Source organism: Budorcas taxicolor, chromosome 18 (assembly GCF_023091745.1).
Source record: "Budorcas taxicolor isolate Tak-1 chromosome 18, Takin1.1, whole genome shotgun sequence".
Lineage (NCBI taxonomy): Eukaryota > Metazoa > Chordata > Mammalia > Artiodactyla > Bovidae > Budorcas > Budorcas taxicolor.
The window spans coordinates 58,453,872-58,510,597 of record NC_068927.1 but is presented as its reverse complement, the minus strand read 5'-3'; the positions used below and the strand labels follow the sequence as shown (position 1 = coordinate 58,510,597).

The following is a 56,726-nucleotide window of genomic DNA, read 5'->3' as shown; positions in this document are numbered from 1 at the left end:
TGCTCAGGAACAGGGGTTTCCTGAGGCTTGATCATGCCTTTGCGTATGCCAAGCCTCCATCCTCATGACTTTTGCCATGGGCAGAGTTCCTCACACTGGCTCCCAGCAGTTTGGGAAGATCTGCTTCAGTGGAAATGATTTTGGATTAGCCTGGGTTTCTTTCTGTCACTGTCATAGAGGGTCATCTCCTGACCCATTCCTGATTCTTTTTATCATTTATGTATTTTTCTCCAGTGGTTAATTTTCACATTCACGGTGAGAACCAAAATACTTGGGACAACCTGCATGCCATGATAGCTCTTCCATTTTGGGGAGGTTTTAGAAAATCTGTTCATTTTTCTGAGTAATTATATTAAGCCCTTTAAAAAGTTCTGATTCTGTCCCTAGTCAGAAGAGTGTGGGTGGAGTTGTGAACAAATTGCCACACTTCTAGGAATACTGTGGACAAATATTTTTTGTTTTCTACCCTATAATTTCCAACCCACTAGAAACTACACATATGACCTTATAAACTTCATACTCAAATTCTTTCTTCAGTGCATAAGACATTTCACTAAAATGAGAAAATGCAAACCTGAATTTTACTTTAAAGATTCTCTTTTTTTATATGAATGAACATTAAATGTGTTAAGCGTATTTACCCCAATGCCTTAATGCTAAAATACTTTAATATATTTATTTAACTCATAGAGTTTTTAAATAAATTATTGACATGGGAATTTAGGACATTTTCCACAGTGTTTTCTTTCTGATTGTTCTTCACTATTAAGCTTATAGATTATATAAAGAAATCTTTAAAAAGAAATTTTTCTGTTCCAATAATGCTATTTTACAATGTTGTTAGTTTTGCTGTACAGAAAGAATAAGTGGCATGGGGATGATCCAGAGAAATGATACAGGGTGGGAGGTGGGAGGGGGTTTCAGGATTGGGAACTCATGTACACCCGCGGCTGATTCATGTCAATGTATTGCAAAACCAATACAGTATTGGAAAGCAAAATAAAGTAAAAATAAAAATTAAAAAAAGAGGAATAAGTGATACATATACATATTTCCCTTCTTGATTAGATTTCCTTCCCGTTTAGGTGACCACAGAGCATTGAGTAGAGTTCCCTGTACTCTCATCATATTTTTCAAGTCTCACTTCTTATTTTATTTCTTAAGAACTCTTATCTTATTAAATCTATCTTGTTTGTTATGAAACATCCCAGGACTTGATCGTTTATGCCATCTATCTGATTAGTTCTAGGTCAATATCATTTACGATTTTAGATTCTATTAGAACATGCTCAGATAACAACATGAGTGGTAAGAAGTAGGTAAAATAATTCGTAGGCATTAGTATTTGTGGAGAAGGAAATGGCAACCCACTCCAGTGTTCTTGCCTGGAGAATCCCAGGGACAGGGGAGCCTGGTGGACTGTGGTCTCTGGGGTCACGCAGAGTCGGACACGACTGAAGGGACTTAGCAGCAGCAGCAGCAGCAGTATTTATGAAGATGTTTTGTTTGCAAATTTGATTACTTAAAGGTAAAATGAATCATTACATTGCCCAACTGTTCTTCATTTAGTTGTTCCTGTAGGTTTCTATCTTGACTTCTCCTCAACACTGTACTCCTTTGTCATCTCATTTTGTCCAGTGTTCTGTGTTTGTGGTCTCTGTTCTGCAGGCTGCGGGTCCTAGTTCCTCTTGCTCTGGTGCCTGCCCCCTGGTGGGTGAGGTGGTCCAGGGACTTATGCCCTTATTCCCTTATTCCCTTATTGTTATTACTGTGAGTAGAGCCTGCCTGAATACTGAAGGGATCTTTGTCTTTCCTCTGTGGCTGTCACTGCCCTGTCAGGGGTGGGGTCTGCTCCCTGATTAGTGGAGTAGAGTCCCCAGATCTGTTTTTTAGCTGTGCTTCTGATCTGCGGTGCTTCTGATCTAGTGGGACTGGAGCACACCCACTGGGAGAGAGGCCACTGAGGATTGCTCCTCTGGGGATGCACACTGGAGCATGCTCTGTGGGTCATCTTTCATGTGTTGTGTGAGCTCTCATGTGAGCCTGTGTTGGCATTGATCTTGGCCCCACCTGAACCATGGGCATGATGGCACTTGACCCTGGTGTCTCTCAGATGTTGTTTTCACCAGGTCACCAGCATAGATCCATTGTAGTCATGTCCCAGGTGTACATTGATTGTGGAACCGGATCCCCTGCAGTGGTATGGGACCAGTTTAGACTGTGACCTGGCCCAACTGCCTCATGTGCATGCCTACAAAGTCTACAGTTGCTAAAGCCAGACTGATCTTGACTGCCAGAGCCTCATTTCCATCCAGATGTTCTGTCGGGGCTGAGTTTACAAAGCCAGTTGTGGGGTGTAACACCATGGTTTTACAGCTGCAAGGAGAGATCTCAGCTTTTCTTTCTTAGTGGCAGGGCCTGGGGGCTCAGCTGTGGTTTCAGCGCCATCTGTACATTGGGACCACCCACAGGCATGTGCTCTGAAGGTGCCCCTGGAGCCCATGGGTCTACCCTGGTAGGGAGGGGGCTGGGGAGGAGGAAGCAGCTGTGGGGGTCATGAGATCACCCACCTATGTGAGAGCCATTCCTTGTATCTGGAAAGGCAGGGACAGGCGCAGGGGCAGGGAGGCTGCAATGGGGTTCTTCCCTTTGGGCATCACTCAACAATGCTGCTCTGCTTCACTGGTGGTTCAGGCTTCCTCCAGAAGCATCCCATTTGCAGAGCTCCTCCCTCCCTCTTGTCCCCCCAGGATGTTTCCTCACAGCCAACCACAGTCCTCTGCCTGGGTCTGCTCTCCAAACCCCACATTCCAGCACCCAGCCCTTGTGTGCAGCCGAGGACACACTCTCAGGCTGGGTGGGCAAGGCTCTGGTCAGCAGCCTGTGTACAGGTCTCACTCTGTCCTGCACACTGGTTGCCGTGTTCTCTTCCCACAGAGAATGAGTCTCTCCTTCTGTCCCAACTGGGCTCCCCCCAGTGAGGGGCTTCCCTGGATGTGGAGACCTCTCCTCTCTTCAGATCCCCCCAGGGTTTTGCGGGTCCCATCCCGCTTCTTTTCCTCCCTCATTCTTTTGTCCTACCTGGCTCAGCAGGAATCTTTCCTGTCCTTTCAGGAGTCCTAGTTCCTCTGCCCATGTTCCACAGGGCTCTGTGAGAATTTTTCCACTTCAAGATGTACTCCTGATGCTTTTGTGGAGACAGATGAACTCCACGCCTTCCGAATCCTCTGCCATCTTGACTCCTTCTATCTCAGTTTGAGGCTGAATTTAGCCAGTGTACGCCAATGTTATGTAAATTGTAAAATATATGCCCCGAGAATAGTAAGTAGAATAACTTATTATTTGGTATCTTTCAGCTGTGTCTTCTCACAACACCCAGGGTTTGAGGATCCAAAAGCCAGGCTTAGAAGATTTATTCCCAACAGCAAAGCTAGGAATATATGAAAGAGTTCACCTTGGAAATTTACATTTAACCAAAGACTGGGAATATATGAGGGCATATAAAGAGCAGAGACCACGTTATGATGGACAAAACCAAATTGGTACAGTTTCCCATAATGTAAACATTACTGCCAAAAGAAATCAAGGACGTGAATCAAACCAATTTCAGATGACCAATTTCAGTCATCAACATCTGCAGATAAGTGTATTTTGTCAGCAAAGACCCACATCATCTCTTGAAACATACATGCTCTCTGAAGGGAAATGTGGAAAATCTGAAAAGTCATCTAGCCTCTATTGCAAATACTCATTCAAACAACTCTGAGCATAGGTGTCTATTAAATATACATCAAACATGTCTGGGAACCAGAAACTTAAAAATGAGGGGGAAAATTCCCAATATAATCAAATTGAGGGATCCTTTAACGAGGGTTTATTGTTCTTCAACCAACAACTATTTTCTCCTTGTTCCAAATCTGTAATGTTGATAATAATGGGAGAGATCTTATTCAACCATCATTGTTCAATACATATGGAGGTATAATTAGTGTGGAATAACTTTACAAGCTTAACAAATTGAGTAATGCCTTAAGCAGGAGCTCTACCCCCAATAATTACACGAGTATACATGATGGAATGAGAAGCTCTTCATGCAATGACACTGGGCATAATGTTGACCAAGACTCATATCTCATGAAACAACAGGGACATCAATTTTCAGACAACAATTCTAAACATAATAGATATAAGAATATATTTTATCAAAGCTCAAATCTTACTATTAATACATATAAGAGTATTGATATTGGAGAGAAGACTTCTAATTGTTATGATTATGGTAAAGTTTTTAAGCAGCCTTCAAAAGTTATTCAACAGCAGAATATTCAGGCTAAGCAGAAACATTACAAGTGTAATACATGTGGAAAAGTCTTAAGTAACTCACCAAAACTAAGTAGACATAGGAAAATTCATACAGGAAGGAAACGTTTCAAAAGTAGAGCATGTGGCAAAGCCTTTAATCAGAGTTCATATTTAACTGAACATCAGCGAATCCATGCTGGGGCAATACCATACAAGTGTACAGAATGTGGCAAAGCCTTTATCTGTTGTTCACGTGTTACTCAACATCAGCAAATTCATACTGGGGAGAGACCTTATAAATGTACAGCATGTGGCAAGGCTTTTAAGCAGAGTTCAACTTTAACTGAACATCAGCGAATCCATACTGGGGAGAGACCTTATACATGTACAGAATGTGGCAAATCCTTTACCCATTATTCACTTCTTACTCAACATCAACGAATCCACACTGGGGAGAGACCATATAAACGTACAGGATGTGGCAAAGCCTTTAACTGGCATCTGAGTCTTACTGTACATCAGCGAACTCATACTGGGGAGAAACCATACAAATGTAAAAAATGTGGCAAAGCCTTTATCCATTGTTCACATCTTACTCGACATCAACGAATCCATACTGGGGAGAAACTTTATAAATGTACAGACTGTGGCAAAGCCTTTCCCCAGAGTTCAGGTCTTTCTTGACATCAGAGAATTCATACTGCAGAGAAATGTTAAACATGTAAGGAATGTGGCAAAGGATTTCACCACAGCCATCACCTCACTCCCCGTCAGAGAATACATACTGCAGAGAAACCGTAAAAATGAATTAGTGATAAAAGAAGGTTGGTCCTAAATATGCAATTTTGAAACGAGTGTTTACTTTGGAAAGATATATGAATGAAATACAAAAATGTAGACAAGTGTTTAATCAAACATCAAAGGTAAATCAATGCCAGAGAATTCATACTAGAAAGCATTTCATTCATACCACTTTTGTTGAATTACTCTAAACAGAAACACTGTAGCAAGTATTCCATATTTAAAACATGTACTAAATTGATATGTTCGTATGGATCACAAGATGAAGGGGTGGATATTTGCAGAGGTATAATTATTAGTTATGTATCCTTGTTTATATTAACATTATTTGAGATCATTAAGGAACCAAAACGAATGTCATTCAACTCTCAAGTAACTCTGGTGTGATTTGTTTCTACTGTATATATGAACTTCTGTTTTTGATGGTTGTTACCTCAATTGTAAGAGAAGCCCTTCTATATTAGGTGGGAATCATTTATATTTATTCTCCAATTTATAAGATTAAGAACACAGTAATGTTATATGCACACTAAACCTCTAAATGGAGGTATTTGTCACTGATGTCGAACATCTGTGTTGTCACCATGATGTAAGTGTTCAGGGAATAATTCAAAGTAAGACGGAAGTTTGCTCTAAGTTTTCAATAATTATGGCAATTGCTTTTTAAGCATAAAACAAGGATTGTTCATTAAAGTCAAAGGTCTTTTTATAACATCAACATCGAGAAATCATGCATATTACCTGGCAGGCTTGAAGTAAGGACACCTTCTCTTCTACCTGATGTAAGTATAGAAAACTCTTTCTGGAGAAGTTGTATTAATATAATTACTGTCCATCCATGTTTACTAAATTAGCCATTTTGTAAACCACATAAATCACATTCACAGATCATTTCATCAGAGAATCAGGAAAGTTTTTAGAAGCTTGTAATCTGTATTTTAATCAAGGATCAAACAACAGTTGTAAAAAGTTTTATTCCCTCTGTGTAAAATTAATGTATTAATAAAAGTGGATGGTTTTTTAGTGTTACAGTTGATGCGGAATGAAGGAAGGGTGAACGCACCACCAGCATTAACCTCTCCCACCTGTTTAAGGTTGCAGGAAAGATAACGTTATAAGAAACTATTTGTAGCACAGGGGGATGGCATCTGTAGAAATTAGTTCCTTACTGGTGTTAAACTCTCATAAATTCATATATTTCCCACCATTTTTATGTTGTATCTCCTCTCCCATTTTGAAACTACTCGGACATTGTGATGGTTCGAATAAGAAGGATCATACAGAGTACTGTTGAGAGCTTCCCTGAGGGCTCCGTGCTGTTGCTGCCTCAGTGTCTGTCTAGGCATTGTTAGGTAGGTAGAACAGGGAAAATGAATCCAAGATGGCGGTGGCTACAAGACAAGGAAGGGAAAAGCCTGCAAAAATGACACAAAAGAAGGTCCAAGGATCGGAGTGAGGACCTCAGGTAAAACAAACACCACTCCTGGCTGGCCCAATTTACACAGGACAGGCCCAGGGAGAGATAAACATATAAATAGAGGAGCCAGAGCCAGCTCTCTCTCTCCTGTGTGCTGGAGCGCTCTTATCCTCGTGTCTTCAGATCGATGTGCCCTCACGCCTTGAACATGGATTTTCCTGCTCTCTTCTAAATAAAATAGAGCTGTAACACTGAGCTGTAACACTGATTTGTCTAAGGGCTATAACATGGTCCATGTGAGACCTGAGAGCTATAACACAGTCTATCCAAGACCAGAGAGCTGTGACACCCGAGGGGGCTCTAATGTCCGTTGCTCCAAATCTTTGTTGTGACGAGACAAAGAACAGAGGAACATACACCCGCGTGACACCTATGGGGCCGTGACTCGGATGTAACCAGGCTGAAACAGCCTCTGCACAGAAGAGGCCAGGCACAGCTGGAGCCCAACTCAGTGAGGCTCCCGTGGTAGAGGCAGAATATGAAGAAAATCCAGTGCAAGGGAAGGCCAATTGTGCTGGAAACCGGGACAGTGGAAAGCCCATGCGGCCCAGTCTCAGATCCCAGAAGACCTCCAGTTAAGGTAAGAGGTCCTCGCTCCTCTGGCTGGAGCGACATGCCTAATGAAATCTTAATCCCTTTACAACCTCTTGTTTCTTGTTTCCTCAAACCTCCCGTGAACAGGCGGGCGGCAGGGGGCACAATTGAGGGACTCTGGAGAGGCTACTCCTCAGCATGTCCCAAAGGCGCTATCGGCTGAGCCCCAGTAGCTGTTACACAAGCCAGTGGGGGTTCTTCTGTCCTTTCTCTTCTCTGTGCCAAGGATCAGACCAAAGAAACGGTGAGCACCGGTCAGATATTTAGCAAATTTTCCAGCGGGCTATGAAGGGGATTCCTTGACACATTTTTCCCACTGCTTTTTCTTCCTGTCCTTCAGCTCTCTCCCGGGACTCAAGCCCAGCCAAAACTAATAAAGTTCAGGCTCTGAGGGCTCATTACAAAAATTCATTGAGAGTCAAAGCAATAGATAAGAGGTAGAGTTGTTAAGATTCAGAAAAAAGCGCTGCACTCTACAGGGTACTGGTCATTGAATGTGGCCTGGCTAGGTTTTGTGAGAGGGGTGAATTCATATGCTAATGAGTGGGAGGATCATCCCTACCATTGGGGAACCACCCACTCCTCCTCTTTCACAGTGCCTTGGAGCTGTCCTGCCACCTCTGGGTGATCTGTTGGCTTATAGATTGGAGATTAAGTTTTACTTGAATTTGACTTGTCATCTTAGACCCAATTGATTTTAGTTGGTTTACATTATACCCTTGTGCTATGTCATTCTTTCAAAGGTTGTGCTCTGCCCCCTTCCCTCCTGTTTCATGCTCTTTTCCTGAGCCCCATCCAGACCCACAAGGTTGCCTCTACAATCTTCTGGAAAGACAACCAGAAAATAACTGGTCTTGGGAGGGAAATGCTCTATAATATCCAACCCCCTAATCCTACCTAGTACTGGTCACACTGGAAATCTTGGGGATGCCCAACTCCAGTCCGGGGTTCCCAGGAGGTCATCACGCCTTGACCTGCCTAGGGATCTGGTCCTCGAAAGGTTGTCACGCCTCAACCTGCTCGGGGATCCGCTAGTCCCAGGGGTCCCAGGAGGTCGTCATGCCTCGACCTGCCAGGGACCCAATCCTCGGGAGGCTGTCATGCCTCAGCCTGCCCGGGGATTCGATCTCTAGGAGGCTGTCACGACTCAGCCTGTCTTGGGATCTGCACCCTGACCCGGGGACGCCTGGCTCTCAGGTTGCAACAGTACTAGGTAGGATGAGCATACATCATATCTATTCCCGTCCATGGTGGGCAAACTAACAATGAGTTAGAAACCACTTAATTCTACCCAGCACTGGTCACTCTGGAGACCTTGGGGACGCCCAAACTCCAGTCCGGGGGTCCCAGGAGGTCATCATGCCTTGACCTGCCTAGGGATCTGGTCCTCGAAAGGTTGTCACGCCTCAACCTGCTAGGGGATCCGCTAGTCCCAGGTGTCCCAGGAGGTCGTCACGCCTCGACCTGCCCAGGGACCCAATTCTTGGGAGGCCGTCACGCTTCGGCCTGCCTGGGGATTCGATCTCTAGGAGGCTGTCACGCCTCAGCCTGCCTGGAGATCTGCACCCTGACCCGGGGACGCCTGGCTTTCAGGTTGCAACGGTTCTGGGTAAGATAAGCTTCAAAAAGACTCACCCCTAAGGAAGTCCACCCATGAAAATCGAAAGAGGTCTTTTTTTTTTCTCCCTGTCATGACTGTCTTTCAGATGGGAAATAACCAATCCACTTCCCGGCAGACGCCCTTGAGATGCATCCTTGATAACTGGAAGCTGTTCGACCCTCTATCTCTAAGGAAAAGTCGCTTGAAGTTCTTTTGTGCCACTGCATGGCCACAGTATCCACTAGGGATCGAGGAACACTGGCCTGAGGATGGGACTTTAAATTACAATACCATCCTGCAATTAGAATTATTCTGTAAAAGACAAGGGAAATGGACAGAGATCCCCTATGTCCAAATTCTCTTCTGAAAAAGAGACATGAAGGAACTCTGTCTTAAGTATGGAATTGTTGTACGCCCTATAAGTGAGCCCACTAGGCAAATGGTGTTAGGGGACCCGGGAGCATCCCCTCCACAAAAGCCAGCTCGAGTATGTCCCTTAGTTGAAACTGGAAGAGAATACGGACCAACCCGGGTCCATAAGCCCTTCTCCCTCTTAGAACTAAGACAGATCAAACAAGACCTGGGAAGCTATACAGATGACCCAGGCAAATATATAGATATATTCCAACATATTACCTTGGCCTTTGACTTGACGTGGAAAGACATCGTGGTCATATTTAGTCAAACTTTATCTGACCCTGTACATACTAGGGTCTTAAAGAAGGCCCGGAGCTATGCAACAGGGCTTCACATGTCCAGTGATAGATACCCAGTAGGGGAAACTGCAGTCCGCTCCTCCGATCCTAATTGGAATTATAATGACCCTGAGCACATCTGGGAAAGAGATCATTTTCTAATCTGTGTGAAGGCAGGACTGAAAGCAGTCCAACAAAAAGTAATTAGCTATGCCCGGGTCTCAGCAATAACTCAGGAACCCAAGGAGAACCCCATTACCTTTCTGGAAAGGCTAAAAGAGGCACTCCAAAAGTTTACCAATCTGGACTTAGACTCTTACGAGGGGCAGGTGATTTTAAAGGGCCAATTCCTGTCCCAATGTGCATCAGATATCAGAATTAAGTTACAACAGCTACAACAGCAGGACCCCGCTGCCTCTTTAGAAGAGATGGTCCAGACAGCCACCAATACCTTTTATAACAGAGAACAGGAGAAGGAGGCCAAGGCCCAGGAGAAAGAGAGAAAGAAAGAGACAAGGCATGCCTAGATGCTGGCCACCCTCCAGAGAAGCCCTATGGCAAACCCCGAGTCCTTGAAGGACAAGGCATGAGACAAATGCCTGATCTGTAGACAGGCGGGGCATTGGGCCAAAGAGTATCCAAACCGTGACAAGTCTCCTAAAATGGCTTGCCACAAATGCCATCAACTGGGACATTGGGCGGCACTCTGCCCTCGGGACCCAAGAGCCTCAAGGTCAAGCACCAAGCCTACCCTCACGATGGTTCAAGAGGACTAAAGTGGCCTGCTCCAGCCAGCCCACCTGTCACAGATAACTATCACGGGGCTGGAGCCAAGAGTGCAACTGGATGTGGCAGGTAGGTCCGAAAATTTCTGGGTTGACACAGGGGCTACCTACTCTGTCTTGATCTCCTACTCAGGACCCTTCTCCCAAACCTGTACCATTTTGGGTGCTACAGGAAAAGCAACTACTAAAAGATTCACCCGAGCACTTCTTTGTTGCTGGGATGGACAAATATTTTCCCACCAGTTTCTGGTGGTCCCTGAGTGCCCTACTCCCTTATTGGGAAGAGATATACTCACTAAACTGGGGACCACCCTTGTGATGGGAAGTTTTTCAGCCCCTAGAGCCCTGCAGCTCCTGGTTACTACTGAAGAACCCATTACACCTTCAATAGAGAGGGACCAAAAACCATGGGAGGACAAAATTAACCCCCAGGTGGGGGACCAGGGGATTCCTGGTCCACCAAGCTGAACCAGTCATCATTGTTCTCCGAGATCCCACTCGGTTTCCTAACCGGAAACAATACCCTCTCAAAAGAGAGGCTCGGGAGGGACTACAGCCCTTAATAAATAAATTTCTTGCTTATGGGCTATTGGTCCCCACCAGTTCGCCATGTAACACCCCAATCCTCTCAGTAAAGAAAAAAGACAGAACCTGGTGAATGGTTCAAGATCTCTGGATCATAAATGAAGCTGTAGTCCCCCTCCATCCCACAGTACCCAATCCCTGTGTAATCTTGGGAGAAATCCCACCCAGTGCCAAGTGGTTTACAGTCTTGGATCTCAAAGATGCATTTTTTTGCATACCACTGGCTAAAGAATCCCAATATCTTTTTGCTTTTGAGTGGGAGGCCCCAGGAGAAAAACACCAACAGATGAATTGGACAGTATTACCTCAGGAGTTCAGAGATAGCCCCCACTTGTTTGGACAGGCCCTTAGCCGAGATCTCCTAGATCTAGAACTTAGACCTAATGGGAAAATATTACAATATGTAGATGACCTACTAATCTGCTCTCCAGATGAGAAAAGTGTCCAACAACACACAATTCACATTCTAAAGTTCTTGGCAGAAAGAGGATATAAGGTCTCCCGTGCTAAGGCACAGATGGTTGAGACAAAGGTCACTTACCTGGGAGTTCAGATTACACACGGGTCCAGGAGGCTGTCCTCTGATCTGGTACAGGAATCCTCCAGTTGCCCTTCCCCACCACTAGAAAACAATTGTGAGCTTTCCTGGGGCTAACTGGATATTGTAGAATCTGGATGCCCAACTATGGTCTAATTGCCCAGCCCTTATATGAAAGCTTAAAGGGACAAGATGATTCAATCCCACTGATATGGGGAACTCCTCAAAAGAAGGCAGAGGCTACAATAAAACAGGCCTTAACTCAGGCACCTGCTTTGAGGTTGCCAGACCCAGAAAAAGCATTCCACTTTATGTCCTTGAAAGAGAGGGAATAGCCTTGAGAGTGTTAACTTAAAAGTTGGGATCTGAGCCCCAGCCTGTAGCTTACTTATCCAAAAAGCTCGATCCAACTACCCGAGGCTGGCCCCCCTGCCTTCGAAATCTTGCAGCTATTGAAATCATGATAGCAGATGCTTTAAAAACTCTCCTTTGAGGGCAAACTAACTATTTTTACCAGCCACCAAGTAAAACAACTCCTAAAAGAGAGAGGCCATTTATGGATGTCTGATCAAAGAATCCTCAAATGTCAAGTAATGCTGATGGAAGATCAAGGCCTCACTATATCCCCTTGTGAGGTTCTTAACCCAGCCACCCTCCTGCCTACCCCCAAGGGCTCTCTCCCCTTTCACTCTTGTCTAGAAACCTTGGACCACTGGATAAAACCCGAGAGGGATTGTCAGAAGATCCTCTGACCAATCCTGAGGAAATCTGGTACACTGATGGAAGCAGCTTTGTCTTGGATGGAAAAAGAAGAGCTGGGTATGCAGTAGTCTCCAATTTCGAGACCATAGAGGCTAAGCCTCTGCCACCAGGTACTTCAGTCCAATTAGCTGAGCTCATAGCCCTGACTCGAGCTTTAGAGCTGGGAAAAGGAAAAAGAATAGCCATTTACACTGATCCCAAGTATGCCTTTCTGGTGCTACATGCACATGTGGCTATTTGGAAAGAAAGGGGCTACTTGACCACCCAAAGGTCCCCAATCAAATATGGTGATCAAATTCTTCGACTCTTGGAGGCAGTACATCTGCCCACTGAGGTTTCAGTCTCCCACTGTAAAGGACGACAAAAAGGGAACAGAGAAGTGCCACGAGAGAACCAAGCAGCTGATCAGGCAGCTAGGAGAGCAGCATCACAGAACCATGACCTAATAGGGGTTGCCACCTTAGTTCCACAGACTAATTTGCCAGAAACTCCTTCATATACTGAAGGTGAGACTCTTAAAGCTAAAAGCGAGGGCTTTCAAGAAGATCATGTGGGGTGGTTCCAAAAGGAGGGACTCCTTTTTCTGCCTGGGAACCTCCAATGGAAGCTGGTTAACTCCTTACATGCCACTACTCATTTAGGAGAAAAGGCCCTTCAAAGATTATTAGAAAGGTCCTTCAGGGGAACAGGCTTCCAAACAACTATAAGACAGATGGTGTCCTCTTGTCCCACTTGCCAATTAAACAACCCTCAAGGAGCTCAAAGACCCCAGCTGGCCCAGCCCAATCCAACGACGTGGGACCTACGTAGGAGAGGACTGGCAGATGGATTTCACCCAGATGCCAGTTTCTCTAGGGTATAAATACCTATTAGTCATGATAGATACATTCACAGAATGGATTGAAGGCTTTCTCACCCAGACTGAGAAGGCTGAGGAGGTGGTAAAAAAACGGTTCCATGAAATCATTCCAAGATTTGGTCTACCCAGGTCATTACAAAGTGACGATGGGACATCATTTCCTTCTAAGGTCACCCAAGGGGTCTCGAAAGTATTGTGCATTACTTATTATCTCCTCTGCCTGGAAGCCTCAATCTTTGGGGAAAGTAGAAAGAGCCAATCAATTCTTAAAATCAGCAATAAAAAAAAAATAACCCAGGAGACCTCCCTGGGATGGAAGGAGGCTTTACCGATAGCTCTCCTCTGCACCCGCATTGCCCCTAAGGAACAGCTTGGTCTTAGCCCTTATGAGATGCTGTATGGGAGACCTTTTGTTTATGTCAATGACCTCTTCCTAGATCCAGAGGTTCAGACCCTCCAGTCTTATACCATGGCCATTGGGCAATTCAAACAGGATATATGCTTGTGGGCTATAAACCAGGACCCAAAAGATTCTAAGGAGTCACCACGATATGCTCCAGGGATTCAAGTCCTAATTAAAGTCTGGAAAGATGGGTCCCCAAAAGCTCAACTCCAGCCCACATGGAAGGGCCTCTACCCTGTAATATTTTCTACCCCCACAGCAATCAAGGTACCAGGACATGACTCCGGGTTTCACTACTCACAAGTAAAGCTGTGGAAGAAGACAGAAGAGGACACTCAATACACCTGTGAGCCCCTGGGAGCTCTGATACCTATTCAGGACTACCAATGAGTGCCATTCTAATGAACACCCCCAAAATCTGGTTTCTGGGGATAAGATTTCTCAAGATAGCTCTAAAGAGCCAACACAGCTTGACAGAGATTATACTCCAAAACAGACAAGAGATAGATCTTCTGATCCCTGAACAAGGAGGGACTTGAGCCATCCTGGTGATGTATATTTAAACTTGGCTAATGTCCCTACTAGTCCTTGTTATGCTATATTGATGATGCTTATGATTATTCCATGTACTGTCAGTTGTCTAACCTGTTTTGTCTCTGACCAGGTCAACAAGCTACAACATACAGTGCCAGTTCAACAAAGATGTAAAACTACAGCCGACCACAGAAAATATCACTCACCCTTAAATGGACACTGCTATAAGGACTCTGAGGCTTCAGACTAGCAAGAGGGAGAAGCCCAATACCCCTCACTGCCCCAGTTCAGAGGAAGTAGCCAGAAAGACCTCGACGCTCCTATTCCCAAATAATTGGGCCTCCCATCTCTTGAGGGTGGAATGTTAGGTAGGTAGAACAGGGAAGAGGAGTCCAAAATGGCGGTGGCTACAGACAAGGAAGGGAAAAGCTCGTGAAAATGAAACAAAAGAAGGTCCGAGGACCGGAGTGAGGACCTCAGGTAAAAGAAACAACACTCCTGGCTGGCCCAATTTACATAGGACAGGCCCAGGGAGAGATAAACATATAAATAAAAGAGCCAAAGCTAGCTGGCTCACTCTCTCTCCCGCGCACTGTGGCACTCTTCTCCTCGTGTCTTTAGATTGACGTGCCCTCACGCCTCAAAGATGGATTTTCTTGCTCTCTTCTAAATAAAATAGAGCTGTAACACTGAGCTGTAACACTGATTTGTCTAAGAGCTATTGGAGACCTGAGAGCTATAACACAGTCTATCCAAGACCTGAGAGCTGTGACTCGCCAAGGCGTCTTTAAAGCCCGTCACTCCAGATCTTTGTTGTGACAAGACAAAGAATCGAGGAACATACACTCACGTGGCAGTTCCAAACAGGAAAAGGAGGACGTCAAGGCTGTATATTGTCACGCTGCTTATTTAACTTCTCTGCAGAGTACATCATGAGAAACGCTGGACTGGAAGAAACACGAGCTGGAGTCAAGACTGCTGGGAGAAATATCAATAACCTCAGATATGCAGATGATACCACCCTTATGGCAGAAAGTGAAGAGGAGCTAAAAAGCCTCTGGATGAAAGTAAAAGGTGAGTGAAAAAGTTGGCTTAAAGCTCAACGTTCAGAAAACCAAGATCATGGCATCTGGTCCCATCACTTCATGGCAAATAGATGGGGAAACAGTGGAAACAGTGTCAGACTTTATTTTTCTGGACTCCAAAATCACTGCAGATGGTGATTTCAGCCATGAAATTAAAAGACGCTTATTCTTTGGAAGAAAAGTTACGACCAACTGAGATAGTATATTCAAAAGCAGAGACATTACTTTGCCGACTAAGGTCCGTCTAGTCAAGGCTATGGTTTTTCCTGTGGTCATGTATGGCTGTGAGAGTTGGACCGTGAAGAAGACGGAGTGCTGAAGAATTGATGCTTTTGAACTGTGGTGTTGGAGAAGACTCTTGAGAGTGCTTTGGACTGCAAGGAGATCCAACCAGTCCATTCTGAAGGAGATCAGCCCTGAGATTTCTTTGGAAGGAATGATGCTAAAGCTGAAACACTAGTACTTTGGCCACCTCAGTGAAGAGTTGATTGATTGGAAAAGACTCTGATGCTGGGAGGGGTTAGGGCAGGAGGAGAAGTGGACGATGAGGATGAGATGGCAGGATGGCATCACGGACTCAATGGACGTGAGTCTAAGTGAACTCCGGGAGATGGTGATGAACAGGGAGGCCTGGCATGCTGCGATTTATGGGGTCTCAAAGAGTTGTACACGACTGAGTGACTGAAATGAACTGAACTGAACTGAACTGATGTGTTTTTGTACACATTTAACTTAGAAAATTTAGAAATGCTAAATCAAAACTGGTCATTTTAGAATTGCAGATGATTGACTAAAAACTGCAAAACTTGTCAATTTGTCAATTAATCTGTTTTGTCTATTTTTCATGGAATTCATTTCCTTAAATGTCAGGAGGTTACATTTTTTAAGGAACTTCCACACTGTCCTCCCCCTGTGACTGCCCCAGTTTACATTCCCTCCAGCTGTGTAGGAGGTTCCGTGATCTCCAAGCCTCTTCAGCGTTTATGATATTATTAGTGGGCTCTTTGCTAATTGTTATTCTGACTGGTATGAGATGATGCATCATTGTAGCTTTGTTTTGCATTTCTTGTTGTTTAGCGCTGGTGAGCATCTTTCATTTGCCTCTTGCCCGTCTAAAAGAGCAAGTTGTCCCACCCAGGCTCAGCAGTTGTGGCACACAGGCTTAGTTGCCCCAAAGCATGTGGAGTATTCCTGGACCAGGGATCAAGCCCATGTCCCCGGCACTGTCAGATGGATTCTCCACCACTGGGTGACCCGTCTGTTTAGCTTTATTTCCTTTTGATATGCATATATATTTTGTATTGGAATATAATTGCTTTACAATGTTGTGCTAGTTTCTGCTGTACGACATCATCAATTAGCCATAAGTGTACATGAATCTGCTCCCTCTTGAACCTCCCTCCCGTGATCTCCATTTCACCCCTCTGGTCAGCACAGAGCACCAAGCTGAGCTGCCTGTGCTATCCAGCAGCTTCCCACTAGCTACCTGTTTTAACTATAAGTTCAGTTCAGTTCACTTGCTCAGTCATGTCCAAGTCTTTGTGACCCCATGGGCTGCAGCACACCAGGCCTCCCTGTCCATCACCAACTTGTAGAGTTTACTCAAACTCATGTCCATTGAGTCGGTGATGCCATCCAACCATCTCATCCTGTCTCTCCTCTTCTCCTCCCCAGTTCTATCATTCCCAGCATCAGGGGCTTTTCAAATGAGTCAGCTTTTCACATGTGGTGGCCAAAGTACTGGAGTTTCAGCTTCAGCATCAGTCCTTCCAATGAACACCCAGGACTGATCTCCCTTAGGATGGGCTGGCTGGATCTCCATGCAGTCCAAGGGCCTCGCAAGAGTCTTCTCCAGCATTTCAGCCTCGGTGGTGTATGTGTGTCAGTGGGGCTCTTCCCCTCTTCTCCTGCCATGTCCATACATCTGTTCTCTATATTTGTGCAAATATTGTCTTAACAGATATATATGGAACCTAAAATGCTGTTGATGAACTTATTTACTGAGCAGGAATATAGGCGCAGAGGTCGTTCTTAAGCTTTTGGACGTTAAGCTTTCAAGGCGTAAAATACGTGGACAATCACTCCATGCATTTTACGAAGTGAAAGAAGCCCATTCAAAAATGCTACAGAAAGTAGGAGTTTACAATATGACACTTTGGTGTAGGTAAATGGTCATATGTGCTCAGTTGTATCTGAGTCTTTGTGAGCCCAGGGGCTGTAGCCTGCCAGGCTCGTCTGTCCATAGTTTTCCCAGGAAAGGATACTGGAGTGGGTTTCCATTTCTTCCTCCAGGGGATCTTCCTGACCCAAGGATCGAACCTGCATCACTTGTATGTCCTGCATCGGCAGGTAGATTTCTTCCCACTCAGTCACCTGGGAATCTAGTAGGAAATATAGAAGAGATTAAAAAGATCTGTGGTTGCCATGGGTTTCAAAGGAAGAACTATGAATATCCCAAATCTAGAGAACTTTCAGGACCGTGAAATAATTTGTGTTAAACTGTTGTGATGGACACATGTTATTATACATTATCCAGCGGTATGGAGTGCACATCCCTAAAAGAGAAACATAAGAGTTTTTTTTACTGTCCTTGTAGATTCATCAGTGATAACAAATGCTCACTCTGGTGGGGAAAGGTAAGTAGGGAGATTGTCCACGTGTGGGAACAAGAGGTATATGGGAAACGTCTATACCTTATTCTCAACTCTGCTGTGAATCTAAATCTTCTACAAAGTTGGTACTGGTGCATGCACACTGAATGTTTTTTAGCATATATAATATTAGAAAGATGGGCATGCTTCTATCTTTAATTTTTCCTTAGTCATTATACTTTAAAGATGTGAGAAAATAGAGCCCTCTAAATGGTGCAGACAACAAACTGTAGCAGTTGATTCATAAAACCTAGAAAAACACACACAGGAAGTAGAACAACGTTCTCACGTGTTAATTCATGTTAATGTAACTTACGACAACACCGATCATTATTTCCTTGGTTGGTCATCAGATAGCATTAAGGGCATCATTTTCAAAGGCATTTGTCTCTGCCCACACACACTTGTTAACCTAGCGTGTCCTGCTCAGGTCAGTTCAGTTCAGCTGCTCAGTCCTGTCCTACTCTTTGCGACCCCATGGACTGCAGCTCGCCAGGCCTCCCGCTGCCTCCGGTTCATTGTCAAAAGAAAGCTGTGATGGAAATACCTCCAGGCTCCTGGTCTCTGAAGTTGGTGGTGCCACACCTGCAGAGAAGTGGTCACAATGCAAATCATTTTGTGAAAACCTGTGTCCCCAGGCTGCAGAGGAGGGTGAAAAAAAACTAAGGACATCTTTGGGAAGAATTCTGCAAGTATAGCCTGGCAGGAACCCAAGTCCCGCAGGTGATTCCCACCAAACACTCACCTCTCCCCTCCCTTACCCCAAGGGCGCAGGTACAGGCTGAGGACCACCACACGCATCCTAGAAAGAGCCTCTTCCCAGGAAATCAGGCTGACCTTTGCTTCTAGAAGTTCCCACCCTAAATCCTCCCTTCCTGAGGTCTCAGATGTGCCAGATGTGAGGTTTCCCTCAGGGTCCTGAATGCAGGTCTTCCTCTTGCATTTTTTCAAAAGCCTCCTAGCCAGGTAGCCCTTGTAGCCCAGAAGTAGGGTCCATTGTGTTTGGTGAATTGTTCTGTGGCCTGCTCTCTGTAATGCAAAAAGGAAGGAGAGGAACTAGCCGGGAAAATTTGCAAATTGAGAGGAACACCAGCATGTGATTGGCATTCAAGTTAGTCTTGATAACCCACTACAGGTCAGGAACACAGAAAGTCAGCAAAGAGCTCAGAAAAGGGTGAGAGAAACAAGAAAACTTCTTTTTTTCACTGCAGCAGTTGCAGGTTAAAGGGCTGTATGTGTTATGCCCAAGTCGCGAAATCTCCCAATGACCACCAGGGAGCCAATATCCGATGCAAAAGCAAGAGAGTTTTTATTACCAAGCTCCAGCTGGGGCTCCCACCTATGCAGCGGCTATAGGGAGGAGCCCCGGGTTTTGGATTACATTGCTTATATAGGGAGTATACATGGAAAAAAAGGATTTCTAGGTAGGGGAACGTCTGATTGGTCACTTTCTTTCGAAGGGTTCTGTGTTGGTTCTTGATTGGTCCCTATTGTCTAGGTAGACTACAAGTTCCTGAACGTTAAGTCAGGAGATTTTGGTCTGGGGCCCGATTGGCTCGTGGGCGGTGGGGTGAGGTCAGGGGATTTCCAAAGGCTCTTCCCCCGGAACCTTACAAAATGGAGTTTTTCTGTTAACAAAATGGAGTAGCTTAGACTCTTCATATGGATGCCTTTGACGGTATTTTCTAAACATGCAGATGTGAGTTTGAGACGTCACATCCCCACAGAAGACGCAGAGCAGGAGGAAGAAGAGGAGGAAATGGCAGCTTCTCAGGTAATTGTCCTGCCCCGGGTCTGGGGCTGTGTCTGCTTTTCCTCCTGACATGCCTGGACTGAGAATCTGCAAACCTTTAGTTCTCTGCTTCTAAGTTTTCTGCCTGGAGGGCTTGTTATCACCTTCTCATTCACCCCCCCCCCCCCCTTTTTTTAAATTTTAAATAGTGAAAACCAGCTCTTCAGGTTTCGTCTCCCTCATATTCCAGAGCCTTTTCTCCATTGTCTGTATCCTGGCTTTCTGTAGAGCATGATGAATTCTCAACATGAAATAGTGACTTTCAATATTGAATACATTCCCTTTGTGAGAGATCAATACGGGGAGGCACTGGTATCTGAGAGTCCCGTTGGGATGTGGTTCAGTGTTAGGATCTTAGGGAAGTCGGGGAAATGCCGTGATGAATTTACATGTGGATGCAATTCAGCTCTCTTGAACAGGAGTAAGAAAATGCCCTTGTTATTAGAATGAACTCAGCATTCCTGAATTTTACAGAAGTAGCAGAGACAATCCTATACCGATAAGAAAAATATACTAATTAAATGGACTATTAAGCTACATATCATGGGAGGTATATAGGAGGTGGAATTTGCAGAAAACTGACATTTTTCAAAGTAGATTGAGATCATGGTTTTCCTAATATTGCCAAGATGCCTGGCAGTGATATGCATTTTCCGTGTACTCTTACCCCGTCACATCTAATATTCACTGCTTCTGTGAGATTTCCACGCTGTGAAATTCAGTTTTTTGTTTTTGTTTTTGTCTTGAACAAGGGTCTTGGAAAGAAAAAGTGATGGATATGCCTATCACAGTTAATGAGGAAATGCTGTATCTTCTTAGTTACTCTTTGCTTTGAAAAATGAACACTGTCAGCTAAAACAGATGCACAATTTGAGAGATGTGAATTAAGTTTTATTTGGGGCAAAATGAGGACAGCAGCCCAGGAGACAGCATCTCAGAGAACTCTGAGAAACTGCTCCAAAGAGCCAGTGGGGGAAGGTCAGTATGTGACTTTAGTGAAGGGGGAGTTCAGTGCAATCAAGCACTTACTTTACTAAAGGTTTCTTGCCAGGCATGAGGAACTAAAGTCATCATTTAGTAGTTTAGTGCTTTTCTAGATATGAAGAGATGCAAGGATTGGGATCATGAAAGCAATTCCTGAAAATATCAGACTCTACAATTGATGCTTTTGAACTGTGGTGTTGGAGAAGACTCTTAAGAGTCCCTAGGACTGCAAGGAGATCCAACCAGTCCATTCTGAAGAGATCAGCCCTGGGATTTCTTTGGAAGGAATGATGCTAAAGCTGAAACTCCAGTATTTTGGCCATCACATGAGAAGGGTTGACTCATTGGAAAAGACTCTCATGCTGGGAGGGATTGGGGGCCGGAGGAGAAGGGGACGACAGAGGATGAGATGGCAGGATGCCATCACGGACTCGATGGACGTGAATCTGAGTGAACTCTGGCAGTTGGTGATGGACAGGGAGGCCTGGCGTGCTGCAATTCATGGGGTTGCAAAGAGTCGGACACGACTGTGTGACTGAACTGAACTGAAAGACCTCTTTCAGCAGATTCCCTGGAGCAGAGTGCCTCAATCCACCCTGAACTCCCTTAAGGGGACTGAAGTCAGTTGCAGCACCATAGGGTTCATTCTCCCCAGAGGCAGATGGCAAACGCCCTTGTTGTTCTTCAGTTCAGTCATGATGTACTCTGCATAGAAGTTAAATAAGCAGGGTGACAACATACAGCCTTGACGTACTCCTTTTCCTATTTGGAACCAGTCTGTTGGTCCATGTCCAGTTCTAACTGTTGCTTCCTAACCTGCATACAGATTTCTCAAGAGGCAGGTCAGGTGGTCTGGTATTCCCATCTCTCTCACAATTTTCCACAGTTTATTGTGATCCCCACAGTCAAAGGGTTTGGCATACTCAATAAAGCAGAAATAGATATTTTTGTGGAACTCTCTTGCTTTTTCCATGATCCAGCAAATGCTGGCAATTTGATCTCTCATTCCTCTGCCTTTTCCAAAACCAGCTTGAACATCAGGAAGTTCACAGTTCACGTATTGCTGAAGCCTGGCTTGGAGAATTTTGAGCATACTTTGCTAGCATGTGAGATGAGTGCAATTATGCGGTAGTTTGAGCATTCTTTGGCATTGCCTTTCTTTGGAATTTGAAAGAAAACCGACCTTTTCCAGTCCTGTGGCCACTGCTGAGTTTTCCAAATTTGCTGGCATACTGAGTGCAGCACTTTCACAGCATCGTCTTTTAGGATTTGAAATAGCTCTACTGGAATTCCATCACCTCCACTAGCTTTGTTCATAGTGATGCTTTCTAAGGCCCACTTGACTTCACATTCCAGGATGTCTGGCTCTAGATGAGTGATCACACCATCGTGATTATCCAGGTTGTGAAGATCTTTTTTGTACAATTCTTCTGTGTTTTCTTGCCACCTCTTCTTAACATCTTCTGTTTCTGTTATGTCCAGACAATTTCTGTCCGTTATTGAGCCCATCTTTCCATGAAATATTCCCTTGGTATCTCTAATTTTCTTGAAGAGACCTCTAGTCTTTCCCATTCTGTTGTTTTCCTCTATTTCTTTGTATTGATCTCTGAAGAAGGCTTTCTTATCTCTTCTTGCTATTCTTTGGAACTCTGCATTCAGATGCAGAGAAGAGAATGGAGGAGCTCGTGGCGGAGGGAGAAAGATAGAAAGAGCGCACTCACGCGGGAGAGAAAAAGAAAGAGAAAGCGCTTTGGCTCCTCCTTTTATATGTTTACTCCTCGACCTGGGCCTGCCCTATACAAATTAGGTTTAGCCAGGAGTGCTGTTTGTTCTACCTGAAGTCTTCACTCTGGTCTTCGGACCTTCCTTTGACCTCCCTTGTCTTTTAGTCACCGCCATTTTGGACTCCTTTTCCCTATTCTACCTACCTAAAAACATTATCTTCAAATATTTATGTACATTTTCAATCAGTTAAAAATTATCCTGATTTTATTGACATGACAATTTGTCTCTTAATAAGTATACCGTCCCATTTTAGTGTATGTCTGTAGGCATGAACATGTTAACATCATTTGATTGATTTTTTTGTTTTACTTTTTTTTGAAGATTCCCTGAAGCAGGGAATAGCTACCCACTCCAGTATTCGTACCTCAAGAACCCCATGGACAGAGAAGCCTGGCAGGCTACAGTCCCTGGGGTTGTAAAGAGTAGGACACGACTGAGTGACTAACACTTTTCCTGTTTTTAGTATTATTTACAAATACAGTAATTTCTATAAACTTTCATTAGAGTTAGCTCTCTGCATTTGTCTGTGTTTGATTAAAGTCTATGGTCACAAACTGAAGTTAAAGTTGCTGCTGATGCTAAGTCGCTCCAGTGGTGTCCAACTCTGTGCGACCCCATAGACGGCAACCCACCAGGCTCCCCATCCCTTAAGCTGTCATTTAAACAAAGTTTGTTAAAATATTTGCCAAAAGATGCTACAGCAACATTATTGATGTTAAATTATTTCTGTTATACATTCAAGACTCTGAAAACTCTCAGAGAGTAGTATATACCAGATCGTTAAAATGATTCTTGTCACCGAGGTTACTATCCTATCTGACCTGTAAAATCTGTAAAGCACTTAAAATTCAAAGTTAAATATGAATTCTTTGCTTACTATTCTACTTTGTTGCTGTTCAAACATTGTCACTCATGGAGCAGAATTTTCAACATTACTCGTTCAAATAAGCTTGTGAAAAATGTGGCACACTGAGCCCACTCCAGGACATTTGGATCAGGAAGTGCTTTGTAAAAATATTCCCTGTTTCTTTTGATAGACAGTTTATCGTCTGTCAACTGAGTACAACACTCAAAAATAAATATGCCAACGTTGATCTGATTATAATTTCTCTTTCAAATCAGAATAATTTCTGTAGTGGTTGATGGATCGTATCTCATCCTCTTTTCTTGGGGTTAAAAATGTGGTAGAAGATATTACTGTGTAAAAATTATATTCTTGTGTAACACCAGACATTCTCCTAAATCAACACCATTTCTCTTGCTGTTTTCCTATTGGGTCACATTAGGAAGTCTTCCCATGGCCACATGGCACCTGTACTTTGTATTTCAGGGATGGCTGACATTCCAGGATGTGGCCATAGACTTCACTGAAGAGGAGTGGGAATGCCTGGACTTCAGTCAGCGAGAATTGTACAGGGGCGTGATGTTAGAGAACTACAGGAACCTGGCCTCCTTGGGTGAGGACAACTGCCTTCCAGAATCCTTTATGTACCCACTGGGTTTTGGTTCCTGCATTTCTAGAATGTCTCCTAGAATCTTCTGCTCCTTGTAATAGTTTCAGATCCCTGCTTTCTATGGGAAAATGGATATTTATGAGTTGAGAAAGAAGACTTCATGATGATTCATTATGATTCTAACTTTTCCTTGATGGAATCTGCCTCCTTCTTCTAGGTTAGTGGTAATTCTGTAGGTTCTGTGGTATAAAAGGGTGCCACTCTCCTTTATAAATCAGATTTCTCCTACTTACTTACTTTGGCCTTAGTAGTACTTGACTAGAATCTCAAGATCTTTATGTGTTAAAACTGCTTCGATAAAGTATTTGGGGATATAGTTTTCTAGGCTATATTAACATTCAACCACGCCTTCTCTAGAATGTTAATAATGTAATGAGAAAGATTCCAGTCATGTCTGACTCTTTGCGACCCTATGGAGTAGTCCATGGAATTCTCCAGGGCAGAATAGTGGAGTGGGTAGCTGTTCCCTTCTCCAGAGGATCTTCCCAACCCAGGCATCAAACAAGGTCTCCCACAGGGCAGGTGGCTTCTTTACCAGCTGAGCCACCAGGGAATGTTAATACAGCTCAGGAACTTATGTCCCCAAATACCTTATTTCTAGGCTGTATTACATTCTACCATGCCTTCTCTGGGCTTCCCAGGTGGCACTAGTTGTAATGAACCTGCATGCCAATGCAGGAGATGTAAAAAGAAGTGGGTTCGATTCCTGGGTTGGGACGAACTCCTGGAGGAGGACGTGGCAACCCACTCAGTATTTTTGCCTGGACACTCCCATGGACAGAGGAGCCTGGCGGGCTACAGTCCATAGGGTGGCAAAGAGTCAGACATGACTGGAGCGACTTAGCACATGCCTTCTCTTCTCGCTTGAATACATATTAGGTTGGAAACTGATGAATCTTTAGCAAAACAAATATTCCTTTTCCTGATAGCAGGTCTTGTGGTCTCTAAGCCAGACCTGGTCACCTTTCTGGAGCAAATGAAGACTCCCTGGGATGAAAGGAGACTGGAGACGCCAGCCATATACACAGGTAGGTGTCAACGGATGGAGCCTATGAGTCAACGACGGGTCCAGGGATTAGTGAGGAATTCATCCTTTGTCATGTGGTTTGGGAAGATGTGCTTCAATGGAAATGATTTTAGAGAAGTCTGGGTTTCTTTCTGATGCTGTCATAAGCGGATATCACCTGCCCCATTCTGTCCCTTTAAATCATTCCTGAATTCATCTCCAGTGATTACTTTTCTCAATCACAGTGAGAACAGACATCCTTCTGTTGGCCTGTGACAACCTGCATGAATCGATTACTATTTCATTTCTTCGGTGGGGGTTGGGGTCCTAGGAAAACTGCACATTTCTGAAAAACTCTAAGACGCTCCTGTTAAAGTTTGTACCTCTAGATGGCAGTGTGTGAGTGGAATTGTAGACATGCTAAAAGACTTAAATATATTCAATTAACTGAAAGAATTTTCAAATAAATTGGCATAAGAGCTTAAAACAGTTTCCAACATATTTTTAATGGTTTCAAACTATTGCAATGTTTAGATAATAGAATCTTTTTAAAACATTGTTATTGGAATATAACTGGTTTACAATGTTGTACAGCAAAGAGCATCCGTTTTACGTATAGATATCTACACTTTTTAAGATTTCCTTCCCAATTAGATCTCCACAGAGCATTGATAGTGTTCACACCATATTTTGAAAGTCTCATTTCTTAATTTCTCAAGAACTGCTTCTTTCTTTAATTAATCTTGTTATCAGCTTCCCCAGACTTTGTCCTACATGTCCCCGCTTTCTGATTAGACCTATGTCAGTATCATTTATGATTTTTATATTGAAACATCATATAGAACACGCTAAAATAAAAAGTGGGTGAAAGAATTAGAGGGCACCTAGTGGTATCTGCATTTAAGATGGCTTAAGTCGAAGAGTAATCATTAGACTGCCTGTCTCTTCTTCATTTAGTGGTTCTTGTCTTGCTCTTTCCTCTACACCATACTTCTTTGTCCTCTCATCTTGTCACATTTTCTGGGTTTGTGGTCTGTTCTGCAGGCTGCAGGATCCTAGCTCCTCTAGCTCTGTTGTCTTCCCCCGAGGGGGTGAGGTGGGTCCACAGGCTTGTACCCTTATCCCCTTGATCTGGGCTTTGATTGCTGTTATTGTGTCCTGAGCCTCCCCTGGATATTGAGGGGAGCTTCCTCTTGGCTCTGTGGTTGTCACTGCCCTGTCAGGGGTGGGGTCTGCTCCCTGGTTGGTGGAGAAGAGCCCCCAGATCTGTTTCTTCGCTGTGATTCTGATCTGTGGTCAAGGCAGGTAGGATTGGAGGACACCCACTGGGAGAGAAGCCACTAAAGATTGCTCCTCTGGGGATGTTCACCTTGGGTGTGCACATGCGCTGTGTGGGTCTCATGTGATCCCATGTTGGCACTGCTCTTGGCCCCCCATCAATCATGGGCATGCTGGCACATTGCTTTCGTGTCTCTCAGATGTTGTTTTCACTGGAACACCAGCACAGATCCAGTGAACTAAGGTCCCAGAATTGTATTCAGGAGCTGGACCTGCTGTGACGCTATGGGGGCAGCTCAGACTCTGGCCTGGCCCCACCCCCTAGTATACCTCCCCACAAAGTCCACAGCTGCTAAAGCTACACCTCCCATGACTGGGGGAGCCCTGGTTATCCATTTGGATGTTCTGTAGGGGCTGAGTTGACAAAGCCAGTTGCAGGTATAAAAAGCATGGTTTGTGCAACCGTCAGGAGAGACTTCAGGTTTTCTTCCTTAACCCTGGGGCTCAGCTGAGGTTTCAGCTCCTTCTCTGTGTGTGGGCCACCCACCGGTGTCTGTTCCAGAGGCTGCCCCAGAGCACAGGAGTCTGCTGATTGTGGAGGAGGTGCATGGGGGGAGGCTGTGGCTGGAGCTCAATAGAGCCCACCCGGGTAGTGGCCCTTCCTAATGCTGGGGGAGGAGGGGCCAGCACAGGGGGAGAGGGGCTGCAATGGTAGGTCTTCCCTTTGGGCATCACTCAACAATGGCGCTCTGCTCTCTGGTGGTTCAGGCTTCCTCCACAAGCATTCTTATTTATAGAGCTCCTCCCTCACCCCCATCCCCTCAGGATGTCTCCTCACAGCCCACAGCAGTCCTCGGCCTGGCTATGCTCTCCAGACCCCACATTTCAGCACCCAGCCTTTGTCTGCAGCAGTGGACACCTTCTCAGGCTGGGTGGGCAGGGCTGGCATCAGTACCTTGTGTACAGGTCTCACTCTGTCCTGCTGCCAAGACTGTTGCCATGTTCTCTTCCCACAGAGAATGAGGCTCCCCTTCTGTCCCAGCTGAGCTCACACCAGCCCCAGTAGATAAGAATAGTAGATAAGAAAACTTTCATTTGGTATCTTTCAGCTGTGTCTTCTCACAACACCCGTGGTTTGATGTCAAAGAATCCAAGATTAGAAAATTTAATCCAAAAAGCAAACCTAGGAATATGTGAAAGAGCTCACCTTGGAAACGAACATTTAATGAAAGACCAGGAATATACAGGGGTATGTGAAAGACCTAGAAGATGTTTATATGGACAGAAAGAAACCGAGACAGTTTCACACAATGCGGACATTACTGCCCAAAGAAATGAGCAATGTGAGTCAAACTGTGGAACACACCCATTTCAGTTATCAACATCTGCAGAAAAGTGTATCTCTTCAAGCAAAGGCTTAAATCATTTTTTGAAATATACACGTTCTCTGAAGGGAAATGTGGAAAATCTGGAAAGTCATCCAGTCTCTACTCCAAGTACTCCTGCAAACCTCTCAGAACACAGGCTTCGATTACACATACATTCAAGCACGTCTGAAAACCAGAAATTTAAAAATGATGGGGAAAACTCACAATATAATCAGTCTGAGGGATCTGTGAGCAAGGGGTCATTATTCTTCCACCAACAGACAGTTTCTCTCTGTTCCAAAATGTGTAATGTTGATAATAATGGAAGAGAGTTAATCCTGCCATCATTTTTCAATACACATCATGATATGTTTAATATGGAACAACTTCTCACGTGTAATAACAGAAGTCAGGCCTTAAGTAAGAGCTCTACTCCCAATAATTACAAGAATATTTACGATGGAGTGAGAAGCCATTCATGCAATGAAAGTGAGTGTAAAACTGAACAAGACTCTAACCCTATGAAATATCAGGGACCTCAATCTTCAGACAAAGATTCTGAAAATAGTACATGTAGGAATATCTTTTATCAAACATCAGGTTTTCCACTAAATGAGAGTACAGATACCGGAGAGAAGACTTACAATTGTGAATATGTTGATGTTTCTATTCAGTCTTCAAATCTCACTCAACAGCAGAGTATTCAGAATCCACAGAAAAGTTACAAGTGTACGAAATATCAGAAAGCCTTTAGTAACTCATCCAGTCTAAGTAGACACAGAAAAATTCATTCAGGACAGAAACCTTTCAAATGTACAGAGTGTGGCAACACCCTTAATCAGAATTCAGAGCTTAGTCAAGATCAGCAAGTCCACACTGGCAAGAAACTTTATGAATGTAAAGAATGTGGAAAAGCATTTATGTCTTACTCAAACCTTAGTCGACACCAGCGAATTCACACTGGGGAGAAGCATTATAAATGTACAAAGTGTGGCAAAGCCTTTAATCAGAAGTCACATCTTACTGAACACCAGAGAATTCATACTGGGGAGAAGCCTTATAAATGTGAGGATTGTGGCAAAGAATTTAACCGGTGCTCAGGGCTTACTTGCCATCAGAGAATTCACACTGGAGAGAAGCTTTATAAATGTAAAGAATGCAGAAAAGCCTTCAGTCACCACTCAAGTCTTATTCAACCCCAGCGAATTAACACTAGGGAGAAGCATTATAAATGTACAAAGTGTGGCAAAGCTTTTAATCAGAAGTCACATCTTACTCAACACCAGAGAATTCATACTGGGGAGAAGCCTTATAAATGTAAGGATTGTGGCAAAGAATTTCACCAGTGCTCAGGTCTTACTTACCATCAGAGAAATCATACTGGAGAGAAACCTTATAAATGTACAGAATGTGGGAAATCCTTTAGACAGAACTCAATTCTTACTCAACACCAGCGAATTCATACTGGGGAGAGGCCTTATAAATGTAAGGATTGTGGCAAAGACTTTAGCAGGCACTCAGGTCTTACTTACCATCAGAGAATTCATACTGGAGAAAAACCTTATAAATGTAAAGAATGTGGAAAAGCCTTCAGGGACCAGTCAACTCTTAGTCAACACCAGCGAATTCATACTGGAGAGAAACCTTACAAATGTAAAGAATGTGGAAAAGCCTACATCAAGCACTCACATCTTACTCAACATCAGAGAATTCACACTGGAGGAAAAACCTTACAAATGTAAGGAAAGTGCCAAAGGCTTTAATCAGAGCTCTCACCTTACTAGACATCAGAGAGCACATTCTAGACAGAAACCCTAGTAATAAGTGATGGAAGAGGTTTGTCCTAAACATACACTTCAGAAAATACAAGACCATTTATTTAAGAAAGAGAAGGAATGACATCACGAAAATGTAGAAAAGTATTTAATAAAAATGAAATCTAAATAAATATCAGAAATTGCACACTAGAAAAAGTGAAAGTTGCTCAGTTGTGTCCAACTCTTTGCATCCCCATGGACTATGTCCATGGAATTCTCCAGGCCAGAATAGTGGAGGGGGAGGCAGATTCTTTACCAACTGAGCTATCAGGGAAGCCCGCACAATAGAAAGCATTTCATGAATCCTGTTTTTTGAAGTTCCTCTTCAGGAGTATTGTAGATAGTAGTCCATAGTTAAAATAGATAGAAAATTGATATGTTAGTATGGCTCAGAACATGAAGGTTGGTATTTAGAAATGTACAATTATTAGCAATATGTCTTTGTTTATATTGACATGATTTGTCATGTCAATATTTTGAAAACCAAAATAAATGTGATTCAACTCTCACATTACTCCATGCTGCTATGCTTCATTTCTAGGGTGTATGCAAAGTTATGTTTTTGATGGTTGCTGTCTCAAAAATGAGACAAGGCCTTCTATCCTAGGAAGAAATCATTTATATTTATTCTCCATTAGAAGATTAAGGACCCAGTAATGTAACATGTACATCTAAATGTAGGTGTTAGTCATTCATGGCAAACATCCCTATAGGTCACCATGAGGTAAGTGTTCAGGGAGTAATTCCACATATTTAAGTAAGATGTACATTTTCAATAGTTATGTCACTTGTTTTTTAAGTAAAATACAATGACAGTTCACCGAAATCTTGATGTATCTTTATAATATCAACAGAAGTCATGAATATTACTTGACATGTTTCAAATAAAGACATCTCTGATTCCCTAGAAATGTATGGAAACCCCTCCCAGAAAAGTCATGTAATTAGTGTATGTCTTGTTTCATAAATGATTAACCTCCATTTTGTAACTGTAGGAATCACAGTTCTCAGATCCTTGTATCAGAGGAATGAATATCGTTGTTTATGCTTGTAATCTGTATTTTATGCAGTTATACAGTGGGCTGGAAAAGATTTTATTCTGACTGTGTGATATGACATGTTAATAAAACTGGATGATTTCTTGTGATGAAGTTGGTGTGTAATGAATTGTGAACCTACCGATTTAAGGTTGAAGGGAAAATACCTAACAATAAACTCTTTGTTAGCACAGAGGGATGATATTTGTAACAATTAGTTTCCATACTGCCTTTAAGCCTCAACTAATTGAATATTCCCCATCATCTCTCCGTTGTACTTTTCCCCCTCTCTGGAACTGCTGGGACATTGTGATGGTTCTAAGAAGGATCATACAGAGTATTGTTGAGAGTTTACCTGAACTACTCCATGCTGTTGCTGCCTCAGTGTCTGTCTGGGGAGCAGGCAGTCTGCAGGTCCTTGAACTCACAGCAGCCAGTCCTGGGAACACCTGCACTAGATGACCACCCACCTTGAGACCAGCAGTCTTGCTGAACCCCAGGGTCTACTGCACAGGCCCCCTTCAGTGACACCCTCAGAGCTCACCAGATTCCTGCTCCTCTTGGTTTGAATGGACCAATCCACACTCAGCTTGGGGAGTCCACAACACTTCACCCAAGGACTCTTATAAACACCTGAACCACAAGTACTGGAGCTTTCTCTGCTTGGTCCTAAGCTTGACCTAAGAAATTCCTGCCCTAGAACCTCCTCTTCTGGGAGGTCTCAGGTGTGCTGAGTGTGAGGGCTGAAGCTCAGGGCTCCTGAATGTGGGTCTTGGGGGAGAAGCATCAAAATAAACAGGGAACTTGCTGAAGAGTCATTCATGGCCCCTCTTCAGACCTGCAGATTTATAACTTCTTAGAGTGGGGACTTGACCTCGAGGGGTTCATATTCACTGAAATGGTTCAGAAAGAACCTTGTAAGTGGTTTCAACCTGGTTTCCTATCAAGATCACCTGACCAGTGTTAAGCGATAACCTCCCCACAAAGTTCTGTCTTGGTCCTGTGGGAGCATCAGTGTGGTGTGTATGAAGTGCTCCAGGGGACTCTAAGGGGAGGCCTGGGTTAAGGACGTGGCTCCTGGTCCATCTGTGAGAGCTGAGGCCCAGCTTCAGTCTGAGGAGAGGCTGCAGGGATGGTCAAGCTGGATTTGGACCAGGGAAATCAGTCAGCTTACATCACCTGTGTGAGCAGAGGGTTAGGAGCTCTCTCTGAGGAGAAAAAAAATCAAGAAATAAGTTGAAAGGCTGGTCTCCAGGTAGGAAGTAATTGTTCCTGAATCTCTCCTGAGACAGGACAGGAAAGGTGGGTCTTTTCAGCTTTTCAAGGTCCTTCTGTCTGTAGGTGAAGTAGTTGCAGGCTAAAGAGCTGTGCAGATGCCTTTGAAGGTATTTTTTCAATATGCAGAGATGTGTTTGCTACATAACATCCTCAGAGAAGACAGAGCGGGAGGAAGAAGAGGAGCAAATGACAGTTCTGTCCTGGGCCTGGGGCTGTGTCTGCTTTTCCCCCTAAAATGCTTGAACTGAGGGAACCTGCAAACCTTTCGTTCTCTGCTTCTAATTTTCCTGCCTGGGGAGTTGGTTATCAACTTCTTATTTTTTCCTTTTCTTAACAAGTGAGGACCGGCTCTTTAGATCACTTCTCCCTTGTGTCCCAGAACCTTGTCTCCCTTGTCTGTATCCTGGCTTTCTATAGAGCATGATGAGTTCTCAACCTGAATGAGTGATGTTCAACTGGTGAAAATATTCCCTTTGTGAGAGATCAACATGGGGAGGCATAGGTTCTGAGATTCTCATTGGCATGTGGTTCAGTTTGGGACCTTAGAGAAGTAGGGGAAATTAGGGATGAATTTACATATATATGCAACTTGACACATTTAGAACAGGATTGAGAAATTGTCCTTATGAATAGAATTACCTCAGTGGTCCAAAATTCCACAGAAAGTTTGGGGAATAGAAGGAGAAAAGTATGAGAGACCTTTCTCTATATTGGTAGGAAGGACTCACTCTTAAGTGCAGTCTAAAGATACAGAACATGGAAGAAGTGAATTTTGTATAAAACTGATATTTTTCAGGATTCAGATCACTGCTAACATTTATCCCACTACACCTCACGTTCCCTGGTTCAGGTGCTTCAGCGATATTGTGATATTGTGAACTGTGATGTTCCTGCTTTTTGACTTTAATAAGGATTTTTGAAAGACTTAGTGAGGGGTGTGTATAAGCTGCCAAAATTAATGTAGCAAACTGCACCTTCTTAGTTCCCTTTGCTTTGGAAAATGAACACTCACCTGTGTTTAGTAAGGTTCTTGCATTTTGAGAATGGAGGTTTTCATCACTCAAGCCCAGGTCTGATCATTTCCATTGGTAATACACTCCACACTCATTTTCCAGACAGAATTCTTATCACGTCTTTGTATTTTCTACAATATTTACAAGAATGTTATTACTTATGAATCTTTAAATGTTATATCTAAAATATAATGCAACACAAATGATAGAGATTTTCAAAGGAATTAAAGATTCAGAACCAAGAGCTCTAATTTTGTCATTATGTGTTTTTGCACCCTAGTGTATTTTAAAAATACAGCATATTGCCACAAATAAATTTTAAGATTTAAGCACAGAAATCTATTCCTGATTTTATAAACATGAATCATTTTTCTCCCAACTAGTATATGTTTGTGAGCATGAAAATGTTAACAGTATATGACATTTTTTCTGTTTTTGATACTTTTGCCAGTTACCTCTACTGGTAAAACATCCATTAGGGTGGTCTCTGCGTTCAGTTCAATCCAGTTGCTCAGTAAGGTCTCTATGTTGACTTAATTCTTTTTACATAAAATCGAGCTCAGATCCAATGAAGTAAATCCCAAGCTCTACATTTTCTGAATATTTGATCAAATATTCCAAACAATTTTGAACAGCAATATTGTTTAATCTAAAATTATTTATGTGGCTCATTCAAGATTACAAAGTAAAAAACTTAGAAAGTTATATAGAAATGGTCAGAAATGGTTCAGAAATGGTCAAAAGGATTGTTTTCTCTGCTTACTAATCTATTAAACCTGTAAAATCTGTACAGCGCATAAAGTTCAATAACTATGGATTTGTACCTGGCTCTTCTCAGTTCAGTCGCTCAGTTGTGTCCAACTCTTTGCCACCCCATGGACTGCAGCACATCTGACAGTCACCAACTCCCAGAGCTTACTCAACCATGTATCCATTGAGTCCGTGACACCATCCCACCATCTCAACCTTTGTTATCCCCTTCTCCTCCCACCTTCAATCTTTCCCAGCATCAGGCTCTTTTCCAATGAGTCAGTTCTTTGCATCAGGTGGCCAAAGTATTGGAGTTTCAGCTTCAGCATCAGTCCTTCCAATGAATATTCAGGACTGATTTCCTTTAGGATGGGCTGGTTGGATCTTCTTGCAGTTCAAGGGACTCTCAAGAGTCTTCTCCAACACCACAGTTCAAAACCATCGATTCTTTGGCATTCAGTTTTCTTTATACTCCAGCTCTCACATCCATACACGACTAGTGGAGAAACCATAGCTTTGACTAGATGGAACTTTGTCAGCAAAGTAATGTCTCTGCTTTTTAATATGCTAAGTTGGTCATAGTTTTTCTTCCAAGGAGCAAGCATCTTTTAATTTCATGGCTGCAGTCAGCATCTGCAGTGATTTTGGAGCCCAAAACAATAAAGTTTTCACTGTTTCCATTGTTCCCCCATCTATTTGCCCTGAAGTGATGGGACTGGATGCCATGGCTGTTTGCCATGGCTCTTTTACCTCCGTGCTATTCAGAATGGTTATTTATCAATCAGACATTTAGCTAAAACTAAGCTTGTTCAAGATGGAAAACTGGCCCCAGCCTAGAACTCTTGAATCATAATGTGCTTTTTAAAAATATTCCTGCTTTGACTGATATTTATCCTGTGCAACACAAGGAAAACACTCAAAACTAAATATGCCTCTGTTGATCACATTTAATAATTTTTCTGCCAGATGAATGAATGAATCGTAGTCATTCTGTCACGTCCCACTCTTTCTCACTTCATGGACTATAGCCTGCCAGGTTCCTCTCTCCATAAGATTCCCCAGGCAAGAATACTGGAGTGGGTTGCCATTCCCTTCTCCAGGGGCTCTTCCCAACCTAGGGATTGAATCCAGGTCACCTGCATTGCAGACAGATGCTTTACCATCTGAGCCACCAGGGAAGCCTAAGTGGCTTTGTGGATCATATGTCATCCTGTTTTCTTCAGGTTAGAAATGTGCTAGAGCATCAGTTCAGTTCAGTTCAGTTCATTCGCTCAGTCATGTCCGACTCTGCGATCCCATGAATCGCAGCACGCCAGGCCTCCCTGTCCATCACCAACTCCCGGAGTTCACTCAGACTCACGCCCATCGAGTCAGTGATGCCATCCAGCCATCTCATCCTCGGTCGTCCCCTTTTCCTCCTGCCCCCAATTCCTCCCTGCATCAGAGTCTTTTCCAATGAGTCAACTCTTCTCATGGGGTGGCCAAAGTACTGGAGTTTCAGCTTTAGCATCATTCCTTCCAAAGAAATCTCAGGGCTGATCTCCTTCAGAATGGACTGCTTGGATCTCCTTACAGTCCAAGGGACTCTCAAGAGTCTTCTCCAACACCACAGTTCAAAAGCATCAATTCTTCGGTGCTCAGCCTTCTTCACAGTCCAACTCTCACATCCATTCATGACCACAGGAAAAACCATAGCCTTGACTAGACAGACCTTAGTCGGCAAAGTAATGTCTCTGATTTTGCATATGCTATCTAGGTTGGTCATAATTTTTCTTCCAAGGAGTAAGCATCTTTTAATTTCATGGCTGCAGTCACCATCTGCAGTGATTTTGGAGCCCAGAAAAATAAAGTCTGACACTGTTTCCACTGTTTCCCTCTCTATTTCCCATTAAGTGATGGGACTGGATGCCATGATCTTCGTTTTCTGAATGTTGAGCTTTAAGCCAACTTTTTCACTCTTTTCTTTCACTTTCATCAAGAGGCTTTTCAGTTCCTCTTCACTTTCTGCCATAAGAGTGGTGTCATCTGCATATCTGAGGTTATTGATATTTCTCCCGGCAATCTTGATTCCAGCTTGTGTTTCTTCCAGTCCAGCGTTTCTCATGATGTACTCTGCATAGAAGTTAAATAAGCAGGGTGACAATATGCAGCCTTGCTGTACTCTTTTTCCTATTTGGAACCAGTCTGTTGTTCCATGTCTAGTTCTAACTGTTGCTTCCTGACCTGCATACAGATTTCTCAAGAGGCTGGTATTCCCATCTCTTTCAGAATTTTCCACAGTTTATTGTGATCCACACAGTCAAAGGCTTTGGCATAGTAAGTAAAGCAGAATAGTGTTTTTGTGGAACACTCTTGCTTTTTCCATGATCCGCAGATGTTGGCAATTTGATCTCTGGTTCCTCTGCCTTTTCTAAAACCAGCTTGAACATCAGGAAGTTCATGGTTCATGTATTGCTGAAGCCTGGCTTGGAGAATTTTGAGCATTACTTTACTAGCATGTGAGATGAGTGCAATTGTGCGGTAGTTTGAGCATTCTTTTGCGTTGCCTTTCTTTGGGATTGGAATGAAAATGGACCTTTTCCAGTCCTATGGCCACTGTTGAGTTTTCCAAATTTGCTGGCATATTGAGTGCAACAGGCAGCAGCCGGGAGGAGCCACCCCACGTCTGAGGCCAGGGGCAGTGGCCAGGAGGAGCAACCCTGAGTCCAAGGAGCTGTGGCTGAGTGGGCGCAGGAGGGCCTAGAGGAGCTATCCCACACTGAAGGTCAGAAAGGGCAGTGGTGTGGAGATACCCCTCATCGAAGGTAAGGAGCAGCAGCTGCACTTTGCTGGAGCAGCTGTGAAGAGATACCCCACTCCCAAGGTAAGAGAAACCCAAGTAAAATGGTAGATGTTGCAAGAGGGCATAAGAGGGCAGACACACTGAAACCATATTCACAGAAAACGAGTCAGTCTACTCACACTAGGATCACACCCTTGTCTAACTCAATGAAACTAAGCCACGCCTGTGGGGCAACCCAAGATGGGCGGGTCATGGTGGAGAGGTCTGACAGAATGTGGTCCGCTGGAGAAGGGAATGGCAAACCACTTCAGTATTCTTGCCTAGAGAACCACATGAACAGTATGAAAAGGCAAATTGATAGGATACTGAAAGAGGAACTCCCCAGGTCAGTAGGTGCCCAATATGCTACTGGAGATCAGTGGAGAAATAACTCCAGAAAGAATGAAGGGATGGAGCCAAAGCAAAAACAAAACCCAGCTGTGGATGTGACTGGTGATAGAAGCAAGGTCCAATGCTGTAAAGAGCGCTAGAGCATATTACTATGTAAAAAAGTATATTATTGTATAGCATCAGACACTCTTCTCATTGAAAAACTAGTTCTCTGTACTTGCTGTTTTCAACTTGGGTCACATTAGGAAGTCTTCCCACAGTCACATGGCATCTGTCCATTGTATTCCAGGGACGGCTGACATTCTGGGCTGTGGCCATAGACTTCACTCAAGAGTGAGAGAGTCTGGAGAAGGAAATGGCAACCCACTCCAGTATTCTTGCCCGGAGAATCCCATAGACGGAGGAGCCTGGTGGGCTACAGTCCACGGGGTTGCAAAGAGTCGGACATGACTGAGCAACTTCACTTTCACTTTTCAGTATCTCTGATAACCTGTTAAGTAAGTAAAAGTTTTGTATTAGGGTGAAGATAATGCTAGTCAAGAGATTTCTTTAGACCTGACCCGTTTGTCTTGTTGTGATAATACATAACATTAAGTGGTCTGGGAATATCATATATGACCTAATTCATAATTTCATAGCTTAAAAAAGAGCCAAATTTTAAAAGCTCGAGTGATCAGGATAGTATTTATCAAATTTAATAATTACTGAATACATGAAAATACATTAGTTTCAATGTTACTAGAAATTAAACAATACATGAAGAATCAGCTTATTCAGCCAGAAAGCATGCATCTGAACAGCACGTCTTCACTCATTAGAGATGTAATCGTGGATCACATGATTGTGAAATAGGATTGTTTTGTAGAATTCTGGAGATGGAGTTGAGTCTTTTCTGTAATCTCAAAGTACAGTAGACACTTCTCTGTTGTGGGCCCAAAGCCACAACCACTAAGAGCTTTAAACTGTCAGCAGCTGGAATCCCAACAAACAGCTGGATCAAACTTCATTAGCTAAGAACTTACATACCCATGGGGAAGAAATGATTCCATGATTCCTGTACATAACTGGCCTGCCATCATTTGTGGAATACAGTCAAAAAGTAAAAAGGACTATTAAAAATCTTTGAACTTTAAAAAAAAAAAAAAAAGAGTGAGAGAGTCAATTCCTAAGCAGGTTGATAAGAAGTCCGGGGGTCCCCAAGGAGGGAGGGGTCTGGAATTCTCAAGGAGAAGGAAAGGAAAGACATTTTTGTCTACATTCGTTAGTCTTAGTCAATTACACAACTCAGTTTAAACTCTGTACTAGGGATTGAAGGTGAAGGTGAAGGTGAAGTCGCTCAGTCGTGTCTGACTCTTTGCGACCCCGTGGACTGTAACCTACTAGGCTTCACTGTCCACAGGATTCTCCAGGCAAGAATACTGGAGTGGATTGCCATTTCCTTCTCCAGGGGATCTTCCCGACCCAGGGTTCAAACCCGGGTCTCCTGCATCGAAGGCAGACGCTTTCACCTCTGAGCCACCAGGGAAGCCCCTGTACTAGGGATTATACAACAACAATGTATCCTGCTTGAGGACAGTTTCTCCTTCCTGAAAACCTTCTGGTTAATCCTGTTATTTTAAAATGTAAATTATGGGAGTGGGTCTAGGAAGATATTTACAAACTCCAGACATTCTTTTGTTTCATTGGGATAACTAATTAAAAGGTATATAACTCCCTTGCTAACACTAGTGAGTGGGCGCTCTTTCTGTCCCCTTCTGATGTCTACGTCAGAAGCTTCCTCTATCTCCTTTCTACTTTCAGTTCAGTTCAGTTCATTTCAGTCACTCAGTCGTGTCCGACTCTGTGCGACCCCATGAATCGCAGCACACCAGGCCTCCCTGTCCAACACCATCTCCCTGAGTTCACTCAGACTCACGTCCGTCAAATCCATGATAGCATCCAGCCATCTCATCCTCGGTCGTCCCCTTCTTCTCCTGCCCCCAATCTCTCCCAGCATCAGAGTCTTTTCCAATGAGTCAGCTCTTCACATGAGGTGGCCAAAGTACTGGAGTTTCAGCTTTAGCATCATTCCTTCCAAAGAAATCCCAGGGCTGATCTCCTTCAGAATGGACTGGTTGGATCTCCTTGCAGTCCAAGGGACCCTCAAGAGTCTTCTCCAACACCACAGTTCAAACGCATCAATTCTTCAGCACTCAGCCTTCTTCACAGTCCAACTCTCACATCCATACATGACCACAGGAAAAATCATAGCCTTGACTAGACGGACCTTAGTCGGCAAAGTACTGTCTCTGATTTTGAATATGCTAACTAGGTTGGTCATAACTTTTCTTCCAAGGAGTAAGCGTCTTTTAATTTCATGGCTGCAGTCACCATCTGCAGTGATTTTGGAGCCCAGAAAAATAAAGTCTACACTGTTTCTACTGTTTCCCCATCTATTTCCCATGAAGTGATGGGACCGGATGCTATGATCTTCGTTTTCTGAATCTTGAGCAGTAAGGCAACTTTTTCACTCTCCTCTTTCACTTTCATCAAAAGGCTTTTTAGCCCCTCTTCACTTTCTGCCATAAGGGTGGTGTCATCTGCATATCTGAGGTTATTGATATTTCTCCCAGCAATCTTGATTCCAGCTTGTGTTTCTTCCAGTACAGTGTTTCTCATGATGTACTCTGCATAGAAGTTAAATAAGCAGGGTGACAATATACAGACTTGCCGTACTCTTTTTCCTATTTGGAACCAGTCTGTTGTTCCATGTCTAGTTCTAACTGTTGCTTCCTGACCTGCATACAGATTTCTCAAGAGGCAGGTCAGGTGGTCTGGTATTCCCATCTCTCTCAGAATTTTCCACAGTTTATTGTGATCCACACAGTCAAAGGCTTTGGCATAGTTAATAATGCAGAAATAGATGTTTTTGTGGAACACTCTTGCTTTTTCCATGATCCAGCAGATGTTGGCAATTTGATTTCTGGTTCCTCTGCCTTTTCTAAAACCTGCTTGAACATCAGGGAGTTCACGGTTCACGTATTGCTGAAGCCTGGCTTGGAGAATTTTGAGCATTACTTTACTAGCATGTGAGATGAGTGCAATTGTGCGGTAGTTTGAGCATTCTTTGGCATTGCCTTTCTTTAGAATTTGAATGAAAACTGACTTTTTCCAGTCCTGTGACCACTGCTGAGTTTTCCAAACTTGCTGGCATATTGAGTGCAGCACTTTCACAGCAACATCTTTCAGGATTTCAGACAGCTCAACTGGAATTCCATTACCTCCACTACCTTTGTTCCTAGTGATGCTTTCTAAGGCCCACTTGACTTCACATTCCTAGATGTCTGGCTCTAGATTAGTGATCACATCATCATTATTATCTGGGTCATGAAGATCTTTTCTGTACAGTTCTTCCGTGTATTCTTGCCACCTCTTCTTAATATCTTCTGCTTCTGTTAGGTCCAGACCATTTCTGTCCTTTATCGAGCCCATCTTTGCATGAAATGTTCCCATGGTATCTCTAATTTTCTTGAAGAGATTAATAAAATTCTATTACACAAAAGCTCTGACTGATCAAGCTTGGTCTCTGGCCACGAATCGAATTCTTCTCCTTCAGAGGCCAAGAATCCCGGCGTCTTCTGTGGTTCAGCAACAGCCTTTCAAGAGGAGTGGGAGTGCCTGGACCTCGGTCAGCCGGAATTGTACAGGGACCTGATGTTAGAGAACTATGGGAACATGGTTTTCTCGGTGAGAACAGCTGCCTTCCAGAATCCCTTATCAACCCTCGGGATTTTGGTTCCTTCACTTGTAGACTGTCTCCTGGAATTGTCTGTGTCCTACAAAAGAGTTTTCGATCTCTGCTTTTGAGGAATAAATGGGAGTTGGTGAGAATAGACAGAAAGCTTCCTGATGACTCACATGATTCTAACCTTCCTCTTTCTTGAGCTCTCTGCCTCCTTCGCTCTAGACTAGAGGTCACTCTCTCAGTTTACTGGTATAAATCATGCTGCCTTCCTCATAAAGACAGAGGTCCACCCTTATTTTTGACTGAATGTTATTCTGATGGAGATCTCAGGATCTGGGTTTTAACTATTGCCTACTACAGTGAATGTGCTTTCTATAAAGTCTTTTGGGAAGTCACATCCTGGACTCTTTTCACATTCTACAATGCCTTCCTCTCTCACGAGACCACAATGTTGTTCAGTCGCTCAGTCATGTCCGACTCTTTGTGACCCCATGGACTGCAGCATGTCAGGCTTCCCTGTCCATCACCAACTCCCAGAGCTTGCTCAAACTCATGTCCATTGAGTTGATGATGCCAACAAAGCATCTCATCCTCTGTCGCCTCCTTCTCCTCCTTTCCTCAATCTTTCCCAGCATCAGGGATTTTTCCAGTGAGTCAGCTCTTCCCATCAAGTGGCCAAAGTATTGGAGTTTCAGCTTTAGCATTAGTCCTCCCAGTGAATATTCAGGAGTGATTTCCTTTAGGGTGGACTGGCTTGATCTCCTTGCTGTCCAAGGGACTCTCAAGAGTCTTCTCCAGCACCACACTTCAAAAGCATGAATTCTTTGGCACTCAGCCTTCTTTATGGTCCAACTCTTACATCCATACATAACTACTGGAACAACCATAGCTTTGACTAGATGGGCCTTTGTTGGCAAAGTAATGTCTCTGCTTTTTAACATGCTGTCTATGTTTGTCATTGCTTATCTTCCAAGGAGGAAGCATCTTTTAATGTCATGGCTGCAGTCACCCTCTGCATTGATTTTGGAGTCCAAGGAAATAAAGTCTCTCCCTGTTACAACTGTTTCCCCTTTTATTTGTCATGAAGAGATGGGACTGGATGCCATGATCTTAGCTTTTTGAATTTTGAGTATTAAGCCAGCTTTTTCACTCTCCTTTTTCACTTTCATCAAGAGGCTCTTTAGTTCCTCTTTGCTTTCTGCCATCAGGGTGGTGTCATCTGCATATCTGAGATTATTGATATTTCTCCTGGCAATCTTGATTCCAGGTTGAGCTTCATCCAATCTGGCATTTTGCATGATGTTATCTGCGTATAAGTTAAATAAGCAGGTGACGATATACAGCCTTGATGTACCCCTTTCCCAATTTGGAACCAGTTCATTGTTCCATGTCCAGTTCTAACTGTTGCTTCCTGACCTGCACACAGATTTCTCAGGAGGCAGGTCAGGTGGTCTGGTATTCCCATCTCTCTCACAATTTTCCACAGTTTATTGTGATCCACACAAAGCCTTTCACATAGTCAGTGAAGCAGAAGTAGATGTTTTCTGGAATTCTCTTACTTTTTCTGTGATCCAGCGGATGTTGGCAATTTGATCTCTTGTTCATGTTTTTTCTAAATCCAGCTTATCCATCTGGATGTTCTCAGTTCACATACTGCTGAAGCCTAGCTTGAAGCATTTTGAGCATTACCTTGCTGGCATATAAAATGAGTGCAATTGTGTAGAAGTTTGAACATTCTTTGGCATTGATCTTCTTCGGGATTGGAATGAAAACTGACCTTTTCCAACCTATAGCCACTGCTGAGTTTTCCAAATTTGCTGGCATATTGAATGAAGCACTTTAATAGCATCATCCTTTGTAATTTAAAACAGCTCAGCTGGAATTCCATCCTCTCTACTAGCTCTGTTTATAGTGATACTTCCTAAGACCCACTTGACTTCTCACTCCAGGATTTCTGGCTCTAGGTGAGTGGTCACACCATCGGGATTATCTGGTGTGATAAGGTCTTTTTAGTATAGTTCATCTGTATATTTTCACCACCTCTCCTTAATAGTCATGTCCAACTTTTTTTGACCCCATGGACTATACAGTCTGTCGAATTCTCAAGGCCAGAATACTGGAGTGGGTAGCCTTTCCCTCTCCAGGGGATCTTCCCAACCTTCCTAGGGTTCGAACCTAGGTCTCCTGCATTGCAGTCGGATTCTTTACCAGCTGAGCCACAGGGGAAACTCAGTATAGTTCGTCTGTGTATTTTCACCACCTCTCTTATTATCTTCTGCTTTTGTTAGGTCCATACTGTTTCTGTTCTTTATTGTGCCCATCTTTGCATGAAATGTTTCCTTGGTATTTCTCTTTCTGTTTTTCCCTTTTTTGGTTAATTTTTATTTTCTATTGGAGTAGAGTTGATTTCTGTTTTGTTTGTTTTAGGTTTACGAGAACGTGATTCAGTTATACACAGATGTATGTCTATTTTGTGTATCCAGTCGACTTCCCTGTGCTACTTGGTAGGTCCACTGGCATTATCTATATGGTAATAAATAGTGTGTTTTTGTTCATCGCAACCTCTCAGTGTCTCCCTGCCACTACATTTTTTTTTTAAGTCATAAGTTGGGTTTCTAAGTCTGTGAGTCTGTTTCTGTTTATAGTTAGTAAATCTGTATAAATGTATAGATTCCCCCTCTAAGAGATACTTCTTCTTTCATCTCTGACTTCACTGAGTATGATAAATTCTCAGTCCACCCATGCTGCTGAAAATGTCATTCATTCATTCTTTTGGATGGCTGAGTGCATGCCAGTTTTGAGGTGGACACGTGACTCTTCATTTCTCTATAGATAGAACTGCGGTGGATGATCTGTCTTAGATATTGTCAATAGCATTGCCCTGAAAATTGAGGTGCAACTATCATTTTAAGTATGATTTTCTCCGGGTCTAAGGCAAGGAGTGGGCTTGCCAGATCATGTGGTATGTCTATGTTTAGTGTTTTAAGGAATTTCCATACTCTTTTCCTTGTGGCTGCACCCACTCAATTACACTCCTGCCCACAGTATAGGAGGATTCTCTGTGACCCTTTCCCTGAGCAGCAATTAACCTTTGTAGGACGCAGAGGATTCCTTTGTAGACCTTTTAGAAGATGGATATTCTGTGAGGTGTGAGGTGATACCTCATTGCAGTTTTGATTAGATTTCTCTAAAAGTGATCCTGAGCATCTTTTCATGTATTTTATGGCCATCTGCATGCCTTCCTTGGAGACATATCCATTTAGATGTTTGTGGTTTTTCTATTGGATTGATAGGGGTTTTTTTTGCAGCTTTATCATGAGCTGCATGAGCAGTTTGCATGTTGGGAGATGAATTCATTATTTTAAACATCTGATGCAAACATTTATTTTCCCATTCTGAGGGCTGTCTTTTTCTTTCCTTTAGGTTGCCCTTGCAGTGCAAAGCTTTTTAGGTGATGAGGTGCCTTTTTAAAGTTTTGTTTTAGTTTTAATTATTCTAAGCATAGATTGAAAAAGAACTTGTTGTGATTCATGTCAAAGTGTGTTTGCCTATATTTTCCTCAAGAGGATTAGAGTAATCTGTCCATTTAACTCTTCAAGCTATTTGGATTTTTTTCTTCTGTAAGCAGTTAGGGAGAGATGTAATTCTTTCCCTTTCCCCTTGTTTAAGGAAGCTTCTCCCTGTCCATCCTGACTGTTAACAGCTTACATTGCCAGCATCAGTGTAGGAGACTTTTCGTGTCTCCAGGTCCTCTCTGCCATTTTGTTAGTAAACCTTAGGACATAGGCCACTCTGAGCTGGGTGAGGTGAGATGTTCTTGTAGTTTTGATTTTTAGTTTCTTTAATAATTGGCAATGTGAGCATCTTTTCTTGGGCTTCATAGCCACCTGGATGTCTTCTGGGGAGAAATATCCATTTAGATCTTTGCCCTTCACCACTTTTTTAATTGAACAGCATGGGTGGTTTGCATGTTTTGGGGATGAATTCCTTATTTTCACCTTGGTTGTAACATTTTTTTCTCCTGAGGGTTATTTTGTTTTTCCTTCAGGGTTCCCCTCCTTTTGATCTCTGGTTCCTCTGCCTTTTCTAAATCCAACTTGAACATCTGGAAGTTCTCAGTTCATATACTCTTAAAGCCTCACTTGGAGAATTTTGAGGATTACTTTATTGGTGTGTGAGATGAGTGCAATTGTGCAGTAGTCTGAGCATCCTTTGGCATTGCCTTTCTTTCAGATTGGAATGAAAACTGATCTTTTCCAGTCCTGTGGCCACTGCTGAGTTTTCCAAATTTCCCTGCATATTGAGTGCAGGGTTTTAACAGCATTATCTTTTAGGATTTGCAATAGCTCAGCTGGAATTTCATCACCTCCACTAGTTTGTTCATAGTGATGCTTCCTAAGGCCCACTTGACTTCGCAATCCAGGACATCTGGCTCTAGGTGAGTGATCACACCATGATGGTTATCTTCAGTTCACTTCAGTTCAGTTCAGTCGCTCAGTCATGTCCAACTCTTTGCGACCCCATGAATCGCAGCACGCCAGGCCTCCCTGTCCATCACCAACTCCTGGAGTTCACTCAGACTCGCATCCATCGAGTCAATGATGCCATCCAGCCATCTCATCCTCGGTCGTCCCTTTCTCCTCCTGCCCCCAATCCCTCCCTGCATCAGAGTCTTTTCCAATGAGTCAACTCTTTGCATGAGGTGGCCAAAGTACTGGAGTTTCAGCTTTAGCATCATTACTTCCAAAGCAATCCCAGGGCTGATCTCCTTCAGAATGGACTGGTTGGATCTCCTTGCAGTCCAAGGGACTCTAAAGAGTCTTCTCCAACACCACAGTTCAAAAGCATCAATTCTTAGGCGCTCAGCCTTCTTCACAGTCCAATTCTCACAGCCATACATGACTACTAGAAAAACCATAGCCTTGACTAGACGGACCTTAGTCGGCAAAGTAATGTCCCTGCTTTTGAATATGCTGTCTAGGTTGGTCATAACGTTTCTTCCAAGGAGTAAGCATCTTTTAATTTCATGGCTGCAGTCACCATCTGCAGTCGTTATGGAGCCCAGAAAAATAAAGTCTGACACTGTTTCCACCGTTTCTCCATCTATTTCCCATGGAATGATGGGACCAGATGCTATGATCTTCATTTTCTGAATGTTGAGCTTTAAGCCAACTTTTTCACTGTCCTCTTTCACTTTCATCAAGAGGCTTTTTAGCTCCTCTTCACTTTCTGCCATAAGGGTGGTGTCATCTGCATATCTGAGGTTATTGATATTTCTCCCGGCAATCTTGATTCCAGCGTGTGTTTCTTCCAGTCCAGCGTTTCTCATGATGTACTCTGCATAGAAGTTAAATAAGCAGGGTGACAATATACAGCCTGACGTACTCCTTTTCCTATTTGGAACCAGTCTGTTGTTCTATGTCCAGTTCTAACTGTTGCTTCCTGACCTGCATACAGATTTCTCAAGAGGCAGGTCAGGTGGTCTGGTATTCCCATCTCTCTCAGAATTTTCCACAGTTTATTGTGATCCACACAGTCAAAGGCTTTGACATAGTCAATAAAGCAGAAATAGATGTTTTTCTGGAACTCTCTTGATTTTTCCATGATCCATCGGATGTTGGCAATTTGATCTCTCGTTCCTCTGCCTTTTCTAAAACCAGCTTGAACATCAGGGAGTTCACGGCTCATGTATTGCTGAAGCCTGGCTTGGAGAATTTTGAGCATTACTTTACTAGCATGTGAGATGAGTGCAATTGTGCAGTAGTTCAAGCATTCTTTGGCATTGCCTTTCTTTGTGATTGGAGTGAAAATTGACCTTTTCCAGTCCTGTGGCCACTGCTGAGTTTTCCAAACTTGCTGGCATATTGAGTACAGCACTTTCATAGCATCATCTTTCAGGATTTGAAAGAGCTCAACTGGAATTCCATCACCTCCACTAGCTTTGTTCGTAGAGATGCTTTCTAAGGCCCACTTGACTTCACATTCCAAGATGTCTGGCTCTAGATGAGTGATCACATCATCATGATTATCTGGGTCGTGAAGATCTTTTTTGTACAGATCTTCCATGTATTCTTGCCACCTCTTCTTAATATCTTCTGCTTCTGTTAGGTCCATACTATTTCTGTCCTTTATCGAGCCCACCTTTGCATGAAATGTTCCCTTGGTATCTCTCATTTTCTTGAAGACATCTCTAGTCTTTCCCATTCTGTTGTTTTCCTCTATTTCTTTGCATTGATCGCTGAAGAAGGCTTTCTTATCTCTTCTTGCTATTCTTTGGAACTCTGCATTCAGATGCTTATATCTTTCCTTTTCTCCTTTGCTTTTCGCCTCTCTTCTTTTCACAGCTATTTGTAAGGCCTCCCCAGACAGCCATTTTGCTTTTTTGCATTTCTTTTGCATGGGGATGGTCTTGATCCCTGTCTCCTGTACAATGTCACGAACCTCATTCCATAGTTCATCAGGCACTCTGTCTATCAGATCTAGGCCCTTAAATCTATTTCTCACTTCCACTGTAAAATCATAAGGGATTTGATTTAGGTCATACCTGAATGGTCTAGCGGTTTTCCCTACTTTCTTCAATTTCAGTCTGAATTTGGTAATAAGGAGTTCATGATCTGAGCCACAGTCAGCTCCTGGTCTTGTTTTTGCTGACTGTATAGAGCTTCTCCATCTTTGGCTGCATAGAATATAATCAATCTGATTTCAGTGTTGACCATCTGGTGATATCCATGTGTAGAGTCTTCTCTTGTGTTGTTGGAAGAGGGTGTTTGCTATGACCAGAGTCGGACACGACTGAAGTCACCTAGCAGCAGCAGCAGCAATCTTCACGTTGCTTTCTTTCATTGCCACGCCCGCCCCTTACATTCCCGCCCACAGTGTAGGAAGACTTCTTATTTGCCTCGCCTTCCGCATCATTTAAACTACGTAGAGCTTTTGGAAGATGGCCATTCTGAGGGGTGTGCATTGATACCACACTGCGGCTTTGATGGGCATTTCTCCAACACTGATGCGAATCATCTTTTCATGTGCTTTATGGCCATCTGGATGCCAGCTGAAGACAAAGGCCTATTTAGACCTTTGGCCTATTTTTCTATTGATTGATTTTTGATGTTGAGCTGAATGAACTGTTTGCATGTTTTTGGAGATGAATAAATTGTTCTTTATTTTTATTTTTAATATAAATGTATTTATTTTAATTGGTGGCTAATTACAATATTGTATTGGTTTTGCCATACATCAAAATGAATCTGCCATGGGTGTACACGTGTTCCCAATCAAGTGTAACCATTTTTCCCAATTTAAGTGTTGCCTTTTTCTTTCATTTAGGGTTGCCCTTGCTGTGCTAAAGCTTTTGAGGTTAATGAGGTTACTTTTGTTGAGGTTTTGTTGCTGTTGTTATTGTCCTAAGAGGGAAACCAAGAACTTGCTGTGATTTATTTCAAAACCTGTCTTGCCCATATTTTCCTCAAGAAGTATAGAGTATCCATCCCTCCATTTACTTCTTTAATCGATTTGGAGCTTCTTTTCTGGATGAGGTTAGGGAGAGATGCAATTTCATTGACTTTTCACTGTTTCAGGAGCCTCCACAGGATCCTCTGCTCTGGCTGCTAATATTGACGTTACTAGCATCAAGGTAGGAGAATTTCTTTTTTTCCAAAACCTCTCCAGCATTTACTGTTTGTAGAGTTTTTCACACTAGCCATTCTGACTGAGACTAGCTCATTCCTAGTTGTCGTTTTTATTTGAATTTCTCTAAAATTGCTTCATGTTGAAAGGTTTCCATTTGATTTAAAAACAAAAACAGTGTGATTAAATCCAGCCTCTCAAGATTGGCCTCTTGACCGTCTGCCCTGTTTTGAATTCTTTTCCCCGGACCCACCCGAGGACGCGAGTTGAGGAGAGGTGTGTTTTCCTTACGTCCCCTCGGTCCATCCTGCTGCTGCCAATGCCACTTTCTCCTCCTGTTGCTGGTTGAATGTATTCCGGTGTCTAGATGGACCAGTTACCTTCATTTCTGTACCAATGGACATTTTGTTGGACACTCTGTCTTCAATATAGTCAATAGTGCTGTCCTAAAAATAAGGGTACACGCACATATCATTTAAATTGTTTAGTTTTTCCGGATCTAAGGCAAGGAGTTGGCTTCCAGGGCGTTAGTAACTCCATGTTTAGTGTTTTAAGGAGTCTCCTTGCCTTTTTCCTTCTTGGCCACACCCACCCATTTACATCCCTGCCCCCAGGGTAGAAGGATTCCTTTCCCCCTGCTCCTGGCAGAGTTTAATCTTTGTAGATCTTTTGGAGGATCGTCAGTCTCAGTGATTTTAGCTGATACCTCAGTGTCGTTTTGATTTGCATTTCTCCAATCATTAGGGACGCTGAGAATCTTTTCATGTGTCTTATAGCGATCTGGATATATTCTTTGAAAAAATATCCATTTAGATCTTTGGCGCATTTCTGTCGTGTGTGTGTGTGTGTGTGTGTGTGTGTGAGTGTGTGTGTGTGTGTGTTGAGCTGCATGCGCCGTTTGCTTGTTTTGCAGATGAATTACTTGTTGATATATTTTCTTGCTAACTTTTTTTCCACTCTGAATGTTGTCATTTTCTCTCGTTATGGTTTCCCTTGCTGTGTAAGTGCTTCTAAGGTTAATGAAGTCCCTTGCTGAGTTTTCTTATTTCTATTTTTCATTATTCTAAGAGGTGGATTCAGAGGGAATTTGCTGTGATTTATGTCAAAGCCTGTTTTTCCTATGCTTTCCTCTAATGGTAGGGAGTAATTGTCTCTCCATTTAGTTCTTTAACTAATTTGGAGTTTTTCTTTAAATGGGTAAGGAGTGTTGTAATTTCATTCTCTTTTTGCTTGTTTAAGGACCCTCCTCCCTGTCCTCTGTCCTGGCTATTAACAAGTTACGTTGGCCTCTTGACCATCTGCCCTGTTTTGAATTCTTTTTCCAGGACCTATCCCAGGACATTTGTTGAGAACAGGTGTATTTTGGTCAGCACAGGTTTTTCAGTTGTTGTTACCAAAAGCAGCCACAAGGCGGCAGCATTTTTCATCCTCCACTTTTTTGGGTAATTTATTTTTTTCTCACAGTTGATTTCCGACTACGTTTTAGGTGTACAGGAACTTGATTCAGTCATAAATAGATGAACCGCTGTTCTTTTGAGGGATCTTTTCCCATGAAGGTTATCACAGTGTGTTTCCTTCAACTTGCTGTGCTGTTCAGTTGGTCCTTTTAGATGACCTGTTTGATATGTAGTGATGTGAGCATTTTAATCCCTCTTAGTGTATCCCTCCTGCAACGTTTTAAAAAAATAATCATGAGTTGGTTTTTTAACTCTGACTGTGTTTCTATTTGTAAGTTATTTCATTTGCATGAATTTCTGGCTTCCACCTTTCAGTACTATTTTAGGATGTTTGCCTTTGGTCTCATACCTCAGTGTGATAATCTCTCAGTACATCCATGCTGCTGCTCATGGTAGTGTTTTGTTTTGTTTTTTTTTCTGAGTGTATTCCACTGTACAGATGGGCCAGTTAGTCTTCATTTTTCTGTCGATTTTTGGTAATGCTCTGATTTGGCTATTGTGAACAGTGCTGCCCTGAAAATAGAAATGTACATATTCTTTTGAATTAGGATTTTTTTCCAGATCAAAGCAAGGAGGGATATTGCTGGAAAACGTGGTAACTCTCTATTATGTGTTTCAAAGACCCTCCAGATATTTTCCTTCGTGGCTGCACCCACCCATTTACAACCCTGCCCACGGCATAGGAGGGTTCCCTGTTCCCCTCACCCTCGGCAGCACTTAAGCTTCGAAGATCTTTTGAGGATGGCCGTTCTGAGCCGTGTGAGAAAATGGCTCATGGTAGTTTTAATTTGCATTTCACTACTTACTGATGATAAGTATCTTTCCATGGGCTTTTTACCTTCTACGGGGGAGTACAGTTAACCTCCGGAAAGTGGCTTCTTGAAAGTCAGCCCTGTTTTGAGTTCTCTTCATGTGATTCACCCCGGAAGATTTCTTTAGGGCTGGTGTCATTTAGAGCCGAGCCCAATAACCCCGGTTTTCAAGTGCTTGTTATGGGGAATGACCACAAGGTGGCAGCATTTCTTCATGCCCGCTCTGGTTACCTGGGCAACCAGAGCCTTAGGGCAAATCTGGTTTCTGGGTTGTCAATAAGAATGCATCCCGGGATCTTCCCGACCCAGGGATTGAACCCGCTTCTCCAATGTCTCCTGCATTGGCAGATGGATTCTTTACCACTAGCGCCACCTGGGAAGCCCTAAGGCTTGTGTCTCCTTACTTCTTCCCCCTTCCCCTTCATCCCCCAGGCGGTCCCAATGATTGCAACACCACTCTGCAGAGGGACCTGTCCTCTCAGTGGGGTGACCCTAAGGAAAGAGGCTGGAGGTGGGAACCCTACCACCAGGAGACACGGGGCCCGGGGCACTTTGCAAAGCTCTTCCAGCCCAGAGACCCCACCATCCTTTGGGGGCACTAGATTTAGTGCTGCTGCAGGAGGGTCCCACAGGATCTGGAGATTGCGGACTCACGCAGAGGGGAACAGGAAGTCCATGTCCACCGGGCTGGGGGGCTGATTGGCTGGCATATCCTCCCCAGCGCCCTCAGCCCCAGGACAGCCCCGCCTGGGGACCCAGCCTGCTCAGGCCCCAGAGACGTGACGCCAGCCCAGGTCCCCAAGGCCCAAAGGGAACAGAGTCAGCAGTTCTTTTGTCTTTCTTTCTTTCCTGTTCTGTTTATTTTGAATTTGAGTATATAGGTGATTTGCACTGCTGTGGGTTTGTTTGTTTGTTTGTTTTTTAATGTGTAAAGCAACGTTATTCATTTATACATAGATGTATATATGTTCTTTTCAGGTTCTTTATCTCATATAGGTTATTTACAGTCAAAGTAGGGTTCCTTGTGCCCTACAGTGGGTCCTTATGGATATTTTATAACTAGCAGTGTGTATATGTTATTTTCAAACATATATTTCTCCCTGCACTGGGCCTTTCCTTTTTGGTAACATGTTTCTTTCTTAAGTGTATGAAGCTGTTACTGTTTTGTAAAGAAGCTCACTTGTTTCCATGTTTGGATTCCACCTAGAAGTGATAACAGGTGATACTTTGTCTCATTTAGTTCATCTAGTGTGATCGTCTCTGGCTCTTCCCTGTGACTGGAAGTGGCTTCCTGTCATCCTTTTATGTCTAGGTTTGTATATCTGTACCCCGGCTTCTTTAACCGTTCACCTGTCCTTCTACACTTAGGTTTCTTTTGTATCTTGGCGAGTGTATCCAGTGCTGCCATGATTGTTGGCATGCAGTATCTTGAAATTTTGGTTTTCCCAGGATCCATGCCCAGGCATGGGATGGGTGGGTCACATGGTACTTTGTTGCTGAATGTCTGAAAGCCCCTCCGTACTGTTCTCCAGAGTGGATGCACTGATTTACATTCCCACCTGGGGTAGGAGGGTTCCCTTCTCTCCACACCCCCTCCAGCATTTATTGTTAACGGATTTTTGAGATGGCCATGCTGACTGGTGTGAAGAGATATCTCACTGAAATTTTGATGTTCATTTCTGTAATGATTATGGACACTGAGCATCTTTTTGCATACTTTATATCCACCTGGATGCCTTCTATGGAGGAACACCCATTTCGATCTTTGGCCCACTTTTCCTTTTTTTTTTTTTTTAATAAATTGAGCTGCATGGACTGTTTGCATGTTTTGGAGATGAATTCCTTGTATCTCCATTTGCAAACACTTTTTTTCCCCACCCATTCTGAGGGTTGTCTTTTTCTTTCATTTATAGTTTACCCTGCTGCTCAAATGCTCTTAAGGTTAATGAAGTCCCATTTGTTGATTTGATTGTATTATTCTAAGAATGAATCCAAGAAGAACTAGCTGAGATTTATATCAAGGCATGTTCTGTATATTTTCCTCAAGAGCTTTATAGTATCCATCCCTCCATTTAGATCTCTGCTTTGGCGTATGTTTTTCTGCATGGGGTTAAGCAGTGTAGTAACTTTATCATCTTTTCACTTGTCTGAGGAACCTCCAGCCTGTTCCTCCATGCTGACGGTTAACAGCTTACCCTGCCAGCATCGGTGTAGGAGGGTTCCGGTTTTCCCACATCCTCTCCAGCATTTCTTGTTTGCAGACTTTTTACCAATGGCCATTCTGATCAGAGTGAGGTGAACCTTCATTGTAGTTTTGATTTGAATTTCTGTAAGTTTTCCTGTGGAGAAGGCAATGGCAACCCACTGCAGTATTCTTGCCTGGAGAATCCCAGGGGCGGAGGAGCCTGGTAGGCTGCCGTCTGTGGGGTCGCACAGAGTCGGACACGACTGAAGCGACTTAGCAGCAGCAGCAGGAAGTTTTAGTGATACCGAAATCTTTTTGTGTGATTATTTTGAAAGAGTGTGAGTAAAACTTACCTCCCAAGGTTGGCTTCTTGACCAATTGCCAGGTTTTGAATTCTTTTTTCAGGATCTACCTAAGGTGGTTCGTTGACCACAGGCTTTTTTCCCTTGCATCCCTGAAAGCCTGGGAATATTACGTGCCCATCTTCACAGGTTTTAAATTGTTGCTACCCAAAGTGGCCACAAGGTGGCAACATTTCTTCATGCCCCACTCTTTTTATTATTTTGGTAATTTAAAATTTTATATTCTATTAGAGTAGATGCGATTTCCGATGTGTGGGGTGCTTTTTGTTTTTCTTGGTTTTTTTGGTTTTCAGGAACTTCATTCAGTTATATATAGACGTATATCTATTAGACACGTGCCTTGTATTACATGGAGAAAAACTGTACTTTGGAAAAATACATGTTTTTAGAGGTTCTAAAACATATTCTCGAGTTTGCTAATCAGAGACTGCCAATGCAACAAATAGTTCACAATCGCTTTCTTCTTGATTTTCACTAGGGGTTAATTTTTTAAAGATTAAAAATTATGGACTCAAGATCTACTAAAGTGACAAGGAAAATGTTTCAGTGTGTACGGCAAGTTGGATATGTGTTGTCAGTGAGAGAAGATATAAAGACTGAAAATATTTTTGTTGTAAAAAAGTAATGATAATTCTATTCTCCAGTCAGTCATTTATAAGTGGAGGAAAGTAGAACAAATTAATAAATCTTGGCCTTGAGCAGCCTTTTGGGAATTTAGTCTAAGACTCCTGAGGAATTACAGCAGAGTCAGTGTAGAAGAAGTCTACGTGGTCAGCACACCAAACTTATTTCTTAAAACAAATTAGTCTTGGCCGAGTTTAATGAAAAGAGGCAACTTTAGAAAAAAAAAATATGTTTCACTAAATATTAAATTCTGGTTTTGTTAATTAAGGTTTATGTTTACTAAGAAAGTCTTATGACATAGTTCCTTGCGTTTATGATATAATGCTGATGAGAGTTAACTGAATTAGTAGGGGACTCCCTAAGTGTATTTCTAAAACTTATCTCAGTAATCAGCCTTTGGATAAGGGTCAGGATCTCCATGGTCTGCAACCAGGAGACTAACCGCAGGCTACAGTTATTTAACAAACTAAGTCAGGGCACCTGGGACATACTGACTGTGCTTAAAGCAGGTCCTCAGATCCCTGCTTGTGGTCCTGCTGACCCTGCCAGCTGCATTATTTCCTCTCCTGCCTGCTTTGCACAATTGTTTCTTGCGTTGCCAAATGTGTGACTGAGCCTCTGATAAAATGATGATATACGATCAGTGAGGGTAACGGTGAAGCTCTAGCTATGGGAAGAAGCAACAAGAGGGAACGTTTTCACGGACCATCGAGGCTGGTGAGACAGGTGATCCAGCGTCTCTTGGCTCATGTTTTTTGGGGTTAGTCCCGTAATAGCGCACTGAGTGGCCTGTCAGCAGAATCTTTGCCAGAGCTAGGCATGAGCATTCCTAGCACCATGGGAGGAAATGGACATGAAGCGCCCCCGAAACCATGGTCAGATTGCCATGAAGGGGCCGTGCCAGCTGAAAAGCGGCCCTTGCCATCTGCCTCTGCTAGGACTCAGTCAGAACCCGCTGCAGCGGCTGCCCTTCAGCAGCCCTGAAAGGCACTGAGCGGGGAGATCAGGAACGGGGCATCCGTGCTCTGGGGAAGCTGGCAGAACAGGCCTTCAGACAGTCAGATGCTCTCAGTAAAGGTTCTCATGAGCCCAGATTCTTGCCTCTTCTCACGCCTAGAGGAGCACTAGAGTCACTAACAGTGACAACTGCTCTAACATGTGAATTAATGTGTGAATACCACGTCAGCGGCCTGAACCTACTTAGGCAAAACTGGACAACTGGCTACCGGTCTCCCTGAAGTGCCAGGTCTGGACTGGGAACCCAGCTTATTCTCCTGGGAAAAACTTGTGGTTGATTTTTTACAGTACTGTTCAGGTTGTCACTCCTCCAACGACTTGAAACTGAGTCTGTCACACCTGCGTCAGTCACTCTGGGCTAATACAGAAGACATCCAAAGTGTGTAAGACCACAGCAAAAGGCTCCATGGCTTTGGAGAGGGTACCACCAGTGCTGACTCTATCTGGACAGGATCACAATTGCTAAAAAAGGCAACCTGGTTCTTACTCCTGCTATAGCTCCTGCTCACAATCATTTGTGATCATTAATCACAGATATTTGGCCCCTGACTTTTTAAATCCACTTCTTATGTTTGTCTCTTTCAGATTACGATGGTTTCATATCAAGATAATGGTTCCAGCTACTCTTCGGAACAGATCCTGTGGGGATAACAACAGAGGTCACCCTGGGGCCCCTGAATGAGGCAGGATGAGAGCTCCGTGACCCCAGCTAGGTAGGGTCTATGAGCCCCGTGCCAGCCTGAAGAAGCTACAGAAGACAGACCTTCGCCCTTTAGCCTCCCAATAAAGATTTGGGGTTCATGTCTCTCAGCAGGATTTGACATAGGAGATAGAAGGGCCTCTGGGCTGGACAGCTGGTATTTGTCAAGTGGAATGAAACTGAAGCTTTGTTCTCACTCACACACTCCAAGGACAAATCTAGTGGCAGAAGCTGAAGTTTGCAAGAGTAAAGAGATAAGAGGCCCACTCCTGAGGTCAAAGAAGACTTCTCTGTACAAGGGCTGGAAGCCTCCTCCTTGATGGCTGAAAAGGGAGGGGGCCCAATCCCATAATAAGTGTGGACGTGCACCCACAGGCCTCTGTGGGGGGATCAATCTTAGCAAATGTTGTGCCCACATCTTGGGGAGGGTGCAGGGACCAGTCATGTGTGAAAAAAGAGAGAAGGTAATTGCTCAAAGGTAACCAAAGACCCGGAAGGACGGTCCTCAATGAGGGGTTTACATCAGCTCTTCCTGGGCTTCTCCGCAGGACACGCACACTTCTCTCGGTGCTTTATCTCTGAGCTGCTTCTCTCTTAAACACCCTGTGTTTCTCTGTGCTCTCCGAGATGTTACGCTGTGTCGATAATAATGGACTTCTATATGTGTTTATGCTTCTTGCCTCCTTAAAATAGTCTTGGGTTCAAAGCAGGGAACGACCGAGGGTCACTTTGCTTCTACACTCCGGCCACGGGCGGTCTCGGGGCTGGCAGTCCTGCTTTTCACCCAGGGCACCCTGGTTCAGCTCCGGGCAGGGAGCCGAGATCTCTCTCCAGGCCCGCTCACGGCTGTCTCCCCGAGATCACGGCCGTACGTCTTCTGTCACCGTGGCTGGAGAAGGCGCTACTTCATCGCATGCTGTGTAGAGCAGTATCGCCCTGTGTGTCTGTGCTGCATCTCTTCGGTCTGTCATCTCTCCTTCTAAGCGTAGGTTGCTTCGCTGTCTTGGTTATTGAACCTAGAGCTGCCGATATCGCTGGGGTGTGGCTGTCTTCTAAAATATTACTTTTTCTCCAGCTCTCTCTGCAGGCATGGAGCCCAATCACTGAAAATTTATACACATATATGATTTTTTAATTTATTTTTTATTGCTGGATAATAGCTCTGAAATTTTCTGTCAGTTTCTGACTAAGCTCATGCCAGCTGTAATTATAACTTATTTGGGGTTGAACTGATTTATGATGTACGGGCCTTAGTGCGCAGCAGATTCAGGCCCTAGTGTGGAACCAGGCCTTAGCCTTGACTAGAATGAGGCCTAATTGAGGACCAGACTCAAGCCTAAGTGTGGACTAGAGTCAGGCTGTGGTGTGGAATAGTACGAGGCCTCAGTGAGAACCACAGTCAGGCCTGAGAGTGGGCCACTGTCAGGCCTAAGTGTGAACTAGAGTCAGACTTAACGTGGACTAGTCAGCCCTTAAAGTGGACGAGTGTCAGGCTTAAGTGGTTTAGAGTCAGGCCTGAGTGTGGACCCGAGTCTGGCCTGAGTGGGTATAGAGTCAGGCCTTGGTGGAGACCAGAGTGAGGCCTCAGTGAATAATAGTCATGCATCAGGAAGACTGGGTTCCACACTCAGGCCTGACTCTGGTGCACACTCAGGCCTGACTCTGGAAACACTCAGTCCTGACTCTGGAAACACTCAGGCCTGAATCTGGTGCACACTGAGGCCTGACGCTGGTCACACTCGGGCCTGACTCTGG

At 43.5% G+C, this 56,726-nt stretch overlaps 1 protein-coding gene across 1 annotated transcript; it reads left to right on the top strand.

The window, feature by feature from the left end:
- Positions 1 to 7,058: 7,058 nt before the first annotated feature.
- LOC128064009 (zinc finger protein 501-like) lies at positions 7,059 to 54,953 on the top strand. Its single transcript, XM_052656831.1, has 7 exons — positions 7,059 to 7,160; positions 19,170 to 19,236; positions 19,369 to 19,445; positions 23,563 to 23,689; positions 27,998 to 28,468; positions 28,637 to 29,135; positions 54,857 to 54,953. Exons 1-7 carry the CDS (start codon positions 7,059 to 7,061, stop codon positions 54,951 to 54,953), a joined length of 1,440 nt encoding a protein of 479 aa, XP_052512791.1.
- Positions 54,954 to 56,726: the final 1,773 nt, after the last annotated feature.

What these genes read in the sequence shown, in the direction of transcription:
- LOC128064009 (XM_052656831.1), top strand. Translation starts at nt 7,059, where the DNA reads ATGAAGAAAATCCAGTGCAAGGGAAGGCCAATTGTGCTGGAAACCGGG. An exon ending in CCAGAAGACCTCCAGTTAAG is followed by an intron (nt 7,161 to 19,169) that starts GTAAGAGGTCCT and finishes CCTATTGTCTAG; the next exon opens with GTAGACTACAAGTTCCTGAA. An exon ending in AGGAAATGGCAGCTTCTCAG is followed by an intron (nt 19,446 to 23,562) that starts GTAATTGTCCTG and finishes TTTGTATTTCAG; the next exon opens with GGATGGCTGACATTCCAGGA.